Source organism: Pistacia vera, unplaced genomic scaffold (assembly GCF_008641045.1).
Source record: "Pistacia vera cultivar Batoury unplaced genomic scaffold, PisVer_v2 Contig470, whole genome shotgun sequence".
In the NCBI taxonomy this organism is placed as follows: Eukaryota; Viridiplantae; Streptophyta; class Magnoliopsida; order Sapindales; family Anacardiaceae; genus Pistacia; species Pistacia vera.
The window spans coordinates 555,096-627,184 of NW_022196302.1; the positions used below are offsets into that span (position 1 = coordinate 555,096).

The 72,089-nt window shown below is 33.9% G+C and overlaps 5 protein-coding genes and 4 pseudogenes across 5 annotated transcripts; 4 read left to right on the forward strand and 5 right to left on the reverse strand.

The window, feature by feature from the left end:
* The first annotated feature begins 1,196 nt into the window (after window positions 1–1,196).
* Window positions 1,197–2,767, forward strand: LOC116146027 (MDIS1-interacting receptor like kinase 2-like). Its single transcript, XM_031431436.1, has 2 exons — window positions 1,197–1,903; window positions 2,125–2,767. Exons 1-2 carry the CDS (start codon window positions 1,198–1,200, stop codon window positions 2,517–2,519), a joined length of 1,101 nt encoding a protein of 366 aa, XP_031287296.1. The 5' UTR covers window position 1,197; the 3' UTR covers window positions 2,520–2,767.
* Window positions 2,768–4,057: 1,290 nt separating this feature from the next.
* Window positions 4,058–8,290, reverse strand: LOC116146003 (annotated as a pseudogene).
* A 362-nt stretch (window positions 8,291–8,652) lies between these two features.
* LOC116146004 lies at window positions 8,653–11,344 on the forward strand (annotated as a pseudogene).
* A 3,264-nt stretch (window positions 11,345–14,608) lies between these two features.
* On the forward strand, window positions 14,609–17,281 carry LOC116145971 (annotated as a pseudogene).
* A 4,995-nt stretch (window positions 17,282–22,276) lies between these two features.
* On the reverse strand, window positions 22,277–24,351 carry LOC116146049 (homeobox-leucine zipper protein HAT7-like). Its single transcript, XM_031431463.1, has 3 exons — window positions 24,021–24,351; window positions 23,478–23,851; window positions 22,277–22,995 (listed from the first exon to the last, which is right to left on the reverse strand). Exons 1-3 carry the CDS (start codon window positions 24,136–24,138, stop codon window positions 22,648–22,650), a joined length of 840 nt encoding a protein of 279 aa, XP_031287323.1. The 5' UTR covers window positions 24,139–24,351; the 3' UTR covers window positions 22,277–22,647.
* Window positions 24,352–32,682: 8,331 nt separating this feature from the next.
* Window positions 32,683–34,928, forward strand: LOC116146034 (uncharacterized protein At5g39865). Its single transcript, XM_031431440.1, has one exon. The coding sequence runs from the start codon at window positions 33,340–33,342 to the stop codon at window positions 34,741–34,743; it is 1,404 nt and encodes a 467-aa protein (XP_031287300.1). The 5' UTR covers window positions 32,683–33,339; the 3' UTR covers window positions 34,744–34,928.
* Window positions 34,929–38,293: 3,365 nt separating this feature from the next.
* On the reverse strand, window positions 38,294–41,699 carry LOC116146059 (annotated as a pseudogene).
* A 6,809-nt stretch (window positions 41,700–48,508) lies between these two features.
* Window positions 48,509–49,920, reverse strand: LOC116146053 (transcription factor PRE5-like). The gene is made up of 2 exons (XM_031431470.1): window positions 49,525–49,920; window positions 48,509–48,973 (listed from the first exon to the last, which is right to left on the reverse strand). The coding sequence occupies exons 1-2, from the start codon at window positions 49,639–49,641 to the stop codon at window positions 48,821–48,823; spliced, it is 270 nt and encodes an 89-aa protein (XP_031287330.1). The 5' UTR covers window positions 49,642–49,920; the 3' UTR covers window positions 48,509–48,820.
* A 10,399-nt stretch (window positions 49,921–60,319) lies between these two features.
* On the reverse strand, window positions 60,320–67,162 carry LOC116146041 (ABC transporter B family member 19). Its single transcript, XM_031431452.1, has 10 exons — window positions 66,911–67,162; window positions 66,772–66,826; window positions 66,351–66,526; window positions 65,813–66,013; window positions 65,129–65,388; window positions 64,723–65,039; window positions 64,412–64,635; window positions 63,447–64,266; window positions 63,123–63,364; window positions 60,320–61,739 (listed from the first exon to the last, which is right to left on the reverse strand). The coding sequence occupies exons 1-10, from the start codon at window positions 67,160–67,162 to the stop codon at window positions 60,531–60,533; spliced, it is 3,756 nt and encodes a 1,251-aa protein (XP_031287312.1). The 3' UTR covers window positions 60,320–60,530.
* Window positions 67,163–72,089: the final 4,927 nt, after the last annotated feature.

A 72,089-nucleotide genomic window follows, 5' to 3' on the forward strand; every position in this document is an offset into this window, starting at 1 on the left:
CGTTGAAGGAGAGCTTAGCCAATTTAACTTTTCTTGCTTTCCAAACTTAAAGAGTCTCAGTTTTCATCATCTGATCTCAACGGAAGCATTCCATCACAAAATGGTGCACTTTCAAAGCTCAAATTCCTCAATCTGTCAAATAATCATCTTACAGGTACATTATTGATTTTATTTTAGTTTTATCATTTCAAATAAAGTATAATCAAATGACAATTTTTTTTTTTTTTTTTTTTGTTAAATAAAATTAAAGGTGTTATCCCTTTAGAAATTGGAAGCTTGAGCAATCTCATGGAACTGGATTTGTCATCAAACAATCTCAATGGATTAGTCCCCTCATCGGTTGGTTGTTTGACCAAATTGACCACGTTGTCTCTATCTAGTAACAATTTTACTGGAGCAATCCCTTCATCTATGGGTGATTTGATCAAATTAATCACTTTAGATCTGTCTAGTAACGCTTTTACTGGAGCAATCCCTTCATCTATTGGTAATTTGATCAAATTAATCATTTTAGATCTATCTAATAACACTTTTACTGGAGCAATCCCTTCATCTATTGGTAATTTAACCAATTTAAAATATTTATCCCTTGATTCCAACCAACTCAGTGGTCCCCTACCTCAAGAAATTGGGAATTTAAAGAACCTTACGAAATTAATTTTGAGGGGGAATAACTTGATTGGACCTATTCCCTTAACACTTGGTTATTTAGCATATTTGACCGATCTTGTTCTCAATTCTAACAAACTCAACGGCTCAATTCCTGATGAGCTCACCCAATTAACCCAACTTCTATTTGTAGATCTCTCTCATAACAAACTTAGTGGTCACATTCCAATTGGCATAAAGATTTGCGTGGGGTTGATAAGCTTAAATTTGAGCTATAACAATTTGAGTGGAAGAATTCCACTAAAGATTGGAGGAAGCAATTTATCTCAATTAGACCTTTCCAATAATAACCTTTCTGGCATAATCCCTAATTCTCTCTTTCCATGGACGTTTTATTATTGGGAGTCTTCTAGAATTTACGTGGACTTATCGTACAACAATTTGGAAGGTCCAATCCCACTTGATCTGAAAAATTTGAACCTGCAACTTATAGGCAACAAAGGTTTATGTGATGCAGCTTACGGTTTTACTCCTTGCAATACTTCTTCATCGGAAAAGAAGCCTAAAATTACTTCCATTCGTTTGATAATGATTATTCTACCAATCACCACTATTCTTATCATCCTGATTTTTGGTTTTTTTTTCCTCAAAAGAAAGGATAAAAAAGCTCTATTGTCCACATCCACAAGAGCATCCAAAATTAGAGATGTATTCTCAATATGGAACTTTGATGGTAGAATTGCATTTGAAGACTTAATTGAAGCGACAGAGGGTTTTGATATCAAATATTGCATCGGAACTGGAGGTTATGGTAGTGTTTACAAAGCGCAACTACCCCAAGGTAAAGTAGTTGCTTTGAAGAAGCTTCATAGTTTAAAAATTGAGGAGTCAGCTTCCCTAAACAGCTTCCAAAATGAGGTTCATGTACTGTCCGAATTACGACATCGAAACATTATCAAGCTTTATGGATATTGTTTGCACAAAAAATGCATGTTTTTGATTTATGAGTATATGGAGAGGGGAAGCTTGTTTTGTGTTCTACGGAATGATGATGAAGCTCTTGAGTTGGATTGGACTAAGAGAGTAAACATTGTAAAAGCTGTGGCACATGCTTTGTCTTACTTGCATCATGATTGCACATCATCAATTGTTCACCGTGACATATCAAGCAACAACATTCTACTAAACTCAGAATTGCAAGCGTTTGTTGGTGACTTTGGCGTGGCTAGAATTCTTCATCTTGACTCATCAAATAGAACCATGTTAGCTGGCACTTATGGATATATAGCTCCAGGTAAAGTATCTAGTTACTCTCTCCTTTTAATCTTTTTTCTTATAGATTTATGGCTCCTTTTCATCCTGAAAGTTGAATTACTTCATAACTAAATTGAACTAAAGAAGAATGAAATAATAAATAATATTGGATTACTTTTGGAGAAACTAATTATTAATAATTTTTCATCCTAAATTAAATAATCTCTATACTTCATTTTAAGGTTTCTATTTCCCTTGTAGAGTTGGCTTATACTATGGTTGTGACGGAGAAATGCGACGTTTATAGTTTTGGAGTAGTGGCACTTGAAGTATTAATGGGAAGGCATCCAGAAGAAATTCTCTCTTCATCATCATCATCATCATCATCATCATCTACCCAAAATTTAATGCTAATTGATGTGTTAGACTCACGCCTCTCACCTCTAGTTAATCGAATAGTTAAGCAGGAAATTATGCTTGTTTCAACCATAGCATTCGCCTGCTTGCGTTCCAAGCCGAAGTCCCGACCTGCAATGAAGCATGTGTCTCAAGAATTTCTTAAGCAGAAAACATTATTTGCAAAATCTTTTGGAGAAATTTCCATCTCAGAATTGAGAAACCAGGAAATGTATTTATTTGGTGAACATGATGCTTAAGCATGGATGTAGTTCATTGGTGTTTTTGTGTTCTACAACATTTTTCTGATATTTAGCCTACATTTCCTCGTTTCTTTTGTTTTGTTTCTTTTTTCTTTTGTTAAGCATGAATTTCCTTTTTACTCTGTTTTCCATTACATGGGTTCAACACCAATTAAGTATAGAAAATCATCAAGTTTCTGTACCACCAGGTACTGAATCAAGCATTGTAATCAAGGCCAATAATATTGTTGTACTTCATCGTTTCTGCTCCGAAAATTATTTAGTGCAATATATACTCTGTCCTCTTCTTTTCCTACAACTTTTATAAAAGGGTTTTTTCATAAAGATTTAACTTCCTCTCTGAAATGAAAGTCTACAATAAGACAAGCACATTAATAGTAGTCCAATCAGCACGGATGACTTTTACACTCAACAAAAACATTGCCTAGACTTGAACCAGTCTTATTTCGCTATTATTGTTTGAAGCCAATGTATTTTTCTTGGTCTATTTCAATCATGAATGCATGTCTAATCAGAGGAAGGGCATCAGAAGACTTTCACTCAGAGTTCATGTATCAAACTCATATCTCTAATTAATCTAACTACTCCATGAATCTTAAACGTTTAGTTGGTCGTAGACGATTTAATCAAGATTCCATCCAAGCAAAAATTCTCAAAGGCCTAGACTACAGTGGTCTCCCTATCAATCTTTATCTACAAGTTATCTGCCAGACCCCATCGATCAAACATTATAGTGAATGAAAGAGGACTTGGTCTATACCGTGAAGCTTACTTACCCTGGAGGATGGTTTAGTCTGGTCTATTGTTCTTGTGGAAACGTGTTCAGTCTTACCCAAAAATTAAACCCAAGACTTCAGTTTTCTCCCTTTCTCTATGAATGTATTCCAAGTGTTGACTTATATCTCTTTCTCTGTCTCAACTAACTTAGTTGTGGCTGAATTATTTCTTGGATGTGGGAAATATTAGATTTCTCATGCTTTCAGATCTTTAATGAGGTGGTGGTTGTGTTAATATCCCTTTCTCTGTCTCAATTAACTTTTTTTTTATTTTTTTGGTTATTAATGACCTTCTTATTAAAAACCTGTATTACTCATTTGTTCTCTATACCTTAGTGTTGTTATTCATTATTATAAATGCTATTTTATTTATTTATAAGTAATTCCTTCTAACTAAATGTCTTGGTAAAAAACAATTTTTGAGTAAACGAATTTAGTAAATATATTTATGAATTATAAGAGATTTAATTTATAACTTCCTAATTTTTTGAAATTCTATTGAGCTGGCAGTATTGAAAACTTCCTCCAGGTTCCATCCAAGCAAAAAAGGACCAATAGACCTTGACTCCAATTTCTACACTTCCTCGAAATATCATGTGCATGTATGGACCATCGAGATTTTAGTGCTTAGGGAGTCCTCACGGGACCAGTGAAGATGCCACAGCTTCTCAAAAGGCATAAGCGGCATTAGTTAAACCAAAATTGAGAGGGAGAGAGAGATTAATTAACACAACAAAAAACAAAAGAATTATCCTTGGTAATTTTTTTTTCATGTTTAAAACTATCCCATTTCTGACCAGAGACCTTTTCGATAACAAAATGAGGTAAACAAAGGATAATATAACTCTTTGTTCTTGGTGCTTAACATTCAAATTTGATCTAAAATAACAGCTATGGTCGATTGACAATAGGATTAGGTGACCTGTTAGGATTGTTACCAGGATCAACATTAGGCTTAGGTGACCGGTTAGGATTGTTACTAGGCTTGGGTGACCGGTTAGGATTGTTGCGATGATATGGTGAGACATGTGGACCATTTGGTATGGAGACGCTTCTTGTTGGTTGTCCATTCCTTGGTATGTTCCCCACTTGCACTCCAGTGACCCTGTTAGCATTCGAGTTAGACCCTGCATGCTCTGTTTGCATTGCTTGGAAGTATGAAGAAGAAGAGGCCATGTCCGTCAGGGTAGGCAGTGGCTTAAGGGCTTCAACAACTTCACTCATAAGAGGTCTTGTTTTAGGGTCACGGCTGAGGCAGCGGGTAGCCAACTGAATTGCTTTCTGAGCACCTCTGATCGAGAAGCATCCTTCAAGGCGAGGATCCATTAGCCGGTAGAACCTTCTCCTCTCTACAAGATGTGGTCTAGCCCATTCAACCAGGTTATGCTCTCCATTGGGTCGGTTTTTGTCCATTGATCTTCGGCCAGTCAACATTTCAAGTAAAACCAACCAAAGCTATAGACATCGCTCCTGGATGTAAGATCCTTGTCGCAAATTGAATTCTGCTAGCATGAACTGATTTCCACATTCAGATAACTAAACAATATTGAAGTTCCCGTGTAAATGCGTCAGTATCTACCAAGGGAAGTAAATCCATTTAGAGATTATTGAACAAGTTTTCTCACAATAAACCCTAGCTGGAGAACAAGTTATTTGAAAAAAGAAAACAACAATGACAACCCAAATTTAATAACAAGAAGCCTTATGCATAACCATATATCGATTCTAGAACTCAGGTTCCTATTTCAATTGAATTGCTTCAGCAAAACTTATTTAATCATGATTTATTCTATTATAATACATGTACTGATCCATTAATTTGTTCTAGCCTAAAAAGAAGAAATTGTAGTAACCGATAATAGATTCTCTACATATGGAAATCTATCCCCAATTGTGATCATCAATTTTCATATGAAAATACCTTCGGCTCATACCCCACTCTTCTCATCCAGCACCTAATTCAAAGTGCTTCAAGGGTACATACTTTTTTTTTCAATTACCACATCAACTACTTCTGTCTTCTTCTAAGGTATGTACCCGTGGATCAGCAGTGACAAGTAAGGTGAGTGGGGTATGGTGCTGATGGGTATGGTCTCTAAAACTAACAGGTGTAGGAGACAGTAAAGGATTCTATTAAATATAAGAAGTTAAACCAGCTGGCCATTGTTTAATCCATATCCAGATAAAACTGAACAAAAGAAAAGAGAGTTGTTTAATCATTCAACCTGTCATCACATACTCGGGGGCTGCATAACCATAAGTTCCCATTACTCGGTAGATACATGAGTCTTATCTCCCTCTGGACCATCTTTGGCAAGTCCAAAATCAGAAAGCTTGGCATTGTAGTCCTGGACGAGTGTTTAGCAAACATTAGAAGTGGCATAAATAGGAAAAGATAGATTATGTTGGTTTACACACCCCATCTAACAGGATATTAGAGGTCTTAAAGTCTCGATATATCACTGGCTTTTCAGCTTCTTCATGAAGAAAGGCGAGGCCCTTTGCAGCACCAAGTGCAATTTTCATTCTGATGGACCAAGGAAGAGGCAGAGACCCTGTTCATAAACTAAAGTTATTTCCAAAGAAATGAGAAGAAAAGATATGCATGCAGATCATCACTTGGCCAAAAGGATGCTGCTATCTCTAGGGGCTAGTTGGATGCACAACTCTTTTGTGCATTTAGTTGGGAAATATCTATATTTATGATACAGAGAGTATGTAGGGGATGCTACAGGCTGTAAATTCCATAAACGGTTGAGAAAACATTTATATGATGCAATAAAAGAAATGTAGCCAAAATTGGGGAAATAGTAAATGCAGTTACATACTTCTAAACAGGTGGTTCTCCAAGCTTCCTCGAGGCATAAACTCATACACAAGTAGCCTCTGATCATCCTCAATACAACAACCAATTTACTTAACCAGATTAGGATGGAGGAGGTTACCGAGAAAGTTAACTTCAGCCTGCCATAAGGTAGAGATCAGAAACTTTCTTTCCATCATAGGGAAAGTCAAGATCCCTTAAAAGTAAGCCAAATCTCCCAGCAAGATTTATATTTCTCTATACATATTCACAAACATGCAAACAGGCACGCACAAGCATAAACACACACGCACGCATAGATACACTTATGAAAATAATTAAATGATAAGGATCTCATACAAGCCATTCTTTATGACCCTGAAGTCCATCATGGTTGAGGGTTTTTACAGCAACAGGCAGGCCCATGCCAGGTTTCACCGGAGATGTTCCATTCTCATTGATCCAACCTTTATATACACAACCAAACCCACCCTCACCAAGAAGACTCTCAAGTCTAAAATTCCGGGTTGCTGACTTAAGCTCATTATAGGAGAATTTCCGAAGCTGGGAAGAAATTTTCAGTTCTTCACGTCTGTTGGGAGTGGATGGAGTAGTACTTAAGGTGTTGCTTGTAGTTGTAGTTGAAGACGATACTACTGGAACAACTGGTTGGTCTCGACTGTTATCATTTGTAGATTTACTTTCCGCTGATTCACACACAAAAGAAAAAGAACAAAGAATAATATCAGTGCTCTTAGATACAACAGTAATCAGTTAAGATATGCAGTACTAAATCATACACTGGATGAAGGATTGGGATACTGTTCAATACAATACATTCCAACAAATACAAGTCCATACATGTGCATATTATGAATGACAATACATGGATTTTAACTTTGTACTTAAATGATAACAAGGTGGTGCACGACATACAGGAATAGAAATTATAATGCCAAAGTGTGATATCTGTCCTGCTGAAAGCCCTGCATCTGCATCTAGAAGACAAACAGAAAATAAATTTATCATGCAATAGTAAGGTTATTTCTCCATGAAGATAATTACCATTTTTTTCCTCCAATCACACAAGTATCTCTATCTAAATGAAGTGCCAGTATCAGAAAAGCATAAGACCAAGAATTAGTTTCTTCTATAATTGAGGCAGGAAATAGCAGGACCTTGTAGGTTTTTTGGCTGGAGAATACTATGAAAAGAAAGAGACCAAACAGACGTGAGAGAGATGTAGGGACGGAAAATTTAAACTGAAGTTTTTGCTCTGTTTTTCATTCATAAAACAAGGGTGATTTACTGATTTATACAAAATATCATTTACTGTTCCACCTGATATTACAAGGATATCAAAATACATTCTTAACCATTCATCTAAAATTAATGATTACAATTCAAAAATCTAACTGCTCTGTCATTCAAATTCAGCCCTGCAACCTTCAAACCTGGCCCCAAAAACCTGCAAACCTGCTGCCTATCTTCATGTTTTCAGTAAAACATCACTGCCATCAACACTCATGAATACAAATTCTTTTTAAGAATTCAATTCGACAGGAAAAATGATGCTACGTAAGGAGGCCATTGTAACTCTTATTGTTTATGGAATCCTCGAGAAGATTTGGTCGTTACCATTACGTGGCCCTTTGAAAAGTCCATGTAGACTGGATGTAACTTGAAGAACAATTTTCCAGCAACTCAACAATAAGTTCATTGACAAAATGTCACGATGGATGACTCTTGGCCTCCTTATTAAAACAAAGACGATGAATTTTATTAATGCTTGTCATCAGTCAACTTCTAAGCATTAATGTGTTGAAAGGAACATCCACTGAATTGGTCAAATACATCATAGATTAAAGACTAAGTTAAGAACATCAACCCATAATTAGTTAGTTGGCGGGCGGGGATCTCGATCATGAAAAAAAGTAAATTAATATAAGAAAGAAGAAATTTCTACCCCGGGCAAGACTATAAACTTGAGTTATAGCCTGAACAATACTGCAATTATTTTTGAAAAATCTCTCACCTGCTGCTGCAGTTTGATTCTTCACTTACACTTAAACATGGCACCTCGCATATCAAGATTTATTGTGGCACTAATCTGGGCTACATCTGCCTTTGTCTATATGAAAGTCAAAACACAGCAAGAAACTTGAGGAATCCCCAGCACTAACCTCCATCTTCAAAAATGATTAAGACCTTGACTCAATGTGCCTGTGTCAACGCCGAAACCTTGACTTGAAGATTCCATCCTAGAAAAAAAGCTTAAAAATCTTTGACGTCAAAAGTCAACCCCATATTTACAGGAAATATCATGTGCATATGGTCTCGGCCACTGAAATTCTGGAGTTAGATAAGTTTTTATTGGACTCTTATAATTTAAGTTTTACTATAGGATATGTCGATTAAGCTGTATAGAACAACATTTACGGAGAAATGAGACTTTCTTGAGGCAAGACAAACCAGAATGGAGTTCTAGCTCAAAACTTTATCTGAAGTAGTAGAATCAACCCAAAGGTGTTAATTAATAAACACTGTGTCCATGTCCTCCAGTTACAGAGTGATGGTGACGTGGGTTACTCTGTTTATATACAATGTTGCTACTGTTGCTTCTATTTGTGTGACAGCATCTGAAAAATCACCAATAAAATTAGAAAAGGAAGCCCTTCTTAACACCAGTTGGTGGCAAAACAGCGAGGCCATCAATTCTTCTGATCATTGCACTTGGTATGGTGTATCTTGCAACATAGCTGGAAGCGTCAATGGAGTAAGCTTAATCAGCACCAATATAACAGGGAAGCTTGCCCGTTTCAACTTCTCTTGCTTTCCAAACCTCATATCCCTTGACCTTTCCAACAACAATATTAAAGGTGAGATTTATTTTTCTATCTAGTTTTACCTCTTAATAAAACTGGATATATATATACGCCTTTTCTTTTGTCACATTACAGGTTCTATCCCTTCAGAAATTGGGTGCTTGAAGAATCTGGAGAAGTTGGATTTGAGTGGTAACAATCTCAATGGCCAGATCCCTTCTACTCTTGGTCAATTAACCCAATTGAGCTTTTTGTACCTCTCTAGTAACAAGCTTGATGGTCAAATCCCTTCAAGTATAGGTATTCTAGCTAACCTGAACTATATGATCCTTTGTTCCAATAAACTCACTGGTTTGTTACCCAAGAAATTGGGAATCTAAAGAATCTGAAGTTGTTGGATTTGCATGGTAACAACCTGATTGGATCTATTCCTTCAAAACTTGGTCATTTAACCAATCTGGTTGAGCTTTATCTAGGTCATAACCAATTCAATGGTTCAGTTCCACCAGAAATAGGGAGTATAAATGGTTTAACTTACTTAGACCTATCAAATAACCACATGCATGGTGTCACTCCTCAAAGAACTAACCTAGTTAACCCAACTTCGATATCTCCATCTTTCCTCAAACCTAATTTGTGGTCAAATACCATCAACAATTGGAGTACTTTACAACCTTGAATATCTTGATCTCTCTTATAACAAACTTAACGGTCCCATTCCAGCTAGTATTGGCTATTGCTCAGAGTTGCAGGTCTTGACATTGAGCCACAACAGATTCAATGGAAGCATTCCACTAAAGATTGGCAGTTTACAGTTCTTAGGATACTTAGATCTTTCCTACAATAACTTTTCCGGTATCATCCCTGAATTTATTATTACAATTTTCAACTTGTCATATAATAATTTGGAAGGCGAAATCCCTGTTTCCTTGCAACAAATAAATGCATGGCAGCAGCTTATTGGCAACAGAGGTTTATGTGGTCAAGTTACAGGTTTTAGTCCTTGCGATGGACCACCAGCATCTTCACCTTCACCTTCAAGTTCAATTTCAACTTCACCTTCAGCTTCACATTCAAGTTCAATTTTAACATTACCTTCACCATTAAGTTCAACTTCAACTTCACCATCTACAAGAAGTAACTTGGAAAAGAAAACCCAAAAGATTGACATTCGCTTAATTACAATTTTTGTTCCAATCATCTCATTTCTCATCCTGATTTTTGGGTTTTGTTTTCTCTTCAAACATATGGATAAAAGATGTCAACTCCCTACCAAATCATCTAAGAGTGGAGATGTGTGCTCAGTATGGAATTTTGATGGTAGACTTGCATTTCAAGATATAATTGATGCAACAGAGGACTTTGACATCAAATATTCCATTGGATCTGGAGGTTATGGCAGTGTTTACAAAGCACAATTGCCTAGTGGCAAAGTAGTTGCTTTGAAGAAGCTTCATAATTCGGAAATTGAGGATTTAGCATCCATAAAGGTTTTCCGAAATGAGGCTAACCTGTTGTCCAAAATACGACATCGAAACATTTTGAAACTCTATGGATTTTGTTTGCACAAAAAATGCATGTTTTTAATTTATGAATACATGAAGAGTGGAAGCTTATATAATGTTCTACGCAACGTTAGTGAAGCTACTAGATTGGATTGGAATAAGAGAGTGAATATAGTCAAGGGTGTTGCACATGCTTTGTCATATTTACATCATGACTGCACTCCGTCAATTATTCACCGTGACATATCAAGCAGCAACATTCTATTAAACTCGGAAATGCAGGCATTTGTTGGTGACTTTGGGTTGGCTAGACTTCTACATCCTGACTCCTCCAATAGAACCATATTAGCGGGCACTTATGGATATATAGCCCCAGGTGAAAATACTTTGTTACTCTTCTCACAATTATCTGTCACTCTTCTATATATAGAAAAATTTCGCCCATCATTAATTGCTTAAAGTTGAATCAAATAATAAGAAAGTGACAAACCTCTTTACTTCTTCTAATTAACTTCTAACTTTTTGTGCAGAACTTGCCTACACAATGGTTGTGACAGAAAAATGTGATGTTTATAGTTTTGGGGTTATGGCACTTGAAACATTGATGGGTGGACATCCAGGAGAACTACTTTCATTATTATCATCTTCTTCTAGTCAAAATATAATGCTTATTGATGTATTAGACCCACGCCTTCCACCTCCTGTGGACGAAATAGTTGTGCAGGATATTGGTCTTATTTCAAGAATAACATTTGCTTGCTTATGTTCCAAACCAAAGTCACGACCTTCAATGCATATGGTGTCTCGTGAATTTCTTGGCCCCAAGACAGCATTGGCAAAACCTTTCCATGAGATTTCCATATCAGAACTGAGAAACCAAGAAATGTATGCGATTGAGGAATGTGATGGGTAGGTGAGGAAGTGTTTCATTGTTCGGCAATAATCCTGCACCGATAGCAAGATTTGTAATTTAGCCTCATTTTCAAGATTAATCACTTCCCTTAATATTGTCTTTCATCTTTTCTTACTGAAATATTTTTTCATGTGCTATGTTAAAATTTACTTTCAGAGAAGACGTCATTGATTTCTCTAATAGAGTTTTTCAATGGGCAAATAATGACCAAACCTGTTGTTTGAGCTTCTAGCCTTGACACATTAGTGTCATAATTTACCTTGCTATTTTCAATTTAACTGTTGAAGTTTTCTGATTAATGAATTATATGAAAAGATAAAATGTAAAAAGAGTTATCTCCTTGAAATTCTAATGCCAAAATGATTTATTAAGATCTGTGCGAGAAAGAAACTTAAGAATGTCAATATGAGCCTAAGAATGCAAATCAGAAGACGCCGCAGGTTCTGAAAAATGATAACCTGTAACATTTTTTTTTGTCACAGCAGAGGACTAACAGTCATCCTTTGGTGAATTTTTTCTTGTTCAAGACCTACTCTGCCCGAACCTAAATTTACTCCATTTCGCAATCTTAACAGCAAAGATGCTGCAACATAGACCCCATATTATACTTACGTTCCAAAAATTACACCAATGAACTCAAAACTTAAAGAAAACATAATGACATAAACAGGGGAAGCAAAAAACTTGATCAACACCATGGATTAATTAGATTTTATTCATTCAATTTGATTATCAATGATTTGTAGTTATATTTTATTTGGATTTCTTTCTCCATTATAAGGATGGGAAATCACTGTGCTTGTCTGCCATGCCAGCTATAGAATAATGCATTATAGTAAACATAAATTAAAACTTTAAATTAGTGCTGTTTTTGCTTTCTCATCTTCTTTTCATGGAACTTTCTAAAGGCACGCTCTTAAAAAACACGACAAACATGAATGTCTCTTCTTCTTGGAAACTAAAGTTAGCGTATTAGGGATGTGAGAATATTGAAAGGGATGGTAAATCTTTTACTCACCTGAATTAAAAATGGCAAAAAATACTGACATATTATGTACCTATATTAGGCCAAAACTTCCTTAAAATCACGGGCATATAAGTGAATCCTACAATTATATGCAAAAAAGACCAGAAGACCTTTTCTCACCGTGGCTAAATTTTGTTCATTGATTTCAATATAATATTATGACGACATTCCAGGTGCTTTTACAGGCATGTAAGGAAAGTCCAAAAGCTCCCACTCTAAATTAGAAAAAAATTTATTTTGAAGATTTAATAAAAGCATAGATGCAAATAGAAAAGTTATAACAAAATTGAGTTCCCACAATTGTTAATAGGAGTAATTACTGAGGTTTTTATCTGATCGATAATCCCTATGTCTTGAAAGATTAGTTAAAATGTATACAAACATATCCGAACATCTCGATCATAAAAAAAAAAAAGTTATAATAATATTTAAATTTTATTATTAAATCTCCAGTTTGGTTTGTTCTCTTCTTAAAGTATGTGGAAAAGACCAGTAGTAAGCAACAAGCACACAGAAGACGCAATGAAAGAAAGCGTATTGGCAATGTGAAAGAGATATTAACACAACCACCACCTCATTAAAGATGTGAAAGCATGAGAAAGCAAATATTCACCGATGTATTGCACTGCATGGACCCTGACATCCTGTACTCTAAGCATGTTTTGTTGTTTTAGAGGAAGACAAGACAAGAAGACCTTGACTTATTACGCTGTGTGAACACCACAATAATGGTCAAAAGCCAACTTAGGTTGCTTATCACATGCCCAATTTACGATTCTCTTTAACATTTCGGAAAGTTCATGGTTTTGTTCAAATAAAAACATTATTCGTGGACTACATATGCTATCAGTAACTTGGGAAGATTCAAAGAAACAACCTTCGTAGTGACCAAAAAGTCCAAAGAGAAAGTGAGTATGATTCGGGTAAGAAGACCTTATTTTATTCAAACCGTGTAGAAAAATCTCAAAATCTCTTTGATTGTTATGTTTTATCATACAAATATTGAATGTTGATTTTTCTTAACTTTTGGTTAGAATGGACTATAATCTATTGATTCATCAAATGCTAAGTAAACTATATCAACTTAAGGGTATATAAGCAATTCAGTATTTATTATTATTTACTAATGAGTTAAATTAATATTTCTTTTACATTTACGCTTGTTTTACTGCCTATTAATACAAGTAAATATCTAGTTATCTACAGTATTAAACGCTTGAAGATCTCAAACAATTTGCGCATTTCTAAGGGTGAATCCATAAATCAATTGTTTTTCTTGTTTTTTACAAGTCCAAGATTCATGAATAATTATTATCAAAATCTATGAACTTCCTGAAGGAATTTTATCTATTAAAAAATTCATGAACCCTTCTATTAAATGGATAATATTAGTAAAAGGAAGAATTAGATGTAGAAACACATATCCAATAAATTCTTCCAAAATTTTCTTTCAATTATGAGCTGTCTTGATTATATGAAATGGCCAAAAGACCTTGACTAACTTGTGCGGTAGCTATACCGTGATGCTTGCCCTGGGGATATTTTAGCTAGGTCTATTATTCTTGTGGAAACCGTGTTTCCTGTTAACCAAAAAGTAAACCCATGAGACTTTAATTTCAGTTGTCTATTTCACCTTCGTGAAGGTTCAAGAGCTCCATATTTTTTACATACATAATTTTTAGGCCGTAAATCTAATTATTCTATGTAGTTGATATTCAATGTAAATTACATATTTTAATACACTTTGGACATGACACAACTTGGATTCAATTTCAGTCATTCAAATGCTCTTAAGTCTAACTCTTTTACTTTAGTGGGAATATAATGCGTTTGTTGGAAATCATAAATACAAGAGGAAATTAGAATTAATTTTTTATGATATAAAAAAATAAAAAACAGAGGTTTGGCTTGCTCGTTTCTCTTTTATTTGATTGCATTGACCGGAAAGCTATTTTATCTTAGTATTGCCTTGTGGAATATTATCACCACCAATAATGTCCTATGGAAAATCAACGTCAATTAAGTCTTATGGAAAATTAAAAGTTTTGGTTTCCTTTTGAGAGTGGAAAATCACCGTGTTTGTCTGCTATTTTCCGTTGAATCAAGCGTGCTTTAGTAAACACTAACAATTAAGAGTCAGCACTAATGGACAAAAGTTGATTCGGCCTGGGGCGAGGCAACTTAAATGGAGGTTCGGCTAGCTTCAAATTTAGTATAAACTTGCTTCAAGTTGAGAATAGCAAAAGATTTTAAACATGGTGTTCACATCCTTCACTTATAGAGTGGTGGTCATCTTGGCTACCATTTTGACATGTAATGTTGCTATTAATAATTCTGAGTTATCAACCATACAATTAGAAAAGGAAGCTCTGCTTAACTCCAGTTGGTGGAGTAACAGCAGCATGACCAACAACACTTCAGATCATTGCAAGTGGGTTGGTATCATTTGCAATTCAGCAGGAAGCATCACGACGATTAATTTGCTTCAACATGAAATACTAGGAGAGCTTCGCCAATTTAACTTCTCCTGCTTCCCAAACCTGGAATTTCTCGATCTTGGTTGGAATAATCTCTCTGGTAGATTCCCATCGCAAATTGGTGGTCTCTCAAAGCTCATAGTTCTTTATTTGGACGGGAATGATCTTACAGGTTAGTTAATATTGTTTGATTTTGATTGTTGTCCCTTCAAATAAGAAGTAAAAATTTACCCACTTTTTCTGTCTAATCAAATTGTACAGGTGTAATCCCCTCGGAAATTTGGAGTTTGAGGAATCTAGACATCCTGTATCTCAGTAAAAACAATTTCACAGGACGCATTTCTTCATTACTCGGTAATTTAGGCAATTCAATAGTCTCTTTAGATTTATCTCATAATAAATTCTATGGTCAAATCCCTTCAACGATTGCTAATTTAACCAATTTAGTGTATATATCCCTTGATTCCAACCAACTCAGTGGTCCGCTACCTCGAGAAATTGGGAATTTAAAGAACCTAACCAAATTAGTTTTGAGGGGGAATAACTTGATTGGACCTATTCCCTTAACATTTGGTTCTTTAGCCTATTTGACCGATCTTGTTCTTAATTCTAACAAACTCAACGGCTCAATTCCTGATGGGCTCACCCAATTAACCCAACTTCAATTTGTAGACCTCTCTGATAACAAACTTAGTGGTCACATTCCATTTGGCATAAAGAGTTACGTCGGGTTGACAAGCTTAAATTTGAGCTATAATAATTTGAGTGGAAGAATTCCACCAAAGATTGGAGGAAGAATTTTAGTTCAATTAGACCTTTCCAATAACAACCTTTCTGGCATAATCCCTGATTCTCTCTTTCCATGGGACATTTCATATTGGCAGTCTTCAAGGGATTACGTGGACTTGTCGTACAACAATTTGGAAGGTCCAATCCCACATAATCTGCAATATCTGCACCCGCAACTTAAAGGCAACAAAGGTTTATGTGGTGCAGGTTACGATTTTACTCCTTGCGATACTTCTTCATCGGAAAAGAAGCCTAAAATTACTTCCACTCATTTGATAATGATTATTCTACCTATCAGCACTATTCTTACCATCCTGATTTTTGGAATTTTTTTCCTCAAAAGTAAGGATAAAAAGCTCTGCTGTCCACATCCACAAGAGCATCCAAAATCAAAGATGTATTCTCAATATGGAACTTTGATGGTAAGATTGCATTTGAAGACATGATTGAAGCGACAGAGAATTTTGATATCAAATATTGCATTGGAATTGGAGGTTATGGCAGTGTTTACAAAGCACAACTACCCACAGGTAACGTAGTTGCTTTGAAGAAGCTTCATAGTTCAGAAATTGAGGAGTCAGCTTCCCTAAACAGTTTCCAAAATGAGGTTCATGTACTGTCCGAATTACGACATCGAAACATTACCAAGCTTTATGGATATTGTTTGCACAAAAAATGCATGTTTTTGATTTATGAGTATATGGAGAGGGGAAGCTTGTTTTGTGTTCTACGGAATGATGATGAAGCTCTTGACTTGGATTGGACTAAGAGAGTAAACATTGTAAAAGCTGTGGCACATGCTTTGTCTTACTTGCATCATGATTGCACACCATCAATTGTTCACCGTGACATATCAAGCAACAACATTCTACTAAACTCAGAATTGCAGGCATTTGTTGGTGACTTTGGTGTGGCTAGAATTCTTCATCTTGACTCATCAAATAGAACCATGTTAGCTGGCACTTATGGATATATAGCTCCAGGTAAAGTATCTAGTTACTCTCTCCTTTTAATCTTTTTTCTTATAGATTTATGGCTCCTTTTAATCCTGAAAGTTGAATTACTTCATAACTAAATTGAACTAAAGAAGAATGAAATAATAAATAATATTGGATTACTTTTGGAGAAACTAATTATTAAGAATTTTTCATCCTAAATTAAACAATCTCTATACTTCATTTTAAGGTTTCTATTTCCCTTGTAGAGTTAGCTTATACTATGGTTGTGACGGAGAAATGCGACGTTTATAGTTTTGGAGTAGTGGCACTTGAAGTATTAATGGGAAGGCATCCAGAAGAAATTCTCTCTTTATCATCATCATCATCATCATCTACCCAAAATGTAATGCTAATTGATGTGTTAGATTCACGCCTCTCACCTCCAGTTAATCGAATAGTTAAGCAGGAAATTATGCTTGTTTCAACCATAGCATTCGCCTGCTTGCGTTCCAAGCCGAAGTCTCGACCTACAATGAAGCGTGTGTCTCAAGAATTTCTTAAGCAGAAAACATCATTCGCAAAATCTTTTGGAGAAATTTCCATCTCAGAATTGAGAAACCAGGAAATGTATTTGTTTGATGAACATGATACTTAAGCATGGATGTAGTTCATTGGTATTTCTGTGTTCTGCAACATTTTTTTGATATTTAGCCTACATTTCCTCGTTTCTTTTGTTTTGTATCTTTTTTCTTTTGTTAAGCATGAATTTCTTTTTTACTCTGTTTTCCATTACATGGGTTCAAGACCAATTAAGTATAGAAAATCATCAAGTTTCTGTCTGTAGCACCAGGTGCTGAATCAAGCATTGTAATCAAGGCCAATAATATTGTTGTACTTCATCGTTTCTGCTCCAAAAATTATTTAGTAATATATACTTTGTCCTCTTCTTTTCCTGCAACTTTTCTAAAAGGGTTTTTTCATAAAGATTTAACTTCCTTTCTGAAATGAAAGTCTACAATAAGACAGGCACAATAATAGTACTTCAATCAGCACGGATGACTTTTACACTCAACGTGTACACGCATTAATTCCGAAACCATTTCCTAGACTTGAACCAGTTTTATTTCGTTATTATTGTTTGAAGTTAATGTATTCTTCTTAGTCTATTTCAATCATGAATGTATGTCTAATTAGAAGACTTTGACTCAGAGTTCATGTATCAAACTCATATCTCTATTAATTAATCTAACAACTCCATGAATCTTAAACGTTTAGCTGGTCGTAGACGATTTAATCCAGATTCCATCCAAGCAAAACTTCTCAAAGCCCTAGACTCCANAGAAAAAACTTACGATTCCCCGCGAGAAGGAGCTAAGGGCCGGTTAAATTGTGCACTCCCACCGAAAAGATCCTCTCGTATTCGCTTCATTCGTACACAAACAAAAACAAAATAGATTAGCAACTACAACAAAACCAAAAAAAAAAAAAAAAAAAAAAAAAAAAAAAAAAAAAAAAATGAACAAAATTTCTAAAACACGGCCTTATCAAAACTGAAAAGCCTTCATTTTTAAACAAAAGAACTCAAACCCAGATCAGAGAAACAGCATGCAAATCAAAATAACCAACATTGAGACTAAACAGAAAGCAGTGGCACAGAGAGAAATACACAACTGAGAGCCTAAAGACAAAGCCCCAGAAACTGAATAGTATACAGCAAATAATGCAGTACAAATTTGTCAGTTATATTTGAGCTGACCAAACAAAAACAGACACACACACAAACACATTACATAAGCCAACCCACACGCAGTGCAAAGTTACAGAAACATATGTGCACACGAGGTTGGATTAAAGATTTGAAAGGGCAAGAAATGGAAGCAGAAAAATGAATCAGAAAAAAAGAGAAACGTGCGTTACATGCGTGAAAAGGAGCGAGTTGAGTTGAGTAAAAACAAGGAACAACAGGCAGTGAGAGCTTGAATTTCGCTACTTTGGTTGGCTATTTGTGAGTTTGTGTTACAAAACCAAGGTTGTTCTTTTGTCGTTTATATGCCCGGTTTTAGTTTTATTTTATTTCGGATTTCATTATTTTATTGTTTCAGATTTTACATTATCCATAATTAAAAAATTAGCCAGCTTTTTAGGTGCTAAAAAGGGAGAAAATCTGAATGCAATAATCCAAAACACATGCTTTAAACCAGAATTTAATATATAATTATCTTTATTTTATTGACCAAATTGACTGTTATTTATATAATAGTAATAAACTTACATCCAGGCCTAAAAATAAGAATTTCCAAATTAGAAAGTTAAAAGGAAAAAGGCATAAAAAATTTAATTTTATACTAAAGAAAGTATGAAAAAATAAAAGAATTATTATGTAGAAAATAAGTTAATAAAACTATAATTAGCAAAGGAAAGAGTTGATTCTCCATAGAATTAATTGATATGAGTGTACAGATATGCAGCTTTTAGACTGTTAGTTAATGTAAGTTGGAAACTTTGTATGAACACAAAGGGAAAATCTACCAACTATCATCAATTTTTCCCATACAGAATTTAGATATGGCCAACTGTATTTGAGAATTGTTAACATTTTAATGTCTGAACTGACTTTTACATTCATTGGTTATGAATATGGCCAGAAACCTTGTCTTTCAGATGCCATATTATTCTTCTTGTTGAACTGAAACTGAACCTGAACCTGAACTTGCAGCTTGTTGATCAGGCAAACCATGATCCTGTTCATGAAGTCAAGATTTTCCTGTGTTGCAGACTGGCACTTCTCTTATTTAAAACAAATTTTCAGGTGCATCGACAAGGGAGGAAGAGGGGACAACTGGACAAGAAGGGGCTCCTTATTAAATTCTAAAATGCTTTAAACATAACTTTATGGAGAACAAACAAATATGATTGAGTATTAACGAAGTTATTATTTTTATTACAATTTATGAATTTTTATGGTTGAAATTCTGTCTCTCGCAGATTGAAGTCCTAACTACGTCCGTGAACAGAGAGCTTGAGGGAGAAGAGGATGACGTTGGTGTGGTTAAGGTGGTGAATTATGAATGCAGAGAGGGAGCAACATTGTGAAGAAGAAGCATGTAGTGATGGTTAAAGAATCATTATAGTTTGAACTGGGTTGGGCCTCAATTTCGGATATTGGGCTTCTGATACAGTACATGGATAATCTTAAAATCAACTGGTTTGCATTCTTTTTCTTGCTGATACAATGAATTTGACAAAGTGCCATGGACTTAAATCGAATCTCAGAAGCCTGACCTCTAAATGACAAATTGCTGTTGAACAAATCTTTGGACTGAGACCTTTAAATCTTTGAGATAATGTTGCAGCTCCTGAAGAAGCTGATCGATCTTTCATGAAGATGGATAGCCTGATCCTTATACCAGAAGAACTGACAATTCTGAAAAGATAACTTAGTTGTTACGCAGCTAAAAAATTTATCGTCATTCAAACGTGTGTTAAGTACTAATTTCATCCTGATGATTGATAATATCATCGACATCAGGGTCCTCTCCTTATTTGATTTTTAACTTACAGAAATATCATCACTAATATTATACAGTTGTAATAAGATTTTTAAAAACTCATGAGACGTTGTATCAGAAGACGATCATTGTTTATAGAATGACCATAAAATGCAAATTATTATGTATACAGTACAACAGAGACAATTGAAGCAACTGGTTTGAACTTTCTCAGAGAAAGTATTATCAACCAACCACCATCTAGTAATAATTGATGGAAATGAATTATTTTGCACATGAATGTAGAAGTAGAAGTGACCTTTCTTTGCAGACATGGTAAGCTACATACAAACAGTAACAGTAAGTGAAAAACAAAAAGAAATTCTGCTGTTAGTACTTAGTACACCTGTCACCTGTCTCTTGTCCTCTGCAGAGATTATTACAATAATATAATGGACCATAGAAGTTTTTTCATGTTCTTTTCAACTCTCTTATTACAACAGTTAATTCATAATTGAAGGTAAAAACCTGGAGGAAGGGAACAAAGGGAATCAAATTGCTACAAGGTGACCGTATTTAAATCTGCTGTGGATAAGTGCCACAGGGTGTAAAATTATGTAAGTTAAATAACGAATAACAGTAGATTATTTAAGCCAGCGAATGCTTAAATTTTAAAGAATGTTATGTGGGATCCCAACATGCTGTGATAGGATCCAACTGGGATCTTATTAGCAGATAATAAAAATTGTTGAAACTATCATTCTACCTCATTCAAAGAAAAACTATTTTCCATCAATGAAGGCACTCGAGAGCCCTGGCGACTGATGTAGGACAAGTTTGAGTAATCGTTTCGGAAACATGAGAAGTATCGATCAATTTTGCTACATCTAAAATATATATAAACTGATAGGTTGAATAGTTCCATTACAGATACAGTGCTGTAAAAGCCAAAACATAAACCCAGGAAACGTGTATTTGCTTGGATTGAAACGAGGAAAACTGATAGATTCGTCCTTGAAATGAAAGTTAAATCTTTATGAAGAGAGATCTTTTTGTTTCTATTTTAAGATTATGATAGTTTACCAATCTCTCAATCATGTGACCTGCACTAGTCTTCCACAAATTATTCACATATACAAATTGGATTCTTGATACCCCCACATCCCCTCCCTTGATATTCTTGTAATTATGATCACAAACATGCCAAGAATTTTGCTTATTTTAATTTGATGATCCTTTTGTATTATTATATATAATAATTAAATCTACCAGTAAATATACTAATCAATTATACTGTCATAACTTCCTAAGGTCAATGTCAACATTAATTGGGATTTCTTAAAGAGATTAAACATCATTTCATTACCTCCCTTCTGTGTAATAAAAAAGGATTACTCATCATCTTGCTTTTCATTAGGAAATCTTCTTGTTTCATTCTCACAGCAGAAATATATATAGGTGTATAGTTAGAATTTTATATCAATAGATTTGACAATCTCGTTTAATCTATTTTAACTTTATTATCTCAAAAATCTTATAGAATGAAAATGATCCTGCAACAACACAATTTAAAAAAAAAAAATAAATAAATAAATAAAATTACTTGTGTGTTTTTTATAATATAATTTCCCCATCTGTGTTGGTGGTTACAGATTACATTAAATTCTGAGTCTGTTTTGAATGAAACCATGGCTAGCTAGACACGGAAAATAATGAATGAGATATGAAAAAATGACTGAGACGTAGAGAGAGAGACAGAGGTGATTTGATGAATGATAGAGAACTGGTGACAGTAGGTCACATGGATATCCCACAGAGAGGGCTGCACAGTTAGATACTTTCTCATGTCAGATTAAAAATATACAAAAGTTACTCTTGCAAAAACCAAAGCACAAAAAAAAAATGGCCATTTCTTAACCTCTCTATTTGTTCTCTTCTCCAACCGTCTCCTTGGCAGCTTTCCTCTTGGAATGTGTGTTCAGAATCTCGCACCACCTCTTCTTTTTTGATTTTTTGATACTTTCATTTTATCTCCCAACTAGATTTGCTCACTGATTTATGAAGTCAGCCTATTTTTTGCATCTCATTACTTCAACTTTCTCCAAAGCACTTCCATGCAATTTTTTAAAGTAAACTCATGATTCCAAAGCACCAACAACAATTAAAAGATTTAAACAATGTTTTGAGAGAATCCCTTTTTTTATTTCAGGGCCCATGCTACATGCCAGAGCTGGAAAACCACTCACTGGCACATGTACCTTATTCAAAAATAAGAAAAATAAAATAAAATAAAAATTATACTATGATCCAACCTAGCAAATGTATCACAATTCATCAATGTATGGGAAGGAAAAAGTGTATTATTCGTAGCCAACCTATTCCCCATACTGATTTTCAGCCCAATATGTTCAGTTCTATACACCATTTATAATGATCTATTACCCATACATGAACTGAAATTCATGAGGACAACTTCTAATTTTCCTCTTAATAACCTCACTAAGCCATAGCTGAATCATCAAGTAATGGTTGTTATGTATTGAGTTTTTTTTCTGAGACGTGACATGACATGACATGACTTGGTTTAATGGAAATTTTGTTGCTCAGACCATTGCCAGAACCCTTGCTGCTCTTCAATTCCATTGAACATGTTGCTGAAGTTTTCCTCTTGAACGATTTGATCCATTTTTAGGCACTGAAGGTCTGGTCTTGCTGAGCCTTGATGGAGAAGTTGAGTCATGTTTGTTGGCCTAATTGATGAGGGAAAGAGTTGTTTGCTGCTTAAATGAGAAGACGCTGGACTGGTTATTACTGGTGTTCTTGAGATATCTAAGTTGACATCAGAACTATTGTCACTACCATTGCTCCATGACCCTTCAGTTTCTTTCTTAAGATTAACTTCATTTGGACCTTTCTTTTTCAGAGAAAGTAACTGTATCATTAAAATCAAGCAATCGAATATTAAACATCATGGAATAATAGAAAAGGAAAAAAAAAAAAAATTTGGATCCCAACTTGATGTTCTTCCAATGAAGAGAAGAGTTCAAATCAAATTTGTAATTAAATACTTGCAACTATGTCTGCTCGAGAGCTGCTAAGATTAAAATAATTATGTTCCTGCAAAGCAGTTCTGGCACCTGACACCTCAAACTTATGATCAACTAATCAAGAAAAATTACTAAACTAATGAACATAATAAACTTTTTCAAATTATTTATTAATCATCAGCTCATCTATGTTGGATCATGAGCTCAACCATAAAAGAATTAAGGTGTTCTCTCTTGTGATCACGATGCCAAAACTCAGAATTTTAAAATAACAAAAGATCAAGAGGATGAAACACAGTTACTGTTTATGAAAATTAAACATGCCCAGATCAAACATTCTTTTATATAAATAAAAGTTTGTTATTACCTCCGCATGAAGCTTCTTGTTCTGAGATTGAAGGGCATCATTATCGGCCTTGAGAGCTTCAAACTGTTTCTTCAAAACTTCATAATCTTTCTCCAACTGTTTAGTCTTCCATCTAGCCCTCCTATTCTGAAACCAGATAGCTATCTGTCTTGGTTGCAGGCCTAAAGCCCTAGCCAGCTGCATTTTCCTCTCAGGTTCAAGCTTGTTTCCCAACTCAAAGCTCTTCTCTAGAGCCTTAACTTGCTCCAAGTTGAGCCTCTTCTTCTTCTCCCCCATCTGTGATCCGTCATCAGACAAGTCTTCGTCTCCATGCACATCTTCACACTTGTCAACCCCAGAAAACGACATCGATCTCTTCATCATAAACGGTGCACCTACACCGCAACACAAACACATATTCATATAGAAACACGCAAAAACATAAACATATAACTGACGCAGCGAAATAGGATAAGCACCGATGAATTTGACAGAAACTGTCATACATCACATAACAGATAAACAAAAGTATACATATAAATATATCCGAATGTTTATATATACCATGGAAGAATTGAGGAGGGCAAGAGGGGAGGGAACTGAGGGAGGCTGGAGAAGGGAGATGGTCATGAGAGTCTTCATGGGATTGGAACATGAAACTATGCTGAGGAGGGAAGGCCATGTGTCAAATGCAAAGGAACTAAAAAAGAGACATCCCCTTGAGAGAGATTGAGATTGAGTTGATGAGAGGGGCTTGGCAAAAAAATATAAGGGGAGAGATGTTATTGAGAGTGTATTATGGACTGAGTTTGATGGTGTGACAGGTTATAGGAAGAGGACATATAGAGGGATGATGGGTGCAGAGACTGCAAGACAGCGATTTTGAGGTTGAGAGACAGAGAGAAAGAGAGAGAGAGATTTTAAGAGAGAAAGAGAGGTGCAAATTGTGTAATATATCACAGAGAGGAGCTTTCCTGGACCCATCCTTTGATATGGAGTCTGTCTCTTTCATGCACACATGTTTGGCACACAAATTGCAATAAAAATTAAAACAAAGTTTAGTTTATTCTTCTTCATGATTGGAATTCTTTCACTTCTCATCCACAATTACACACTGTTACTGGCTCAGATTAATTATATTAATTAACCCTCTAATACTATTGCTTCTCATCATCTGCCAACAGTATTATATATATCCTCCAGGGAAAAAAAATAACCCATTTAAGTAACGATTTGAACCAAAAATTTAAGAAGTTGACTAACTCTCACATCATATGTCGTATTTCGAGTGAAGAAAGATAACTATTACTCTGATCATTTCATCAAAATGCTGAAATTGAAAGGTAAATTCCAACACGATTATTTTGTTAACATAACCGACGACAGAAGATGTATTGAATTGGATTAGGTGTCAAAAGAGGAAGGAGTAGGAGAAGGAAGAGGGTATTAAAAAAAGATAATCCTTCTTAGCTATTCTTAGTTGCCATTAAATCCATTCTCACAAAGAGGAGGCACAGGCCATGTGTGACGAGGAAACCTGGCAACATGAAAATCCAGAATCCAAGGGAAGAAAATAATAGACTATTGCATTACATGTCGCTCTCTCTCTCTCTCTCTCTCTCTCTCTCTCTCTCTCTCTCTCTCTCATTCTATAAACATTAATCTCTACATAGTAGTGGACCATTTCATGCATTATTAATTAAACTATAATTACTTTATTAATGCTGAGTCTGGCCATATTGGCTGGAGAATTTTGGTTATTTTGTATTATATATAAATATGCATATCTCTTTAGATTAGTACTTTCATGTTATGCATTATTCACTTTATCATTTTCAGCTTTCTTTAGCCCCCATCAATTTCAAACATCATTTTCATATGCAGTGAAATGTTGCTTATGTCATCTAGAAAAATGTACCTATATCAGTTATATCAAATGTATCATCACTTTATCAATATATTTGTCTAATAAAAATCTACGAGTTCGATATTCGTAAAATGAAATACTCAGGAACATATAAAAGATTTGGTGTCCTTTTCTACATGAAAGGAACAAAAGATATTAAAATAGGACACATTTATATATATGTATAAATAAGATAAGAGGGTAGTCTCATAAATTCTCTTTGTGCTATAGCCATTAATAATTAGCTAGATAGCTAAGCTGAAAAGCTAGATAGTTTATAAATTATAAGGTGAGAGATGAGGTGAAGATTCCTCAATTATAATGAATACACATAGGGGTATCTCTCCAAGTTTTGGCATCCAATACTTGGGTGAAAACATAGGTCTATAGCTCTCTTTCATAATGAAACTTTAGATATATGAATGGAAAAAATATGACAAATATCCATTGTTGAAGGTTGATTTCACTTTTCTAGTGTATAGTGTATCTAAGGGAATTTGATGTTGATATTGATATATTGAAAATGAAACCCCCATCCCCCACCACCACCACAACCACCCTCTCCATATAATATTTTTTTGTGGTGAAAGAGGGAAAGGAAGAAAGAAAAAGAAAGTGTTGTGGGTGTTTTTGTTTTTGTGTTTTGTAAAACGAGAGGGTTATGAAAATGGGTCCTACATGGACTGCTTTAGCCTGTCCTACAACAAGCTCTTCACATGCCCTTATCGGAATTTAAGTTTTAAGGGTACCCCCTTTAGAATAGGGTGGATCCATGTTATTCCTTGNCCAAGTTTTGGCATCCAATACTTGGGTGAAAACATAGGTCTATAGCTCTCTTTCATAATGAAACTTTAGATATATGTATGGAAAAAATATGTGACAAATATCCATTGTTGAAGGTTGATTTCACTTTTCTAGTGTATAGTGTATCTAAGGGAATTTGATGTTGATATTGATATATTGAAAATGAAACCCCCATCCCCCACCACCACCACAACCACCCTCTCCATATAATATTTTTGTGGTGAAAGAGGGAAAGGAAGAAAGAAAAAGAAAGTGTTGTGGGTGTTTTTGTTTTTGTGTTTTGTAAAACGAGAGGGTTATGAAAATGGGTCCTACATGGACTGCTTTAGCCTGCCCTACAACAAGCTCTTCACATGCCCTTATCGGAATTTAAGTTTTAAGGGTACCCCCTTTAGAATAGGGTGGATCCATGTTATTCCTTGGTGCTCACCTCAATATTTATTAAAGAAGAAAGCTTTCTGAATCTTCTCCACATGCCCTCCTGTTCCCATGTGCCCTTGCTTCACCTCCTGATCTCTCTCTCTCTCTATCTCTCTGTCTCTCTCTCTTTTATTGATTTAATCATCAACCATATGCTTTCCTTTAATTTTTCTTCTTTAAATGTTTCTTCTATTCTTCAACCAAACAATATTTTTAATGTTCATTGTTTAGTATTTGTGTTATACACTCTCTTTATCGAATCATCCCACTATGGGACCATCCATTTTTTATTTTTTTTATTTTCTTATCTTAAAATTCTCAAGTTTATCACTTTTGATCCATAAATCATCAAATTATAAGATTTTGAAGAAGAAAAAAATAAGAAGTATCCAAGAACTAACAAATCCACTATCTAGTATTAAATTATAAGATTTTGAAGAAGGAAAAAAGAAGAAGTATCCAAGAAACAACTCTGAAAGGTTTCATCAAAACTTATATTAAAGAAATTAAAGATAATATTACTGATTCAATATATGAATAATATAATGGGTTAATGGAATACAAATGTGTGAATCCATGAATTGTGAGTACTCCTAAAGAGAATAAAATATCGGGCTGTGGGCTCTCTCATCCTTGCCATTTTGGTGTATAAAATCCAGTCCAAAACAAAACACATAACAACAAATAAACCCATCTCGGAGTTCAATATTTGCCAGAAATCTGGCCTAACATTATAGAAATGGGCTTCATAGAAATCCAGAAAAAAAGTTGGGTTTTTGAGCCCACTTACCGAAATGGGTTTGCGTTCAAATCTGCAAGGAAATTTGTGGCCCATCGGATATCCACACCATAACTTGACCAGCCCATTTGGGAAGTTTGTGTTCATTCTTCAGCTCCAGGATTTTACGAAAAAAGTTCTTCATATTCATAGGCTCGAGCAAATAGATCTACCTCTTCTACGTTTTTGATAGCCAATTTATCGTTGGTCTCTATGGTAAAATCAGTGGGGGCTTGAGAGGCGGTAGTTTACCTTGTGGCAGATGTCAACTGTTCGAGTCAACTTATCTCCAACTCGTGAACTTAATCGATATAAAACTATATGAATATGATAGAATCCAATTATTCCGATTCGACAGTTCGACCGATGGTTTCTCTATCCTATCCATTAGACAATGGAAACCTTTCATTTTGAATTTTTTTTTTTTTTTTCATTTTTCTTTCCTGTCTCTTATTTGGAAAAAAATAAAGAAAAAGAATATGGGAGAGAATTTAAGGAATTACTGAATGTATACAATATACTGAACCTTGAAAAATAATAAATTCATTGTACTATGGCATTGAAATTAGAGCTAGCTTTAAAACTTTATCAATGTATAATGATTTGGGTTCATGGACACATGAAATTTATTCATATTTGATGCTTAAGTTTCGACATTACATTGCAAATTAATCAGGTTAATATATTCATATTTAGATATATTAAAAATAAAATAAAATTGAAAATTTGATATATTAGTAAGTTTTAACTTATTCCATCCGTGGGTAGTCCAAATAGTTATGGTGAATTGAGGATAATGTAGATAAGCATACGGTCTCAAGTTCGATTTTTCATCTGAGCATACACGATTTAAATAGAAGATCGTGATGGTGGGTTGTTGCGCTAATCTCTCCGATGATTACTCGAGGTGCACATAAGCCAATCCAAACACTTTAGTTAAAAAATTAAAAATAAAAAGTTATAACTTATTGTTACACTTATAATCAGTCATTAGGTCCTAAAATATAATAATTTGAGAGATAAATTGAAGATCATTAATGTTAAGATTAATTATCTTTTCACAAGACAAATCTTTAATTTCTCTCTAATCTACTTCACATTTTCCTTAATTGGACTTAATTATTAGTTAATTAAATTAATAGATTAAGATTGTTTCTGCCTGAACTATCTTGCCTTTTATTCCAATTATCTACCTAATATAATTAACTGATAATGTGACCCTCTTTTTTCCCTTCAATGATTGAGGACTAAACGTTACTTAAATCTTCAATATCAATTTTACTTTTAATTAAAGTTTAAGAAGAGGTTATGGCGGCGATTTGCTGCGGGATAACTCCGTCATGAATTAATCGAGGTATATATAAACTAACTCGAACACTTTAGTAATTAAAAAAGAAAAAAAAAAGTTTAAGAACATTTTCTATATCATTGTAAATCTTTATCATGTCTCAAAAAGCACCACAAAAATCATCTATGATAAACGAGGAAAATATAAGAAGAAGCTCAAACGGCTTTTTCCAAAAGTGCTTTTATATATATATGAAAATTTATTAATTGAGAAGTGCTTTTGGTTTCTGGGTTTGTGAGCAGGTATGTCAAGTTGCTTAATAAATTCATTATCATCATCTCAAAAATCAGATAGACTAGAGCACTTGGACCGTCGGATATAATATATGAGAGCCGAAATGTTGGATCCCAACATAAAAAAAAAAAACAACTTCCCCAAAAAGCACTTTTGAAGGAAGCAAATTATCTGAAAATATTATATATATACTTAGTTAGTGGAAGCCATGAAGAACAAACATTCCATCCAAGAAACCACTAACTCACGCATTTCAATGACTTAAACCCTAAATAAAGGGTCAGATACTCTTAATTAATGAATAATAAATTATTTGATTCTATATATTATATTATAAGGTTTTTTTTATGCACATAATTAATGGGTTAAATGGAAGTGACAAGCACGTTGCATGAAGCCGCATGCAATATTATTCACTGCGTGCATGTAATAAGGAGCATATAATGATATTAAATTGGAGTAGATTAAGATCATATTAATCCAAGTTTATTAATCAAGATCATGTCCATAATCATCTTATGAATAATATTAATGAAATAAAAACACCTTATTGATGTTAAACAATTCAACCCATTTCAACCGAAGGCGTTTATATAAAGATACAGCCACTTAAGGTTGTGCACCGAATTTGTGCACTAAATAACGTGGCAAAATCTTGACCGTTAATTTATTATCAGTTATAATGAATCAACGATCAAGATTTTGTCACGTCATTTGGTGCACAAATTCGATGTGCAACCTTCGGTGGCTCTATCATTTTCGTTATATAAATTATACACCAATACACCATGCTTATATTAAGCAACTGAAATACAATGTTTTCCTACCCAGTTGAAAAACAGTATACAAATATCTTTAACATGGCCAGATGTTGTTGAATCCACAATGAAAAACACACGGCAAAGAAAACAGAAAAGTAAAGAGAACACATGATTTACCCTGCTTCATTACAATATAGGAATTATGTCCACCATTCTAATAGAGATTTTTTATTGAGTATTAGAAACCTGCAACAAATACATTGTAAATGACGATAGTTCACTCTTGGTTTCTCACTATTACAGAATGCATATAATAGAAAACCTAACCTCATTTGGGCTTAGCCGATCTCTCTCGATTGAGTCGACGTAAATTGATAATCCGTCAAAACTAAAAAAAGTATAAACCATATCCAACAGATACATCAACAAAATGATACAAAGCACTAACATAATGCTACCACAATGTCGATGTTCATAGACAAACAGATGTCAAGATTGCATTAGTAATCTATATTCTTGGTTTTATAATGTTCTAACTTATTATATATGTCATAATATGATTTCTTAATTCTAGTGCAGCTACGACGTCGAAGTAAACAACCTATTCCTACGTAGCTTTTTGCGTCGGAAAACATACGCTACCATTAATATATACTACTAGTAAAAGATTAAAATAGATATGATTTTTAAATTAAACATTAATTTGATTGTGAAGTATACTCTTTCAACTTGAATTCAATAATAACAATGGTAGCAAACACCATGATTGCAAACCCAATTATGATAAATGATTTTACTTTTCACTAAAGTTAGGGTTCATGATTCATAGAAATTAATGATGGATGGGTTAAACACATACATGGAATTAATTAAAGAATTAATCTTATTATGCTCTACGGCTTTATGAGGGTGATATTGGGTTGCCGTACCTGGCTTTACAGTTGAGCCATTATTAATGAAGTAAGGTTCTACACTATAAAGATCGAAAATTCCACGTGCCATCACGTGGATTTTTATGCCTTCAATTCTATTATTATTATATTTTTTTACTTGCACATGTGATAATAATTAGCTCAACCCAATCCCGATAAATAGATTAATTGCTTCACCAAATTTTCTTGCTGTAAAATTACAACTTGGTAACTTTAATTGAATTTGCTCATAAGAAAATATATTAAACATGTTTAAAGACAATATATATAGTTTTTAATGTCTCATATTATTTGTATAATCAAATAAATTTTATCAAAAAAGTATAATTTATTTCATATTTTAAAAGTTGGGTCGATGTATTTGAATAAATTCTTCTCTATTTTGCAGGTCGAGAACTTTTTTTCCTTCCCCTTCTTCAAATTTCGATTCATATTTTTTATAAAAAAAAGTCTGAGGTTCATCTGTGACTCTTGAATATATTATTTAAAAGGTCTTGAATTCAAATCCCTATAACCATTAATAAATGATAGCTATTGTGAATTTACTTGAGCGTTAACTTTAAGACTTCAAAAAATTAATTGAGATACGCGTAAATTGATTCGAGCATCCTTGAATATAAAAAAAAAAAAAAAAAAAAATCTCTGATCAACATAGAGCAAGGTTTATTTTGCATCATATTTGAGAAATTTCTTGGTTTTTTTTTCTTGCATTTTCCATTTATGAATTATGATGAACTAGAGTTATTTAAATCTTTATCCCAAATTCAACATGATCAAATCAATCCTATGATTTATTCTTTTAGATTATTTTAATAAAATGGATAAAATCTTATTTTATGTGTACATTAAATAATGGAATTATGCTATATATTAATATATAGATATAATTATTGGGTTATTTTTTATAATATAGACAATGATTTATAATTGAGATAAAAAAATTCTTGGTGAAATAACGTAACTTGAAGACAACTCTTCTTTGAGTACACACGAGCAAAGAGAGAGAGAGAGTCTAAATTTGATTGTTGTATTAATTAATTAATTATATCACCTTTCTCCTATGGGACTTCCATTAAATACAATTTAATTATCCCTTAAACAAAATTAAACTTTTTTCTACGTTTTGGGTTTTAATGCTGCCCAAAATTACTAAATAAATGAAATTAAAAATAATAATTCCTTAAATTTATTGTTAATTTTCATAATGAATCCCATATAATCTTTACCAACATATCACAAATTAAGTTACCCATTTATTTAATTTGATGCCTCTATTTATTCACTTTTTTTTTTTTTTTTTTTTGTAATATATGAGTCTTCTTAGATCGTATCCTCAAAATTCAATTAAAAAACTGAAAAAAAAAAATTAAAACAATGGAAATCACCGTCTTTTTTTTTTATTCTTCTTTTTCTTTATTTCGAAAGAAATTATAACAGTAAACCGTGATCAAATCTATGAAAAATTTGGTTTATACATTCCTCTTAGTCTCGAATTCCATATATAATGTATCACATTAAGCATTATTTGAAGTTTTTCATAATTATTATTTTTCTTTTTTTTAATTATTATTATTATATAAATCAATAAAAAATAAATTTGTAAAATAGCTATCACCACGCGCCTTAGAAGAACACATAAAACACGAGCCAATGAGGAAAGAGAAGGCCAACAAAATGCCGGCTCCACACGGCCAGGCGAGACAATAGCGGAGACCACTATCATTAATTAGTCTATCACCATTTTTATTAAGCTAAAAATAAATGAATAAATTAAATAAAAATTGACTTTCATTAAAGGAGCCATTCAAGCAATAATTCCCGCATTTAATTATCCATTTAAACAAGTCTTTCTTCCTTCTATTTCGAAAATAAAATTTTCCATTTTTTTCCCTTTTTTTTTTAACGATTTTACAATCTTTATTTTAATTTTCAGGATTTATTTTTAGAAATTAAATTTTTTATTTATTATTAAAAGAAAAGGCACCGACGCGCTTCAATATAACTATGAAATATTGCCATCAAAGGAGCTGGCTCTGAGTTTGAGCTTGGAAAAACTTGAAACCTGCTGCTGTTTCTCTCTCTAACAAAAATCTTAGAGGGAGAAACAAACCTCTGTTCATGATGATGAAGATCATGGTGGGATCACTCAGTCCTTTATAAATTTGGTCTTTCTTCTCCATCTTTGACTTTGGAAACAATTCTTCTTCTTCTTCCGTATTCACAGATATCTTCTGTCTCTCCCCTGTTTCATATTTCTTTTTCTTTTTTTTCTGAAAATCATTTCACGGTTGTTTCAAGATCTTTCTCTCAAAGTTTTGTTCTTGTTATTAAAAGGGCCATTTCTGGCAACTGGGTTGCTCTCAGTTTTAATGCTTCTGCCTTGGATTCAGAGCTCACATTATTGTTTGTACGTTTTGAGAAATAAAGATAGCTTTTAAGATCCACCCAGAAAACGAAGTTTCCAAGCCTGAGTTGAATGGTTTCTTAATTTTAATTGTTTTTGTTATTATTTGTTGAATCTTTTATCACAAACTGCAATCCAGCTCATTCATTCAAGAATGTTCTGTTAATCTATCCACGAAATGGTTCAAGTTCCCATATAAAAATCCTGTATTTATTTGATTTTTTTGGACCATTTTCTTCAAATTTCTTTTGTTTTTTTATTTATCATCTTTAATTGCAACCTTCCTTTTTTCTGTAATGGGTTGTGCGAGTTCCAAGCAAAACAAGAGGTGCCGGCACTGCCAGAGTCCGTACGTGCCGGTGCCGAGAAGCCATTCAATGCACGTGCATCATCCGCCACAAGGCAAAGGTGATAGCTACCATGTGGTGGCGCTCACGTCCACCACTTTGGGCTCTTTGAAGCTGGACTTCAACAAGAACAATCAAAACAATGTCAACAACAACAATCATAATGTTGAAATCAACGGTGGTGATCATCCTGATGTTGGTGGTCGTGGTGGTGGTGCGAATGATGATAAGAGCAAAAGCACCAAGGATTTTTCAATGGGGTTGGTTGAGGCAAAGGTTTGGTCCAGCATGATTGAAGAGAAGATCCCAAAAGTTGTGCCTAAAACTCCTACCAGAACTCCTCCTGGAGAGCCTGAGACTATCAATACTTGGGAGTTGATGGAGGGACTTGAAGATGTTAGTCCATTAATGAGATCACCTAATCACATTCGGAGTTTTTCTTTTGATGTTGTCAAGAATTTGAATTCCAATGCTGTGGTACCTCTTGATGATCATCCTGTTCCAAAGTCTAAACTCTCTGAAAGTAATGCCACGGTCTCACTAAAGACTTTGTGGTACCAAATGGCAGATGGGGATGATGATAAAAATTCCAATTTGGTTTCAGTATTAGATCCTGAAGTTATTCAAACGTTCAAGAAATCTTTCCACGAGCTATCTCCAGAGCACCCGTTTCATCTCAGGCAGCAATTGGAGAATGAAAATGAAAATGAAAATGAAAATGAAAAGCAGCAACCGGCCGTGGCCGGCAATGAGTTGTTATTAGATTCCTTGGAAGGCAAGAAGGCAGGAAATGTGGTAGTTTCAGATAAAAAATTTGGAAAACAAAAAGTTGTGGTGTACTTCACAAGCCTGAGAGGAGTTCGGAAGACATATGAGGATTGTTGCCATGTGAGGGTTGTATTAAAAAGCTTAGGCATTCGTGTTGATGAGAGAGATGTTTCAATGCATTCAGGCTTTAAGGAGGAGCTAAAAGAGCTTTTAGGAAATGGGATTACAGGAGGCAGCTTGCCAAGAGTATTTCTGGGGAAAAAGTACATTGGAGGAGCTGAAGAGATAAGGCGATTGCACGAAGAAGGGCAACTGGAGAAGATGCTTGAAGGGTGTGAAAAAGTGGATGGATTTGGTGGAGTTAATGGAGTAACTTGTGATGCTTGTGGGGATGTAAGATTTGTGCCTTGTGAAACATGTTCAGGGAGTTGTAAAATATACTATGAAAAGGAAGAAGAAGAAGAAGAAGAAGAAGAAGATGATGATCAAGAACCATGGGAAGATGAAGAAAGTGAATTTGGGTTCCAACGTTGTCCTGATTGTAATGAAAATGGACTAACAAGGTGTCCCATGTGTTGCTATTAGTTAAAACTCATAATTAAGCACAAGTTTTTTTTTTTTTTTTTCGAATTTTTGGTCTTGTGATTCTTCATTTTGAGTCGTTTGTTGTACAGTGAGGGGTTTTTGATATGTTTGAAGAAGGAGAGATTCATATAAAACACAGCCTGCAATAGAGAAAACAGGTGAATAATGTGTTCTAGTCATGTGTATTGATGGCTGTATACTTTAAATCATATATTCAGAACAAAAAACAAGAAGCTTGTACACTTTTCACTTTCCTTGAAGAAATTTAGACCATACAAGAAGCTGCAAAAGTTGCCCATTTCTTTTATCATTATTACTGGAAATCACATTCATACTTGTTCAGAACTTTTTATCCTGCTGCCATTCTTCTCCCAAAAACTCAAAACACCATGTTTAAGGTTACAAAAGACTAAAACTAATTGCTGTATTCTGGTAAAACTACATATAACAAATTTGGTACAAGGTGACTTTCTACCCCCACCAAAAATGTAACGAGTTCGAAATAGACATGTCTGTGAAGATCCGTATCTCCTAATCTGCATAAAAATGACCCTACAAACTTTCATATATTCTGTGAGGTTGCTTTCTTTTGCAGTTTAGGGGGGAGGTGAAGAAGGCTCCTTCTTGCAAGGGGGCACAAAGTATCAAATTTCATATAGACTTTTTCAAAATCAATTGTTAATTGCCTAAAAGAAGGGGGATTCAATTAAAAAGTATTGAAATGGTTTAGGTGATTAAAATAGTACAGGAAAGTGGTTAAGCTCAATCATTTTGGTAGCGGTGCGAGACCGACTAATCTATGTTTTTAATAGACTAATTCCTCGAGCAGTTCTTCTTAATATAAATAAATTTTTATTCATCCTCATAAAACAAGTGACAAATAACTAATCTGCCAAGCAAGTTAGGTGAAATCTGCAGATGGGTCAGCCATGGCTAACTGGGTTGTTGCTGGTGCCCTTAAGTCAGAAGGAAAAAATTTTAATAATAAAGACGTACTACGTTATTTGAGTACTTATTGGAGAGAGTATATATTCTATTATATATTATTAGACAAACGTATAGATGATATGCTCTGTGTAAACAAGAATGTTTTTCTAGAGGGATGACAAGGTCAAACTTGCTAATTCTTTGGACTGAAGCACTAAACAAAAACAAATAATCCAGGCAGTGGTTAACCTCAAAGCTTCTCGGAAGTTTCAACAAAAAAGACCATTTCTTTTGAAAGCAACACAAAAAACTAACAGGGCATTAATTATATAGACTTAGCTATTAATAGACGGCAAGGTTATTTAATGGTTGCCTCACTTCAAGACCAAGAAACTGCGACATTAGGATTAAGATAAGATTTTTGCTTGTTAAATTGAGGTCACATTAACTTAAAGTTAGTATTAAATTGTCATACGTTTTTAAGTTAAAAGTAAAGAAAACTTTCTCATTTATGTTGTGTAAAACAGTTTTTCCAAAACACTTTTGTAAAGTTTAGAAAAAAGGGTTGTATAATCAATAGCTTTTAGTGTCACGGGCTGGGAGTTTCACACCCAAAAGACTAACCTATTAAGTAGAGGGACTCAGCCCATTTATAAGCCCAGGACTTCCCCAATATGCTTTCGATCTGGGATTCGTTATATTTTTCCCTACCCAATCCTATGATGTCTTTGTCATAGATGGGGTCCCCTTGCCTACTCGTCCACCTCATTCTCATGTGGACCCATAATCACATGTGGACGCGCCTGCGTGGGTGTTTAGCGAGAAATCGAAAGATGAACCGGGTCTGCTCTAATACCACTTGTCATAGGTTGGGAGTTTCACACCCAAAAGGCTAACCTATTAGGTGGAAGGACTCAACCCATTTATAAGTCTAAGACTTCTCCAATACGCTTACGATATAAGATTCGTTACATTAGGCACTAAAAAGAATTTCATAGTCAAGCCTAGCTAATATCTAAAAGGTACCAAGCCACCCACCAAAGGACACAAAAATAACCACAAACTAAAATGTGCCAAAGAAGTAGACACATTTCTCTGATATCTCTTCAATACCTACTAATTTCCCATCTCAAATTCTGTCAATCCATTTAAATTTACAAGGGCCCTTAACCCAGAAAATCACAACAGGCTAAATGACACTTGCCCGTCTAATCAAAGTCATTTTCACTTGACTAGGGTGGATGACACTCAATTAGTTTGCATTTTGGAAAAGCAAATTTAAGAAGTGAACAAAAGTCTTTATTTCAGGTACATGTGCCATAAATGTTGTACAAACAGTTTTCATTATTTTGAGGGAAATGGCAACAGCTAGATGTTGCATAACTTTTGGTACCAGGCTACCATCTTAATCCAGTCACCACTTGTTAAATGGATTAGGATCAATTCTTAATATGGTTTCTGCTTGTCTCATTGTAAAGCAATTTCAGGAAGGAAAAAAAAATGTGAGCCCATGATGCTGGATTATGCTTTCAGATATGCATGATCCACTTAATATAGGCAAGAAAATTTCAGGAATTTGGATACCTCACAAGTGGTAAAGCAACATGACAGCTTAGGTTATGCTTTTTCTTCGAATATTGTTTCTGGGATTATTTTTTTTGTCTGGTTTTGTTCACTCAAACATTAGAAAATGGAGCTTGAAGGTAATGGATTATTCTTTATCATTTTTAATTTTCCAAGTGTCAAAATCTGAGGCTTATGCAAAGATTTTAATGGAGATTTGTAACTTCTTAAAAGGTCAGATGGGGCACTGGTTGTTGAATTGAACATTAATGGCAGGCAAGAAAAGGCAAATTTATTAAGAAAATTAGGGTTAGTTGACGAGTAACTTAATTGAATGAGTAAAAATTTTCAGCTGACTAATTAAATATGAAAGCAACAACCTCTTTAGCCATTGCTTTATAGTGTAAACATATGACAATGGTCACAAAAACTACTAGAAAGTAAACCGATGTTGAAATTGAATTGCATGTTTTGCTTTCCAGAAAATTCCAGGAGTCAATTGTCTTCGCCTTTTATTTAGTGCGCTCGCCTTGTCAGACCTGTCAATTGTCTCACAGGCTACTTAGCCTCAATGCAGGACCAGTTAGAAATGGTCATTTTGCATCACTGGTCATGGAGAATTAGACTGTGGTCCATGTTCACATTCCAGTTGAACTGATAGAAACAAAAGACTGACCAGCATTCCAGCGTAAATTGATTCGAAAAAGCAATAAAAATCAGTGATTGTATCATGCAATGGCACATCTGCCGGAGCCAAATGAACTGAAAAGGACTTATGTCAAGCCATTAAGGGTCTCTGGACCTTAATCAATAAAATTTTAATTGATGATCTCATATAACACATGCAAGTTCAGACAATGTACCTATTACAAAGATTTGGGAAGGCACTAGCCTCTTCGTTATCCTTATCATCTTAAGATCAGGTCCCCGCCAATCATACTTTTCGTTCCCTCTGAGATATTTTATAGGATCTTATGTTATGATCATAGGTTACTAAGACCTTGAGATGTATTAAAGGTCTTGCAAACCATAATGAAACAGCCTTTGAAGTAGGCAGGCATTCAACATAAGACAGTTTAATTGAATTTTTATTCGCGATCAATCAGATGGGCTAAAAACATTGCAAAAAGTTGTTTATTTCAACTAAAATTTTTCTACTTATTTAGTATCATGAGTAGCTAAATCAGCTGCAGCTTTAGCTGCGCGTTCTAAGACTCCAGAAACCCAAAGAGCACCCGTGGCAAAGTAGCTGCTATTGACTACTGCAGTACCAGCTGCCTTAGCTGTTCTCCCAGTAAAAGTCGCGGCAGATACAGCTGCATTTCCAGTAACTGACGCAGCTGTTTTGGTGATTTCTGCAACATGATACTGCTCATCAACAGATTTTACAGCTTTGACACCAGCAGAAATCTTATCATTGATTCCAATTCTGTTGCCAAGTTCAACAACCTTGGCTGCAGCCTTAGCAGAAAGTCCATAGGACTCGTCCATGGCTTTCGCCTTGACTAGTGCATCTTTGCTCAGAACATATCCCTTAGCCAGAATTGTTTTGACAACTTCCTGAGCAACTGTTATTGCTTCTCCCGGAGTAGAAACGTATTGATCCATATGAGTGACCTGCTAAAGTTATGCATAAGTTAGCTAATAGAATCAACAAAATCAAGTGACAATCAAAATTATTCACTGCTTCTGCAGGGTTCTATGTTCATAATCACCAACATGATCCTTCTGAAGTTTTCTAACTTGGAGGACCAATTGAAGCAAATCAACCAGAAAAGGTGATTGTAAGAATTAAATGGAAAGAAACATAGTTAATGTAAACTAAATTGGGAAAACGGAATATTGAGAACAAAATGCACCTGGAGTACAGGACTAATCTGATCTGCAACCCTACTAATAATCCAAGAAAAGTTGCAAAATCATTGACCGGAATAATACTGAGAACTTCTCCAGAATTACTTTCAAGTTAGTAAATCATTGTATATGAGCAAATTGTGAATTTAAAAGTAAGAGATTACAGAACAGATTTCTTTGACTTCCTGTTAAATTCTTCAAACACAAATGTAAATTGCTCAAAATCAAGAAGATCTATTAATAATTAGTGTCAGCTTATTGGTTAATGGACTGATACCGTTGAGCCAGAATTCTCTTCAAAGTTCCATGGACTGCCCCAAGTGTGAGATTCATCTTCATTTGTCCCCCAGCGTATTATGCATATGGGTTGATCTACAATTGTAGCTCCCTGAAATATGAAAAAATGGGACAGAATTAGCAAATTCAAAGCTAAAGAAAACATTAATCAGGCTGGAAGCTTGGCATTTAAGAGCTAACATTCACTAGCGCTTCAAGAAACAAATGAAACGATAAATATATTTATGCATATAAAGTGCAAAGTAGAATATGGAGATAGGGAAACACATTTGACTGCTGAACTCTATGGTGAGTCATTCCATCACTTGCAGAAAGCAGAAACATGAAACATAAACAATGAGACTAACACTGGCTTTTGGGACAAATAAGTTTAACAATTTTAGTGACAATACCAATTTCCTTTAGGAAGTAATTAACATCTGGAAAATTTCTTCAAAATGAGTGAAATGCAATTTTCGAATGTTTGAACAATGAAATTTTCCATAAAAGCATTGGAAATTCAATCAAATAGCCCCAGGTTTTTATGTTTTGATATCTTCAAATCTATCTCCAGAGACCATAGCAAGTTTAAAGATTATAGGGATGAAGATTATCTTTTTTAATTCTCATACAAGAGTCATTTAAAGCTTGCTATCAGTTTGCATGTAAATGTAATTGCTGTCTCACTGGGAATTTTACATGCAGGTGATGAAAACTTGGTGCAAATGTGTTTCAATTTCTGGAGCAAGTATTAATTATCACCCTTAACAAAAGTGTGAATGGTGACTTACACTGAGCAAAACGGCAGTTTCCAAAGCGTAAGCATCTTTAAATGTCACATATGCAGTACAAGCGTCTTCACCATTTCTGTTTTTAACAAAGAAATTTACTCCTCTGATCAGAACATGTGATTCTTCAATCCTCATAACAGAATTATTAGAAACATTTAACTCCGATAACATATTAGAAAACAACACGCGAAGCACTGATGTGGTATCAGAAAAACAGCCTAACATAAGAGAATTTAGAATCCAGTTTAATGCAATTCATTTCAATACTTAAACATTTTAGCCTCTATGATCAACAGCCTGTTTACTTAACATTAGATTGAAAAAAATTACAAAGTTTATATTGTTTATTAACATGTTTTAAAGAGAAACACACACACTCAAATTCTACTTTGTTAAAATGTAGAAACTAAGAGTGAAAATGTTACATATCCAGCAGTAAAGTCAGTCACAGTCAGAAAAACACTAAGCTTTTGACATTTTCCAAATCAAACATTGACTAAAACTTTCTTTCTTGAGTTTTGAATGGACAATACACATTGATACAACATGATCATGACCAAACCCTTATGATCACAACCAATTTGAAAAGTAAACTCACACACAGCAACCGAAAAAAAAACTAGGTAAATCATTACTACCTGATGATTTCAACATGCTCAAGTGCACCACAGTATGAAAAGAAATCGTGAACATCCTTCTCCGTTGCTTTAGGAGACAAGCCTACAACTTCGCAATGAATCCACCAGGATCCATTTTGTTTTGAAATTTCACAAAGGGCTAGGCAGCTAAACTGGATTAAGAATACCTAGTTGAAGAAATTTCGACACCAAAGAAATTTCAGCAGCCTGTGTTGACAAAGTTAGTTTCCTACATGATTTCAAAACCACGCCACAGAAAAGGCCAATGTGTGAGGAATTGGTAATGGTTTTGAGATAAAGAAAGTGTCAGGACGAGATAATGGACATTATCACAATGGTGCAGTCTTCAATGATATATCTTAAGCTTCATAAAATCTCTTTAGTGGTCCTACAATTGATCATGTTTTCATCTAGAAAGCTTCAACTCAAAGTTGCAACTGTTAGTTTGGATGAGAAATTAAGCTTCACAATTATGCACTGTTGGCTTAATGATTAAACAAACCATCATAAACTTAAAGTAATCTTTTATGTGAACATGCTATTAAAGGGTTGCTGAAATTGAACATAACAGGCATGATCTGTTTCATTTTGAAGAGGGAAATTAACAAAAAGATATTAAAGGTCAGCGATGGGGGCATCATAATGAATTGCTTAGAAATCCTTGAAAGCAAATCTTAGCTTGTACTTCAAGACAGATTGCAAGTCAAACAATGGAAGCTGCAAAAGGCCATTTGGATTTGGCCATGTCAAAGCTAAAAAGCCTCTTTAATTACCCTTTTTCGATATAATCATGTAAATAACTCGAATTTCTAAGATTTGAAGGTACCCAGAACATGAAAATTAGAATTATTTTTTCATTAAAATGAAAGATTTAAAACACAAGAAACAGTAACAACTGAAGCTTCTAGCGTACCTGCTCCGTTTTCTGATTCAGAGGTTAGAGATAAAGCTAAAATGGAGACAAGATTCTGGTAACCATCGGTACCCTTATGTTTTAACTGTTCTGTATTAACTATTAAAATTACCTAACCTTACGCGCAATTTAAGAGCGTGGACTAAACGAGTTACCAGCTTCCCGGTGGTCCTCAACTAATTCCTGGAATCCATTGAATACTTTATTAGACTACGTAAATTAAAAATGTGATAGGTGTATGATTCGAACACAAGACTTCTGGATAACCCACAGTCTTATCATCTAGCCACAAACCAAATGGTTAAAATACATTTTGCTCCATGATGTTTGGCCCTATTCTTCTGACCTAGTTGGATATGATAGTAATATTTATATCCTTGTTAATTTTTTTTTGTAAAAGTCTAAAATACTCTTTTTCTATTAATTTTTATTTTCTTATAATTAACATAATTGTTCTAAATTTTTAACAGAATCATTAGTGGTCAATTATTTATTCTTTTAATAATTCTGGAAATTTTTATCTCATTCACATAAAACAAGATTAGAGGTGCTTATAGACTTTACAAAAAGCTTTAATAAAATTGGCAAATTGCTATCTGAGAAGGACTCAAGTATTATTATCAAATTTTATTGGACCTAAAAATTATTGGGCCAAACCGCATGAATCAAAAGTATTTAACTGTCTAACTTCACATGTATTTGATGGAGAGAGCGTGATATGGAATATCCTATGATAGAGCGTGATGTGAAATATCCTATGATAGAGCGTAGGATTGGTGTAACTTTTTGTGTTGAATTTACTTTAATAGCCCCGGGTCGTGGGTTTGTTCAACAATAGTTGGCGGCTGAGCCAATTGCACCTGTTTTTAGCGGTAAAAACAGTTTGGTAGGTTAAATGATGGTAACGGAAAAAGAAAAGGGCGGGTTTGATTGTAATTTTTGCAAAAACAAAAGGGTAATAAATATTGACCATAATTTTAGCGATAAAATTTAAAAAAAAAAGGAAATCTCTCGAAAGTCCCATTGTGGAAGCAAATTTTCCTTTGAATTAAAATTTTATAGAGAAATATTTTCATTCAAAAGACTTGACGAACACTATGTGAAGAAGCTTATCCCTTTGAGTCTAATAGCGACAATCAACTATTTAGTAGAGAATCTTTAGCTAGAAGTCTTGAAAATCTTCTTACTAAATTCTAATTAGTGTTAAGTTTGGAATCTTTTTGAGTGAGAGAGATAATCGCAAGTTAATTACAAAATTAAGTCACTAAGTAACATCATTACTAGCTTGTTTTGAAAGTAAAATCTTTGAATTATATAAACATTGTTTTTTCTTTTTTTTTCTATGATCAGGATGCTCGGGTCAACGTATATGCATCTCGACTAATCCCTATGACACATTGAACACCCTACAAGTTTAATGTTCCAAGATAAGTCACAAATGAATCTAGGAAGTCTATGAAGGGAACAAATCTTTTTTATTATCAGAACAGCCCTTTGGAATTTAAACATTATTATGTTAGTACTAACCATTCGTTTTAATTCAATAATTAAGCCCTAGAAATCCCATTTGTTTCCTTAAAGTTATAAATTGCTAATCTTCAAAGTATATGATAATAAAGAATATTTGGTTAGAACTCCCTAACACCCTCCCTCACGTTCAGGCTAGCTCAAAAAAAAAAAGGAAGTCCAACCGTGTGTGTGTATACATATATATATACACATACCGTAACAGTCTACCAAATTAGCAATATAAGACACATGCAATTTCTAACATTCATGCATTGATTTTTTCTGTTTATTTTTCTCTGATTTCCTTATTGAGTGGGGATGATGAGAAGGACTATTCATGATACACATACCGTACATTACATTTAAAATTATATGAAATTGAATTTTTGTTTCTGTTTTCATTTACTTGAAAACATTTAAAACAACAACGATAGGGATTTTTCTTTGTTCCTGTCCACCAGTGAAGGGCAACTTGTTTCCGTACCTCTCAACTTGTTTCTGATAACATTTTTCATTTGCAATTCCAAAAACTTCCAAATCCATCTTCAACTTAGCCACACCTGTTAATTGCTTAATATATCCATACACTTTCCTTCTTCTTTTCCCTTTTTCAGTCAATTCTTTTGCTCTACTTTTAAAAAATTTCTTCATTTACATATATACAATGTTCATTCTCAGAATACTTGGTCTTGTGTTTAGGAGGATTTCGATCCAAGTGGTACATTTAATTTCCTTTTTATATTGTTTCTCATTAGGTACAAGTCCTACTCTTAAAATGCATATAAATACTAAATAAGATTGAACGTTTCCACAAAATGTTCCGAGTTTTTGGTTTGTATTAGATTAGTGAAAATTTATCCCTTATTAAGAGATCGTACATCAAAAAACATATGTTCAAGATTAATAATATAAGAGTAAAATTACATTACACAAAGAAACGTAATATTTATGTAGTTTGACATATCCCACCTCTATCTACAGATGAGAAACCAATATAATTTTATGAACACGAAATACAAGAGTACATAATACCATAAACCTAATACATATATCTAACCATGCTCAACCCAGTACCTAGAACAAAAATAATCACAATTTCTAAAACACTCTACACATCGTGTTTAATAACTTAATATCAAATACTTTGTGTTTTCACATTCTTTTATAGTCTTGAATTGGTTATCACCCCTATATTTTACAAGTAGTATATGAGATATTTATTTCTAATAGAATTAATATTTTAATTCCTAATAGAATCTCATAATTATATTCTTATTTACAATTATATTCTTTATTAAATAGTTTTCCTAAAAACATACAATTTTATATGGGAACAAATAGGAAAACGACCCACAATATCCCAACATTACCTATCAGTCACATAATTATATTTATTTATTCAAATAATCAAAAGTATAGATTAGGATAAAATCTTTTTCCATTTTAATAATGTTAAGTGAACTATCATGATTTTAAAACCCTCGAAAGTTGGTCTTTAAAAGTGCAATTTTTTTCCTGAGAATCCATCTCTGATTTTCACTTTGTCGGGTTAAATTACAACTAAGAAAACAGTTTAGATATTTAACATTGTTTATCGATAATCAAATCAACCATCTCTTAACAATAATCAACTGAATTGAATATATAATATTATAAAGTTACACATCTGTGTCCCCTTATAATTTTAGGGTTCTTAATAAGAATGATTAAAGAAATGCCTTTAAGGTCGCAAGTTGTGTATCAACTAACACACTACTTTCTTCAATTTTGGGGAGCTTTTAGGTCGCATGCATGTCTTTTTTCAACACCTTTTTCGGGACTCTTTTTCTCAAGCAGTAATCAAAATTAACCATCTATCCTATCAGTAACTCTAATTTATTACGTGATTTATGGCCAAAACAAAAGATGATTTAATCTAATTTTTAACTTTGACCCTAGCAATCGCTAATGGCATAGCAGGTTTTGAAATTAATGAACACATCACCATACATAAATAAAAAAGGGCTGATGCAAAGTCTCAGTCAAATTTCCCTCCCTTAGAAAATAATGCATGCAGTAAATGGTTGTGCAGTAATGTTTAGTTATGATTGTTTAAATTCAAGATTTATTGCATTGTCTTACCCTCATACGGAAAAAGTAGTATATTGAAAATCATGTTACCTACTCTCTCCTTTCATAGTCTGTCAGTAACCCACCATTGCTTTTCTCATATCTCTCCTGTAATGTCATCTTCGATCTCTCTGCATTTATAAATATATATATATATGTACATAATAAATATTCATAAATCTCATACAATACAAAGCAAATTAATCGACTCATGCACAGTGGTAATTACTAGAACACAAAACAAAGCAAAGAAACAATTAATTCGTGGCCTGAGCTAAAATATGTAGAGATAGAAATAGGGAGTACTGTTGTTCATTAATTAACCTCTAAAATCTCTCTATTTTCCTTCAAAAGATCATTTAATTTGCGTATCTTCTTCACACTGTCCTCTTGAGTTTCTTTATGAACATTGTTTTTTCTAAAGCAAATTATAAGTAAGTAGGTGCAGACATAAATGTTAAACTGTACGTTGCACTTGCACCATGCAAGCAACCATGATATTCGAATATGCATCTAATTAATTCATGAGTTTAATTAATTATATATTTTAAATCAGTCTGAATTGATTCTAGATTTTTAGTTGCTCAAGGCATTCACCAGACTATATATATATATGGTTGTTTATAATATATGCCTTATCTTGCATGGCATTCACAGGAACTATAGACATAAATTGAACAACCCACCTAATAAAAACGATAAAATTGTAGAGGCTCATGATCGAACAGCAAANCTTATTTTATTTTTTGATAAATGAATAATTTTTCTTATATTATAATTTTATTGTATCGAAATTGAATTAATATTTGAAATGTTAACAAACAAAAAAATTGAATTGAATTATTGATATTTGAAAAGTTAATTAAAAACAATTATATTTATAATTATTTATTTGAAAAGTTAAATAAATAAAAAAAAAAAAAGGAAAATCGGGCTAACCCGGCCCAGCCCGCCACCTAACCCGGCGAGTTAGGGCTGGCGGGCCGGGTTGGGCCAGCCATTTTGAAGAAAATGGCAGGCAAAACCCGGCCTGCCTTTGCTGGCGGGCGGGTTAGGCCCGACCCGCCAAACAAAGTAACCCGCCGCGGGCCGGGCGGGTCACTTTTCCACCTCTAACAAAGATATGTGATATTTACGTAGTTCGGCATATCTCATCTCTATCCACAGATGAGAAACCAATATAATTTCATGAACACGAGATACAATAGTACATAATACCATAAACCTGATACATATATCTAACCATGCTCAACCCAATACCTAGAACAAAAAAAAAAAAATCTCAATTTCTAAAACACTCTACCTATGGTGTTTAATAACCTAACATCAAATACTTTATGTTTTCACATTCTCTCATAATCTTGAATTGATTATCACCCCTATATTTTATAGGTAATATATGAGATATTCTATTTTTAATAAAATTAATATTTCAGTTCCTAATAGAATTTCATAATTCTATTCTTATTTACAATTGTATTCTTTATTAAATAGTTTTCCTAAAGATATACAATTTTACAAGGAAATAAATAGGAAAACGACCTACAGTATCCCAACATTACCTATCAATCACATACTTATATGTATTTATTCAAATAATCAAAAGTTTAGATTAGGATAAAATCTTGTTCCATTTTCATAATGTTAGGTGAACTGTTATGATTTTAAAACCCTCGAAAGTTGGTCTTTAAAAGTGAAATTTTTTTCCTGAGAATCCATCTCTGATTTTCACTTTGTCGGGTTAAATTACAACTAAGAAAACAGTTTAGATATTTAACATTGTTTATAGATAATCAAATCAACCGTTTCTTAACAATAATCAACTGAGTTGAATATATAATATTATAAAGTTACACATCTGTGTCCCCTAATAATTTTAGGGTTCTTAATAAGAATGATTAAAGAAATGCCTTTAAGGTCGCAAGTTGTGTATCAACTAACACACCACTTTCTTCAATTTTGGGGAGCTTTTAGGTCGCATGCATGTCTAATTCAACACCTTTTTCGGGACTCTTTTTCTCAAGCAGTAATCAAAATTAACCATCTATCCTATCAGTAACTCTAATTTATTACGTGATTTATGGCCAAAACAAAAGATTATTTAATCTAATTTTTAACTTTGACCCTAGCAATCGCTAATGGCATAGCAGGTTTTGAAATTAATGAACACATCACCATACGTAAATAAAAAAGGGTTGATGCAAAGTCTCAGTCAAATTTCCCTCCCTTAGAAAATAATGCATGCAGGAAATGGTTGTGCAGTAATGTTTAGTTATGATTGTTTAAATTCAAGATTTATTGCATTGTCTTACCCTCATACGGAAAAAGTAGTATATTGAAAATCATGTTACCTACTCTCTCCTTTCATAGTCTGTCAGTAACCCACCATTGCTTTTCTCATATCTCTCCTGTAATGTCATCTTCGATCTCTCTGCATTTATAAATATATATATATATGTACATAATAAATATTCATAAATCTCATACAATACAAAGCAAATTAATCGACTCATGCACAGTGGTAATTACTAGAACACAAAACAAAGCAAAGAAACAATTAATTCGTGGCCTGAGCTAAAATATGTAGAGATAGAGATAGGTAGTACTGTTGCTCATTAATTAACCTCTAAAATCTCTCTATTTTCCTTCAAAAGATCATTTAATTTGCGTATCTTCTTCATACTGTCCTCTTGAGTTTCTTTATGAACATTGTTTTTTCTAAAGCAAATTATAAGTAAGTAGGTGCAGACATAAATGTTAAACTGTACGTTGCACTTGCACCATGCAAGCAACCATGATATTCGAATATGCATCTAATTAATTCATGAGTTTAATTAATTATATATTTTAAATCAGTCTGAATTGATTCTAGATTTTTAGTTGCTCAAGGCATTCACCAGACTATATATATATATATGGGTGTTTATAATATATGCCTTATCTTGCATGGCATTCACAGGAACTATAGACATAAATTGAACAACCCACCTAATAAAAACGATAAAATTGTAGAGGCTCATGATCAAACAGCAAATGTTGGAGAAATGTGGTAGAACGTTTAACTAATTTAATAAATCTGTGTAACAGAAATACCTAATATTATTCCTTCAAATTAATCACTTAATAAATCAATCATGAATAGAACCTTTTTTCGCTGACATTATGGCTCTTGATCCCAACTTACCGACAAAATCTCAGAATATTTATAACTAACACCTTTATAATAAAATCTTAATTTCATGTATATATATATAAGTGGCTTTGCTAGTGCAAGCTCCTTTTATTATACAACTTAATTACATTACCTATAAGCAAAGGACAATACATTATAATCTAAAGTAGAAGTAGTAGTAGTAGTAATAGTAGTAGTAGTAGTAGTAGTCCCTTGTTTGATCTAGTGACCAAAACTTAAAACTTAGTAGTAAGCAGCTTCAAGTACAAATTAAACTAGAGAAAACGATATTAATTATATATAAATTATATAATTAATTAAAACATTACATAATTAAACTCCTAATTATTGCAGCCTCAGCACTATCAGCATCAATGGTTGACAAAAGCTGAGATAGTCGCTCACTTAGATCATCAACTTCTCTGTGCAAACTTCTAATGTAGTTGCAGGTTTCCTGTAGAACCTTGGAGGCCGAAACCTGCACAAAAAAATTAATTAAACATGTCAAATTAAATTAAGCCCCTTGTGTGTTTAATGTAAACATGCACGTGAAATCATGTAAACACATACCATAAAATAAGGCTAAAGCTATGCGAAAACTTTTGACTTGAATGTTTTAGCTATAACATTTAAGGCACACAACGTGAGTTAACGTTTTTTTGGCTCTTCCATTCCAGGGTCCAACTACCATACTATTCAAGTCAATGAAGGAACTTGAGCAGAACTTACACTTATACAAACAGGTACCTTCCTTCCTCTATAATTTTTCTTTGGTCAAAATTTTCAAACATTTCTACAGTGTTTTCATATATATTATAACTGAAATATACTATTATAATACATGTGATACATGCAACCATGCTAGCATGTTACATTTTTATTATTATTATTATTTATTATTATAGTTTTCTCAGTAGTCTCCATCTTCTTCTTCTTCTTGTTTGTATTCATATATACGTATTTATATGTACAATAATTTATACAAGTTTATTACATGTATATATAGTGAAAGAAAGCTAGGCAGTGTACCTTTTCAGGGCGCCTATCACGAATCTCAGGAAGAAGTTGGCGTAATTTCGAAACAAGCTCAATGATCTGATCATCACTGATCCTCGAACCAGATTGCCTTGACCTTCTGCTAGACATGTTGATGATGATGGTGGTGTTCTTTACACACTTTGTAGTGTGTTTTAATTTTTTCAAAGTATGAGCTTAAAGGGTTTATTTATCTATAATAATAATATATATGTGTAAACTAGCTGACGAAATGGAGCTCTAGAGGGAAGGAGTTTTATAAAATTTAAAGAAGAAGCAGAAGAAGAAGAAAAAGAAGGAGAAGACTAGGTTTAGTTTAGGAAGAACAAGAAGGTGGGAGAGAGAGGAGAAAAGGCTATCTAGAGAGTTGAGGTATAAGAGATATGAAAATTTGGAGAAAGTGATAAGAGAGTTATAAAGAGAGGAAGGACCACCAAAGAAAGTAAATAGAGAAGAGAGAGAGAGAGAGAGAGAGAGAGAGAGAGGGGAAAGAGTACAATACCAAAGACAGTGATGTTGGATGTGAAGAAGACAAGTGCATTGGAGAAAGCAGTGGAGTAGTGAGGGTTGGTTTTTTTAACAGAGAGAGAGAGAGAGAGAGAGAGACCATTCACTTCTTGAGCTTGTTCCCAAGTTGGGGATTGATCTCAAGTGGGCTTTAAGAAATGTGTTTGTTCTTAAGCTAACAAAGTGGGCCTTCATGTGCATCTCACATTACACATCTCCATGTGCATCTCACAATACCACATCTCCATGTGATCATAGGACACTCATCCTCTCCGATCAATCCTTCAATCTCTCTATTTCATCGTCAAATCAGGGATTGACACACAGTCCATGTACTTCCCCTTACTGTTAGCCTTTGCATACCAAAGTACACCTATCTTACATTTTCTTTGCTTTCCAAGTTGGTAATGTTACCTGAACGCATTTTGTCCGGCGAAATTTACGTCGGATTCAATAATCTATACACCGACTAATACTGGTTCGGACAATTTTTCAGCACAAGGTTTTACATAGAAAAACATCAATAAGGATATGAAATTTTCATATGTGTTACATCAAAATATCTCATTGTCTTATGAATAGTAGCAAATTTAATTGAAGCATTTATCTCATATCTTTTTTTTTTTTTTTTTTTTTCCTGTGATGGGGGGTATCCAAACTAGCTTGTACGTACCTCGAGAAATCTCTCAAGGCCCTGAAGTTAACAATTGGGTAAATTCTCCAATGGCCACCCCTATTAGCAATTGAGGGAAATCAAACTCAAAATATTTTGAGTAATACACCCAAAAGTCTCTATTGCTTCACTCGACCACCTAGGGGTAGTTCATCTATCTCATATCACAATCTAATATATATACATATATCATGAGATTCGTTCCTAATTTCCTCCCCATTCCAATATCAAATGCCCATATCTCATTAGGAACACAAAAGTAGTTACTTATCACATTTGTGACTTATCTAGTTTATTAGACTTGTAAGATGTTCAATAAATCCCGATTCTGAGAATTAATTGAAGTGCATGCTAAAAAAAAAAAAAAAAAAAAAAAAAAAAAAAAAAAAAAATAGAATCTTCAATGTGATAGGTCAATGAACAAGTTGGAAGGGTGTTAGTTTAGAGGAAGATGCAACCGATAACACCCACAACTATGATAACTTAATTCTTTAGAATAAATTTATATACTTGTAACACATTATTATAAATATATAATCTTATCTCAAACTATATTAAGTATTTTAATAAGTTAGAGCAAATTTTATTCACCAAGCAAATCCTAACACACACACTCTCTCTCAAATAATTGTTTTTCTTCCTTGTTTAGGGACATAACTACGTGAGTGTTGCCAATTTGATCATGTCACATGCTCCATATCCTCACACACACGACACGACACGTGTCGTGTCGTGTCTTAGTCTAAGTCTAGTACATTATATTATATTATAGAGATGGAAATTTCTAAAACGGGCATGGAGAAGATGAAATTTCTTAGCTTTTGTCAAGCAGTGTCACGTTGGACGACCCTTCTATTTGTGAGCTAGGACCCCTTCAATTCATTAAAGTTTTATTGTTGGAATTTATAATCTGAGCAACCGGAGAATTAATTTGGTTCTTGATTCAGGATTTTTCTGGTGGTTCTGGGTATCTTTGATGTTTCCAGATCTTGTATTATAAATCAACAAGTTTGACAGTTGTTTTCTCTAGCTCTTATGTACTCCATCTAATCAAATAAGTTGATATGTCTATAGCTAATTGTTGGAATTGGTGACCACTTCAACAATAAGGAGTTCGTTTATAAGGGGCAACGCACACGAGATCCCGCTATAGGATTCTCTAAGGAATAAGACTCCTAATAGGGTTTGACTTAAGAATACGAATCTTGGTAATTTTAGGGTTTTCTCCTAAGACCTAGTTTATAAACACGTTATTATCTTGTATAAGTGATATAAAAAATCATAACAAAATACATTCATTGTAACGAGAAAGGTGAAAAAATATTGAAATAATATTAACTCTGTTGATATAGCCTCTGTTTAGATGAATCAAGATAAATCGTGAGTGTTCTTTCTCTTTACGATTTAATTATTTGTGTATGATTAGTTTTAGTTTGATTCCAAACACTCTTTAGTTCTTTCAATTTTCTCAAGCTCTTATGTACTCCATCTAATCAAATAAGCTGATATATAAAATGATCTCACAGTGGGTAGCTTTCCGTAACAGTTTTTGTTTTTATGCTTTTCCTTGGGACACTAGTGAATATGGCAACATGATTTTGCAAGACTTTATATGTAAAATGAAAAGGATTGATTTGATTATTGCTTGGTCCCTTTTCACACCCTTATCTTCCTAGAATCAAGCTAATTTCTTCCTAAAAGATTTAATTCACGCATATACAATGTTGTATGTTATTTAATGTCTTATATGTATTTAATATATATTTATGTTGCATCTCATATCACTAGCGAATAAAATCTATGTTAATTTATAAGTTTTCGGTCATATTAGATGAATATGCATTTGCTCTCAAAGGAAATCGAAAAATATCTTAAGAATTCTGACAGGTCCATTCCTATGTCTTTTATTGTTTGCTAGATGCTCAAATTTCATCTAGGTTTGAATCCTACTAAGAGATCTACTAGGGATTAGTTAAGTTTGAATTATATCGAGAGATAAAATAGAGATCAAAACGCTAATGTCAAGTGAACAAGGGTGAAAATGATTGATTTGATTATTGCTTGGTCCCTTTTGTCACACTCATCTTCCATGAATCAAGGTAATTTAGTTTTAATTTACGCGTTATATGAATTCAATACATATTTATAAGTTTTTGGTTTTCAGATGAACAGGCATTTGATTTTGAAAGAAATCGAAGACTTTCTTGGAAATCCTACGAGATTTACTCTTACGTCTTTTTTGTTCGACAAATGGTCAAAATTTCGTCTAAATTTGAATCCTATTGAGAAGTTTACTAGAGATCAATTAGATTTATACTCTACCGTAAGATTTGAATGCTATTAAAGGTGAAAAACGCTTGTTATGCATTTGAATTAATCAGGTTCCCTTTCACATTAACTTTCTTATGATTGAATCATCTATTTTGGGATTATCTCAAAGATTTTGTGTCGAATGATGTTTTGACATCCCATTATAAAACAAGGGCAAAGCTAAAGCTAATCCATCTACACTGAAAATCAACATGGCTAGCTCTTCTCATTGATTGCATTAATGTCCTCCCATGTTAATACATGTGGGGTTTTGTTTAAATCAAGCTCTAGGAACCACATTTTATCAACATGACAAAACATTGATTGAAAGGACATTCAAATTCAATAGGGATTTTGAGAGAAAAACTTTCACTCCGTATAAGACCAAAATGTCCTCAAGAAACCCTACTATCCAGCCAATTGAAATTAATTATCTAAACAATAATAATCTCCCTTTTCTTCAAACCATATTATAATAATAAGTAATCCTGTTTGCGATTTGATATATGGTTTCCAATTTTTATATACACAAAGATACAATATTGGAACTTGGAGAGGTTATGGGTCTCCGACAAGTTTAGTTTTGCTGGATTATGTTTGCTAATACAAAGTTAAGCATGCATTAGAGTATCCGACATATTAATAAATGATGTTTAAGCATGCTCTTTCACTTGTAAATTCAACTTTATTATCAATAAATTACATGTAATTATTTGTAATTGCTTCTCTTCACCGGCTTTATCAAATAGATCAACAAAGAGAATTAAGAAGACTATGCATGGTGAACCATCCTTGGGTGGTTGGATGGTGCATAAAGACTCTTGGATGTATTACTGCGATAAAGACTCTTGAGTGTATTACTTAAGAGGTCCTGAGTTCGATTTTCTCGACCTCTAATAAGGGTGGTTACTAGAGATTTACCCAGTTGTTAACTTTAAGGCCCTAGTGGACTAGATAAGGTGCACGCAATTTAGTCCGAATACCTTTGGTTATCAAAAAAAAAAAAAAAAAAGACTATGCACAGTGAAGTACTTTAATTAAGTTGATTAATTTAATTAATTACTTGTTAAAGCAAGGTTAGTTAGAAACTTTATTTACTATGTTGGTAGGTGTGGTATCAATGCCCATCTATGATGAGAGATTATGTTGAACGTGTAATTAAATACTTATATTTCTTAATTAATTATCATATTGTACAATTTTGTACTCACATTTATCATTACTCAAACAAGATTATATTTACAAACTCTTTATATAAAGTTTTGCATTAAAACTTTTATGTTATATATACAAAAAAATACATATATAAAATATACAAATTCTCATATATAAATTAATGGGTGTTGTTTAAATATATTGAAAATATATCTTTTTGGGAGTTTTCGTGAAGGGAGAGGGCAATTTAACAGTCAAACACACGAGCTAAGATTAAATATTGATTATGAAGGTTCAAGTCAAACTTGGAAATTAAATCCAGGAGAAAAGGTTAAGGTCAACTCAAGCTACATGAAATCATTAATGTAGAAGATGGATTGATGTCAATTAATTTCCTATAACTAAGGCTAATTAATTGTTTTCTATCCACATAATTTGGTCATCTTCTTCTTTTTGTAATCTCACTCTTTCATTATTATTTATTTCCCGTCATTAAAGGGTTTCTAAACATTTTGGATTTTGGATTTAGATTCACTCTTTGACCTTTTTTTGTCATGTTATGATGATAATTAATAAACTATTTTCCCACCTCGGATTTCGGTAATAGTATGACTAGAAAAGATACATGTTAATTATGGGTAAGAAGCAAGAAGCATTACGTAAAGACTTGCATATTTCTTATACCGCCATCAATCAACTGAGCAAAACGACCACAAAAAGAAGTAAAGTTAGAAAACCGTATGTTAGATGATAACTATCTTGTATGATGTGGGGATACTCGATGTACTCCTGTATGTATTGATTTTGTTTTTTTTTTTTTTTTTTTGTTAATCCGAATCGGACTTTTTTAACTTGACAACGAATCCATTAAAATTTTATCTTTTAATATATCTTTTATGTTAGGTCGAATCTTGATTTAACGTTTAATTAAAAGAATCAAAACATTAATTCCAAAAAAATTTCACATGCATACATAACTAATTAAAGAAACAAAGTATAGGAGACAAGTGCTTAAATATTTAACCGAGAGATTAATTGAAAATTGAAGAGATAATAGTGAGCTTAGGTATAGTCAAACATCAAACATTAAGTAATCCACCGACATTATGAACATGTGCATTAGAGTCCAAAAACAGTAACACCTACAAAAATCTCTTGCAGGATCCTCTCTTCAATTCATGCTTTCATTTTCTTCTACAATTTCTGATTTTTAAGAAAGTTAGGAATAGTTGTTTCCTCATTTAGATGCTAGAAATATGCTTATTATTTAGGGGCATTGAATTGAAAATCTATTTGTTTTGACTTAAATGAACCCAATTTTAATGTGGTGATACATAGAAAAATCAACCATATATTAAATTAAAAAGTGAAAGATTTTAATAGTGATTTGTAAATTCATAATTGATCTCAAATTCAACACATATAAGACTTTAGTCATTTCCCAAGAAAAATTTATGATAATAATATAATATGGTAGGGTTCATTTGTTTAATTATTTTTCACTATCATGTCCCCATCGTACCCAAACTACACATTTGTTTCCCTATTCTGAAAATCCTATTTTATTTATTGAATTATTTTAAACCTCCTAGGTTTGTGGATTTGACTAAACACCAAAAAAAAGTTTAGAAATTAACAAAAAAACCTCTACCTACCCATATTTGCCAAATTCTGGCCACCATCGTCGGCACGTGGCCGAAATCTGGTATAATGGTGCATTACCAGTTGGATCTGCCTGGTAATGAGCCGATCTAGTATTTTTTGATCAGATTTACAGTCAAAGATCGGGTCGTATCTTTGGCCGTAGCTAGTCGTCAACGATGGTCATATCTTTGGCTATTGTTGACCGCTAGATCTAGCTGTCAATGACCATATTTAACCATAAATCTAGCATTTTCTAGCCAGATCCACAGTGGATCTGGCTGAAAAATGTCATATCGGTGCGTGATCGGTCGGATCCAGTTGGTCGTGCACCAATACGACGACTTCGACCACCCTCTGGTGGTGGTGATCGACTATCGGTATTTAATGGGTGGGTGTGGGTGTTTTTGTTAATTTTTAATGTTTTATTACAAATGTGTTTAGTAAATTAACAAACCTAGGGAGTGTTTTTGTTAATTTTTAAATCTTACCTCGTTATTCCTACCCAACTCTTGCTTTTTCAAAAATATTATTCAAAATACTAAAACAAATAGACCCTCTGCTATTTTGGTCATAAAAAGTTATGCTTTCAACCATTCCCATCTATTAATTTATTGGGCCTCAAGTAGGCCCAAAATGAAATGAAGCGGCCCATAAGAAAAGTCGTAAAACCGATAAACCCTAAACCCATTACTATTAACCACCACGATCTTCATTGTTTAAAAAACTAGCAACAAAATGTTACTTAAAAAAAAAAAAAAAAGATGTTTGGATCAGTTTACACGTACCTCGATTATTTCTCAAGGGAGACTAGCATAACAATCCACTACTACGGTCCCCCACTTAAATCACAGATGTTCAGATAGGGAATCGAATCTGAGACTGTACGTCTATCTACACTATCTTCAGTTCACCTTAACCATTTGGACTATCAACTGATGGGTCACGAAATGTTACTCTTATGAGTGGTGTTATTCAAAACCCACTCAAACTCTTTGTAAGCCTCAAAATTGATTTAAAAAAATTATAATTAAACAGATTTTAATTTATTCCAAAATTATCCTTTTCCTAATCTTTTTAACCTACTTCCCTTCTTTCGTGAGAAACCAGAAAATAAATAATGGAATTTCATAAAAGAGAAATCATCATAATTTTACTCTCTTTTTTTTTTTTTCTTTATTATTATATTAGTTATTGGGAAGTTAACGAAAATTTTACTCAAATAAATTGGTGGTTTAGAAGCAATTATAAAAACTCCTAAAAACAAACAAAACCAAGTAATTGAAATGTTTTGCTTGAACCAAAAGTTCTTCATAAAGTAGATGAAACTAGAGAAAAGGGTTTTCGGAAAAATTGCTTGAAAATTCTACGAAATTTATTTAGTAATTAAATCGAAAAAGGAAAGAATATAATAAAATCAACTAATAATGGGACTCAAATAGTGTTTAGGTAGGGCTTAATTAACAACACTCTACTCTTATTAATTGAGCCATAATTGAACTTAAAGCCCATGAGATGAGATCCATTATGAAATTTCTCATACTGGCCCATAGAACTACTCTTGGCACAGCCCACAAGCCCAACTAATGCAACCCTTTTGCAGTCGAACTCTTGCGGCCCACTAATTGCTTTCCTCTCCTAAAAGCCTCACTGTTTGAGTCACTTGAACAATGTTAGAGATGAAAATAAAGTAGCAATTATTCAAATATTTTTGACCAATTATTAACTCTTTCATGCATGTTTCAAATGGCAGTGAATAGTCACAAAAACAACCTTTCGGTGGTCGGGTGGCCTGATAGGGACTCTTGGGTGTATTACTCAAGAGGCATTGAGTTCAATTCCTCTCAATTGTTAATAGGGGTGGTCACGAGAGAGTTTATTCGGTCATTAACTTTAGGGTCTCGAGGGATTAGTTGATGTGCGCACAAGCTGGCTTGGACACCTCCGAGGCTCCGATCACAGAAAAAAAAAAAAAAAAGAATAGTCACAAAAGGGAATGGGCCATCTTGGCCCACTTGCAACCTCAAAAACTTGACCCATCGCATCATCCCATTCACCAAACAGATTGAGCTAAAATCACAGCAATGGAGACTGGAGACAACACATGATGAATAAATATTGTGAGTGAGCAAGAAGACAAGAGAATGGAGTCCAAAAATGGGCCAAAAAGTCTAAGCCTTGATTAAAAATACATGGCCATGTTTACCTTTATATGAACCTAATTTTTTTCAGCGATTAACTTCAATCAGCTTCAGTGTTGTTGGCTCTTCACAATTATTGAAAAGAAGAAGAGACATGGGTGGCTGACATATCATTAACATTATCTAGTACAGTTTTAAGGAGATAAAAATATGGCCACTTAAATATTTTAAATTATTGAGCCTGGCCACAACCACATTTACTCTTATGTGACAATGTGACCATTTGAAAATGTCATCGTTTTCATTCATAATTTAGCTTTAAGTTCTTCTGCAAATTCATCTATCCAAGTCGTTTTGAGGTCAAATCAATCCGTTACTAGAACTTAACATCAACCATATTGATTGTTTGATACATGCAAAGTTAATAATTCATCATAATCTAGACGTTTGGCTCGTATAAGGTTATAGTCTTGCAAATAAACAAATTGTGTCAAATCATATCTATATGTAGGGTTGGGTATAAGTTTGGGTCGAGTAGAGAATGAAAACCCGAACTAAACCAAACACCAAGTATATGAACCCCAAGAGGTTGACCTGACGGTTAAGAAGATTTGCTCTCTTCCTTTAATTTATGGGTTCAAACCTTAGAACCACTTATCACAATAATATTTATAGCTTACCTGATCTTTTGAACTTATAGAGTGTTCAATGGATTCCGAGGATTAGTTAAGATGCATACAACCTAGTCCGAACACCTCAGTTATAAAAAAAAAAAAAAGTACATGAAGAACGGATTGAACCATGCCAAATTGGTCTCTCAGTCTCATCCTAAGCAAAAAACTCTAGGGCTAAAAAATGTTTAAAAACCATGAAAGAAAAGGCAGAGAGTGGTGGGTGAAAATGGTGCCTTCTCGAAAATGGGTTGGAGCTGCAAAAAATTCAGATTTTTGCAATGAGTTAATAGTCAACAATTGTAGACTGTACAGTATTACTATGACGAAACAGGACAATTAATTGTATTTTTTGGCGGAGGACCCCCCAAGAATCTAACAGTAACACAGACCCCCACCACTAAATTCCAACTCTGCTTCTGCCATCAACGTCACTTTTCATTTTCACCATGTGATATGTCTCTTTCCATTTCCAGATGACTCTTCACATCTGAGTTGGATTTTACTTGTACATTCTTATTAACCATCAGAAACTACTGCCATCTACTGTGTATTCAAACCCTTTTTCTGGTAAAACAACTGCAAGTTTTACCACTCTGCCACAAAAATTTGTAACCGTTTGTCTGATCTAGTAACTGGATTCGCATATTACTCTTAAGAGTAAAATTCTGTTGAACATTTGGCCAATATAAAAATTTTCCCACTTCAAGCAGTGAATCTAACCAGTATTTTCTCATTGTTATGAGGAACTTTGACCATAGGTAGATGTGTATAATAAATATATAAGTTGATGGTGTGGACAGAAGCTGTACAGATTCATAACAATGTGCAAGAAATAGGCAAAATCAGCACCTAACAGATATAATGCAACTGAGCCACTTAAGGACTGAGGAGACTGACTTAATGCATCATTCATCTCTTCTATGCCCCACTTTCTTTCTTGTGGAGCCGTATTCTCTTTACCAAAGACTCATCTCATGCCTTTGCTTCTCTCTTCTGCCATACTTTGCTTTACCATCATCTTTTTTCAATCCTCCTCACTGGCATTGCATCAATGAACTGTAATAAAGTGCTGGGGGCCTACTCTTCTTGGAGCCTTCTTAAATTTTCTTTTCACCTTTGTGACAGAACAAGTACACATTTTTGAAGCACCCTTTTAGTAAACATAATAATCGTTAATGTGATTATTGAAGAAGCTAGCTATTTTCCTTAACTAAAAAAAAAAAAAAAAAAATTCTTGAAAATGGAATTTGGATACATAGGAAAATCATCCCACTAACAAGAATTGGGAAAGTGCACTCAAAGATTGAACATTAGTTGGGCCCTGTTTAATGTGCACTCCATTTCTGCAACACATGCTTGAACTTTACATCTTATTAAAAGTTTCAATCATATCTTACTTTCCAATAATTCATTCCATTTGCTACAAATGAATATGTCTCCATTTTGCTCAAAAGATATTAGCCTTTTGTTTAATATATTTTTTCTTGGTGTTTTAACAATTGCTGGTCCATGTGAGGGTCTTCAAACCCAGATAAATTCAACACATGACCTTAGCTGAAACTTAAAGAGATTACTTTAGCAAGAGTCATGAGGGCTGGAAAGGTGTCATGTGGTATTTGCTTTTTGAGTATATAAAATTGCAGTTACTAAAGAGAACAGAAAGCCAACAAAGAACCTAACCAACCAGATAGATCAACAAGGATTACGCACCATAAGATATTAATAATATAACACAAGGCTACCCCATTGCAAATGGGATAGTATTTTTGAAGATATAGTCTCCACATTTCCATATCTACAACTATCTCATCATTCAAAAGAAAAATGGAAACATGAGGTTAATGGGACCCAAACATAATTACCACCAACAAGGCCATGTTGCTTCAATCAAAACACCTCTCATATGTGATGGTGCTGTAGTTGCAAGAGTCTAGAGTATGCACCCTCAGCTCGGCTAACCAATTCGGAGTGGCTACCTTGTTCTACAATCCGGCCATCTTGCACAACCGCGATGCAGTCCACACCTCTTATTGTGGATAAACGGTGAGCCACGAGCACCGTGGTTCGACCCCTCATTAGCCTCTCGAGTGCTTCTTGTAGCACACACTCGGATTCAGCATCAAGGGCACTCGTAGCCTCATCAAGCAACAGTATTGTTGGGTCCTTGAGAACAGCCCTAGCAATTGCTATCCTTTGTTTCTGACCCCCAGAAAGTTGAACCCCTCTCTCACCAACTGGTGTTTTGTATCCATCAGGCAATGCACTAACAAATCCATGGACATTAGCTGCACGAGCAGCCTCAATAACTTCAGCTTCAGTTGCTCCTTCTTTTCCATATGCAATGTTGTCAAAAATGCTTGCAGCAAAAAGGGCTGGCTCTTGTTGCACCAATCCAATTTTAAGTCTAAGTGACTTCAAGTTCAATCGACGAATATCCTTTCCATCAATCATAACTTTCCCAACTATTGGATCATAGAAACGCTCGATCAATGCAATCACAGAACTTTTACCAGACCCACTGGCACCCACAAGAGCTTGGCTCTGACCGGCTCGGATTCTAAGGTTAAAGTCTTTGAAAACAATAATATCAGGTCGTGATGGATACGCAAAATCAACATGTCTAAGTTCAATCTCTCCGCGAATGGATTCTACAGGCTCGGCATCAGGATCATCAGGGTCAATCCTAGTAGAGCGGTCCAAAATAGAAAACACTGAACCAACGGCCTCACCACCCCTAATAATCTCTGGCGCAAGACTAACAGTTTCCGCAACTGAATTAGCTGTGATGACCAGGACTACAAAAACCTTGATAACCTTAGAAAATGTTGATACACCTTTGCTAACGAGGTGGGCACCATACCATAAAATTAGAGCTTCGGAGGCATAAAGAGCAAGCTGAGAAAGGCCAAAGAGAATGCCAGAGCTCTGGCTACGGCTCAGGCTTTGTAGTTGTGGCACACGGAGCTCATGACAAAACAAGGAGAGGATCTTGTTCTGAGCATTAAATGCCGCAACAGTTCGGATATTGCTCACTCCCTCACCAGCAATCATGCTGGTCTTTGCATGAGCCTTGGCAGTGTCTCCAGCAAACCCTTTGAGAGAGAGTTGCTGCATAATAATAATAATAAAAAAATAAAATAAAATAACAGAATTAACTAGCTGTCCCAAAACTACGACTGTCATTTTACCACATTCAAATTAATTCCAACTTAATTATAGCTGATTATGAATCACTAAGAGCAAACATGTTATTATCTTTTGATTCGGATAATTTAGTTACGTAGCTAACAGGAACAACTGGACACCTCAATGTGAAAATGGACCCTAATGAATAGTGCCAAACCAAAGTAACTTTAATATAATGGGCCAAAAAATAGTATTCCTCCAACAAGAACAGGTAGGTGAATAGGACATTTACATTTTAGCAGGTAGTCTCAAAGACATGAAGTCTCTTTTCACTATGTATAAGCATGCGCAAATTGAGAAACACTGGTCCATTAAAAACTAACAATGAACATGGACACAGGTACTTCGCTTTAAAAAAGAAACCCAGATCCTGCAAGTCCCCAAGAACCCATAAATGGAAGCCTAAACACAATAATGCCAAAAGGGTTTTGTATGCAAACATGAGCACCCTGCGCAAGTTAGCAGCTTCCACCAACTTTACAAGCCCCTCTCTCTCTTTCTCACTCACTCACTCACTCACTTATATTCACTGCCATGCCATTAAAGACTGTCACACTCTGACACCCATATTAAAAAAAAATTTCAAATGAACAAAGAAAAAAATTTGAAAAAAATGTAGATGAATTATGTAAGTATAATAATATCAGAAATAATGTGATCACGGGCCAAGAATCTCTCGAGACTGACAAAAATGGTGGCATCTAGCTCTAGAATAGAGAGAGAGAGAGAGCTCATGTACCTAGGAAAAGAAAAAAAAATAAAACAAAAGACCTTTCACTTGGGTGACTAAAATAAAATTCTGACACATACAGAACTGATATACACAGGCTAGTGCAGTGTCGGTGCCTGGTAAAAATCTAAGAGCTAAAAAAAAGGAAACTGTGAGAGAAACTAGACAAGTTGAAATGTTGACTAGCATATGAAAAGAAAAGAAAAAACAGAGTCATAGCTTCGAGGAATAAGCTAAACATGAACCCATTTTGAAGTTGATGGAATCTTGACTATTTAATATGATTTCTCTTATAATAATGTGAAAATTATTTAGAAGCTTATATTATATCAGGGTTTATGTGGGATTTTTTAGAAGTTAATGCACCTGACTTGGAGGAACCACGTGCAACACACTATTGTTTAGCCACATATGTTTTGCTCTTGGCGTTTTGTAGAAAGATGTAGTGAAGTTATTAGATTCTCGAGATCAAAATTAGAATTACCTATGTACCCTTTTGAAGTTTGGTTCAAACCCATCTGATAAATGTCAATATTTATTTGAGTAACATATTGAGTGGTTAAGAGTGAGCTTACTTGAGCAAAGTTGGCAAGGACGAGAAGAGGGAAGGTGGCTAGAATGAGAAGTGAGACTCTCCATTCCACTATGAAGGCCACTATGAAAGAAGTGAGTAGTGAAGTCATGTTCTGGAGTATGACTGAAATTCTTTCGGCAATTGCCGATTTGACGTCAGCGGCATCAGTTGATAATCGAGCAGCAACTAGGCTTGAGTTGTGCTCTTCCTCATCGAACCATCCGACTTCATTCCTTAGGATTGCTGGAGAAAAGTGAATACCATAAGAATCATGAATGGTGAAAATATACATTTAACAATGAGAAAAAAAGTAGAGATAAAATACCTGCAAGCATCATTCTCCTCACCCTTGTGGTGAGGTTCTCTCCCATGATACTGAAGAAGTAATGCTGTATCAAATATGCAACAACAGCATAAAGACCAGCACCAATGTAAATAAAGACATACTCCTTAGTCTTCCTTTCCATGGCTGCAGGATTTCTATAGTAGAAAACTTCAATCATATTGCTCATCACGATAGCAAAAGTTGGACCGATGAAACCAGATAGGACGGACCCTATGGCACCCATTATTGAATATGGCCATTCGGGAGCATTTAGCTTGAGGAGGCGGAAGAAGTAGCCATCAGGGGCTGGGTTTTTGCGGTCAGTTTCAGCGTTTGAGACCATCTCTATCCGGCCATCAGCACCAGTACTGTAGGAATAGCTCAAGTTCCTTAAGCTGCCAGAGCGGAGGCTTAGGGACTTTGTGGACAATGAATGGCTTAGACGTGATGAACGTGAACGGCGAGTTGATGGGTTTGCAAAGTCTCTATTCCTCACCATTTCTTGGAATCTGATTAATGAAGCATAGGCCCCAGCCTTAGAAATCAATTCTTCATGTGTTCCTGTCTCGACTACCAGTCCTTGTTGTATAACTGCAATTGTATCAACATTTCTAATGGTGGAGAGGCGATGGGCAACAACCACAGTTGTTCTTCCCACCATGAGACGATCTAGTGCTTCTTGGACAATGCTCTCTGAGCTTGCATCAAGAGCACTAGTTGCTTCATCAAGGAGAAGGATCTTGGGATTTTTCAACATCGCTCTGGCGATTGCAATTCTCTGTTTCTGGCCACCAGAAAGCTGCACTCCACGCTCTCCCACCTGGTTTTGGATAAAAATGAAATAATATCAACATTTAAACACACACCATCAGGAATATGAGGTGGGAATGAAAAAGAGAAATGAAGATTTTGAGTATGTGATTGTAAAAATCAAATTTAAACAAATTTGGCTTATATGTACCAACCTGAGTGTTATACCCATTAGGAAGCAAGGTGATAAAGCTATGCGCATTTGCAGCAGAAGCAGCAGCTTCAACTTCAGCCATTGTTGCATCAGGTTTTCCATAGAGTATGTTCTCAAGTATGGTGGTTGCAAAGAGTGCAGGTTCTTGGTTCACGAGACCAATCTGATCACGTAACCATCTCAGTTGAAGTGTTTTAATGTCCACGTTATCCAGCAAAACTTGCCCTGCTCACCAAGAACACATTATTTCAACCATCCATTAAAGGTCATAGAAACTCCAATCTTTTAACAGGGTTAAAGTTTCTAATTTACCCTGATTAGGATCATAGAATCTTTCTATTAAAGAGACAACAGTGCTTTTTCCTGACCCACTGCCACCAACAACTGCAACAGTCTTTCCTGCAGGAAAGAAAATTGAGAAATTCCTGAAGATGATGACATCTGGCCTTGATGGATAGCTGAAAGTTACATCTTTGAATTCTATATTGCCATTAACCTCCGACAAGCATTTTCCATCCGTAGGGTCCTGAATAATGGATGGCTTTTGCTTGATGATTTCCATCAATTTGTAACCGGCTGCTTTACCTTTGCTAAATGCTCCAAGATTTGAAAATGACTGACCCAAACTCCTGCAAAACCCAAACATTACATCATAATTAAGAGTAAGCGTAAAGATCTGCAATAACAAAAATGAGAAACTCCAGACTTGAAATCTTACATGCCACCAACAATGGCAGAGAAAATTGCAGTGAATGCCTTCCCTCCATCACTCTGTCCATTCCGGATAAAAACACCGGCATACCAGAAAACAAGAGCCCATGACATGCAAGCAATTCCATATGTACATCCCAGACCAAGACCTTTGGCCATACCAGCCTTATATCCGAGTTTCAATGTGTTCTGTATTGCATCTGAGTAGGAATTAAGGGCCTTGCCTTCACCAACAAAAGAGTACACTGTCCGAACTTGTGCAATGGCCTAAGCAAATACAAAAAGATTTAGATAGCTAAAGTGTAATAAAAACTAGCATAAAAAATGCAGGCATAAAATCTTAACAAGAGGCAATGAATGCATTTTCTGGATCATAAAATAAATGAAATCCATGAGAAAAATGTCTTACATCATTATTTCTAAACGATTTTGACCACAGTTGACAAAAATCAAAATCCAAGTTTTGGCAGTATGAAATTCATAAAGTTAAGAAAAAGTAAACAACTCCTTTTAATGATGCACATTGAAAACATCATTGGGACGCCGCTTCAAGTTACCATGCTTAAAAAGCAGCAAACAGATTAATATAACAACACTTTGCAGAATAAACAAATACGTTTTCAAAACCAAAACGCGCATATTATACACAATTCTAAGTACTGTCACAGAATTTTAGTATAATAAAGCTCACCTGCTCGGCAATTATGCCGGCATTCGCATACGATTCCCGGCTCTTGGATGTGAGGCCAGTGAGAGTATATGCATATAAGCCTCCAGCAAAAGCAATACCAGGAATGACCGCCACACTCAGCAGTGCTAGCCTCCATGCTGATACAAAACCAACCACCAACCCCGCCAGAAATGTTGACAAATAATGAATAAAATTCCCCACCTGAAAAGAAAAAAAAAAAAAAAAGTTCAATCTCTATCCCGTTTACAAGAAGAACCAAACTTAACTCCTACACTTAATGGATGCAATTAAGAACCCAAAATCAGAAAAAGTCCTACACACACAAAGCCTGGCGCACGTTTAACTCATAATATGCTAACGTACGCCCACAAAAATGAAAGAAAATGTCTTTATCTTAAGGGACCCGCATTAATGAACCATCAACAACCCAGATGAGGATTTTGCAAATTTATCACTACCCTTTTCAAGATTTGGTCCCATAACTTACAATACAGTACACAAACCAAAAAAAAAAAAAGACTGTTAAATTAAATTATACCTTCTCACTAATGGCATCTTGAACAAGAAGAGTGTCTGTTGAAACACTGAAGACAATATCACCAGTTCTTGCATCGGTGTCAAAGAACCCCACATCTTGTTTCAACACAGCCTCCAAATACTTCTTTCTCAGTGTGCTTACTTGTCTCTCTCCAGTGTACATCCAACATGCAATTTCTGATCAAAATTTCATACCACCACAAGATTATGATAACGGAATAACAATGATAGAAAGTGATGTGTGTTTGTGAATTAACTTAAGCGTTTGTTTAATCAGAATGCGGAATTTAGAGGATTAGAAAAAGATGTTAATAAAAGACAAAAGCGGTTGACGAACCACGTGGATTCTCACACCAAGTTTGAGCCATGGTGCAACAACTTTTATTGATCAAATTAGAAGAAAAAAAAAAAAGTTAACTTACCTGCATAAGACGATAAGCACACAACGAGGCCAAGGTACACAAAGTAAAGTGCATACTGAAATAAAGAAGAAGAAGAAGAAAATCAGATCTTGATCTGAAAAGATGAAGAAAATTTGAGTTTTGTGAGTAAATTTTATACCTTGGAGACTTCATGAGTCATTTTGTGTAAGTCCATTTGGTTTTTGCCAAAGCCATTGACCATTTCACCAAAGAGGAGAAAGAAAACAGGCATGGAAGAGCCATGAATAATAGCTCCTAAGCTTCCAAGGATCATCAAAAACCAATCATACTTGTCTGCAAATGAGAAAAGCTGATAAAATGGCAAGCTTTGCTCTTTCTTTTTCTCAGCTTCAGGTGGCAATGACTTGGAAGCCTCAGTGGTCTCAGCCATTACAACAACAGCTTAACAAAAGAAAACACCAAGTGGGTAGTGAGTGAGGGAGTTGAGTTAGTTAGTAGATTAATGAAAGATCTGAACTGATTCAAGCATTGAAAATGAAAGATCTAACAACCACCCTTTTGCTCTCTCTCTTTCAACTCCACTCCAAAGAAAGAAAATAAAAGAGAGAGTTTATGTATAGAAACTAGAAAGAAACTGAGTGTATATATAGAAAAAGAAAGTGAAGAGACAGAGAATTTAGACCAGTGGTCAAAGTTAAAGGAGAAAAATTTGAGTACTTGAAGAGAGAACTGGGGTGGTGTGAGGAGTTTTATAATGGTGGTGGTGGGCGTACACAGTTCACTATGAATTTGATGGGTTGTAATAACTATTATTTTCATTAGTTTTATTTTATTTTTTCTATCCACATTAACTGGAATCTGGTTTACTGTGCAGTGCTCTGCTTGTATTCTCTAGACTTTTGTGCCCTTTTTCAATATATATTATATATTTTCGAATCATTACATTAAGGTCCCTGAACTTTAGCTAAAATCATCATAAAAGTTCTTACTAATTGAAAGGGTTAATTTAAATATATCATGTGTGAAATAGTATAATGTTTAAAAATAATTGTTCTTGTAGTAAGCTTTGGGAAAATGCAAAGTTAGAAGGCTTCAAGGTCATAATATTAAGGATCTTAATGCTATTTTTTAAGGTATATGGACTTTTGTGGCCATAGATTAAAGGTTAGGAATACATAGAATAATCCTTTTTAATTTTATATTATAATTAAAGCAAGAACTTAAAAACAAAAATCTGCCACTGATTTGATGTTCTTTAATGAGATTTTTATGCTAATAATTGTTGGTAATTTAGTTTATGTTTAAAGATTTAGGGGTTAATTTAAGTTTAGGAAATTATTTCTAATATTGGTCTTTCTTTTTATAATTTGCATGTATGATAATGTAATTTTACTTAATGATGCCATAATTTCCAAATTCCTAATTGGGAGTTATTTTGCATTAATTTTCTTAATTAATTTCATGAATTTGATATTCTCTATTAGTTTTAAGCCAATTGGCAAATTGTAGAGCCATCCACTTTGTGACATTGCATGTGTTTTTTTCAGCATCTTTTCTAAATTTGGGCTAACTTGTTCCATTAGCACCAACTTTCTCTTTTGTTTTCTTCCTAACATTTTGAGATAATCTCCATATAAATAATAAAAAATAAATAAAAATACATGACTATCATGAATCTTCACTTTAATTTTCAAAATGAAATAAAGAAAGAAAGAAAAAAGCCCACATGAAGATTATCTCATGTGACCTACCCTTAGGTAGTTTCAGTGATAGAGCAAGCGTTAGAATGTATGGTTAAGACACACGGTTTCAGGTTCGAATTCTCCTGACTCTCAAGATTTAAATAAGTATGACGATGAGATATTGTGCTAGTAACTTATTCGGATTAGTCGAGATGTGCACAAGCTAACTCAAACACCTTACTTCAAAAAAAGGAAAAAAGAAAACAGACTATCTCCTGTGACATTTTACGTAATCCTTGGTGTTTCAAAACTTTATTACAATGATAGTTTCCTGAAAAACCTAAGAGACCCAATTAAAAAGTTACGATAAATTAATAGGTCCCATTTTTCTATTCAAAACCCATAAAAGTTTTTTAGAAATAGAACTTACCCATAAATGATAATTCTCTAAGTTTTGACCACTCTCTTTTTGCCCCCCAATGTTTTAAAAAAAAAATACTTGCAATTATAAAAGGTATAGTCACACTTAAACATTGTACTCATTTCATCAAAATTATGGCCAAAATAGTGCCTTAACAACCCCATAATTTGTATTAAATGACAGATTCATGTAAAGGAAAGGGTTTTGTATGAAAAGATTTGGTGATGTGAAACCCATTTGACAATTGAAAACTTACCAAATTAGAAGAAACACAGGGTGGTAGCCTGGTAGGTTTCCTATCACCTCAAATTGTATCTTCCTTTTTTGTGCAAACCCTCTCAATTAGAAATTGTGACCTAAATCCCCACCTATATGACTAAACATAAGCCTCCAAAAAATATACTCACTAAACTTATCAATCTTCAAGTCACATCCAGGGGGGGCAATCATTTGGTTCATTGATTCAATCATGTTTTTTTTTGAAGATGAAAAGATCTGGAGTTCATGTTTCTGGGCCTTTCCCTTTTTGAAAATTTGAAGTTGGGTCTAGTGTGGGTTAGCTTAAGGCTATATGGTTTTAGCTTGAGGCCCAAATTCTAAACACTATAGCTCAAGATTTAGTGATTGCCTTCAATAATTATGTTAAGGTATAATTGTAATGGCTATAATTGTATGAGCACTAAATACCAAGAGTAGTTGCCATGAAAAAAAAGGGAAAAAGAAATATAACATAATTGTGTTCTGAATTTGTATGCTATAAGTTCATGATTGTAATTCTTAAATTTGACCCAAATAGATGAGTGAAAAAAAAAAAAAAAAGGAAAAATAAGAAAAGGATTTTTTTTTTTTTTAGAGATTTATATCATCATTTCGACATCAAAATTATTAAATTAATTGATTTTTTTTTTTTTTTTACTTTATTAGTTATAAAGTAATAGCAACATAGTAATGGGTTAAAATACATGAAGACAATTAGGTTTGTTTTGTTTCCATATTTTAACTCACATTTCAATAAAATTATCAAATATTATTAATAAAATATATATAACATTAAATTAATCTTATTACTAAAATAATCTATCTTGTTTTCTTTCTCAAAATAAAAAATAGATTATCTTAATCTTTACTAGTTGTCTAATAGACTACAATACAAGAAGCTTTGACTAGCATCTTCTAGGAAATGGTGTTACCAAATCCATCAACTTAATTATCTTTTTTTTTTTTTTAATAATTAGAGTGTTTAGTCAGTTTGTACGTACTTCAACTAATCTCTAATATCCATTGAACACTTTATAAGCCCAATCTCGAGGTTTATTGAACACCTTACAATTCCAATAAGTCAAGTAAGTCATAAATGTGGTAAGTGATCACTTTGTCGGACTCAAATACAAGACTTCTAAGTAACCCACCCAGATGGTTAGAAAGTCTTGTCATTCGACCAAAAGCTTAGTAGTTAACTTAATTAACTCTTGATGTCCAAAGACAGAACATTTTATTATCGTAATTAACTTACTAATCATCCATTAGAAAGAATTAATTAACTAATTAATCATAAAATTAGCAAGATGCTTGCTGCTGAAAAGTCATATCAAGGTCACAGATTGGAGGAAAATGGTCTGCCCATACATTAACACTCATTGTGTACTTGTATAAGGCATTTGGCCCCAAATAGTTCTAAAGTTAGGGTAAAATAAAATGCAAAAAAAATTAGTGATTGTATAATAAAACAAAGCAAGCTTAGTTGTTTAAGAGCCCAAAGGATTTATAAATGAAGTGGCTTTGGTTGTGTTGTTGGGTCTTTTGGAAACATTAGATCTGTTTTTATAAAGTGTTTTTATTTAGAGTAATGACATTTAACCCCCTAAGATTTAATTAACTGACAAAAATCCTCTTAATATTTATAAAATAACAAAAAATTCTCTATCACTATTGAATAATGAGCTGTTAGAGCTTACACAATTACAATCTTACCCATTCATGGGTTGCCCAGATGGTTAGGACGAATTTTGGATAGTATGAATATGTGCACGTTCTTAGGTTTGATTCTCTATCTAAGCATCAGTAATTTTAGTGGGGGTCATAGTGGTGAGTTGTTATGCTAGTTTCCTAGGATGATTAGTCGAGGTAAACGTAAACTGACATAGATACCTTAGTTATAAAAAAAAAAAAAAAGTTAATAAATCTTTACTTAATTGTCCTCCTATCGTTATTTTAATACCTAAAACTTAATGATACAGAGATTTTTGTTATTCGATCAAACTAAGGGGATATTTGTCATTAACCCATTTATTTAATCAACCTATGTATGTACTTAGCCATGTATAGGCATGTTACATTGATTCTAAACAATTAATTTTAATGTAGTTTAATTAGCTAGTCTAACTTTTGGTTGTTAATAAGTTATTGTCCTCTTTTGATCAAGAATGGTTAATTAAGGAACAACTAATGGGATTAAACAATAATTAAAGGTGAAGCCAGGGGTGCAATGGGCCAGAATTTTGGGGCAGTCAAGGGGGGGTGAGCTCAAGGTCTAAAGTAATGGACCACAATTTGGGGTTGTGGGTTCTTTTAATTGATGCTAATTAAGGGTTAATTAATTAGATTAAAAATAAGATAATTAATAAAAGAAATGAAATTAATTAAATTTGATTGGGTTTGTGCATTCTTACCTAACCCATAATCATTTGATTGATAATATACAGCTTGACATGAAGATGAAGATCCGTAAGCTAATTAAGCTGCCTACGCACACCTCTCCTTTAAACATGCAATCATATTTACTTAATTATTGTTTGCTTTATTTTTGTGTGTCGGGGAGCTTTTGTACTATTATCTTTTAATTTTTAAAATTAAGCTTTTAATGTTCTATCTATAATTTTAATATTAAAGTATAAAGATAAAGTTACTCGTCACTCTTTTAAGTGATTTATTAGGTTTACTTACTTTTGGATAACTCAAATGATAAAACGAGTATTGAGATGTGTGGTTAAGATATACAATCTCAAGTTGAAACTTTGAATCTCAAGAGTTAAGTGAGTGATCATGACGGTATGATGTCGTACTAATCATCTATATTATTAGTCGAGATATACACAAACTGATTGGACCACTTGTTTTAAAAAAAAAAAAAGAGTTATTAGGTTTTTCGAATCACCTTAAACCATAATAAAAAAATCAAATCAAATAAAAAATTAACATTTGATCATGTCACCATTTGAGTAAGTTCGTAGGATAGTAGAATAAAATTATCTTAT

Bases quoted from the DNA above. Each gene is read 5' to 3' on its own strand.
- LOC116146049 (XM_031431463.1), bottom strand. From the start codon at position 24,138: ATGGCCTTCCCTCCTCAGCATAGTTTCATGTTCCAATCCCATGAAGAC. The intron at 23,852-24,020 runs GTATATATAAAC...GTTGCGGTGTAG, and splicing joins CCCTCCTCAATTCTTCCATG to GTGCACCGTTTATGATGAAG. The intron at 22,996-23,477 runs GTAATAACAAAC...TTAATGATACAG, and splicing joins ACAAGAAGCTTCATGCGGAG to TTACTTTCTCTGAAAAAGAA.
- LOC116146041 (XM_031431452.1), bottom strand. From the start codon at position 67,162: ATGGCTGAGACCACTGAGGCTTCCAAGTCATTGCCACCTGAAGCTGAG. The intron at 66,827-66,910 runs GTATAAAATTTA...TCTTTATTTCAG, and splicing joins TGACTCATGAAGTCTCCAAG to TATGCACTTTACTTTGTGTA. The intron at 64,267-64,411 runs GTTGGTACATAT...ATCCAAAACCAG, and splicing joins CTAATGGGTATAACACTCAG to GTGGGAGAGCGTGGAGTGCA.
- LOC116146034 (XM_031431440.1), top strand. From the start codon at position 33,340: ATGGGTTGTGCGAGTTCCAAGCAAAACAAGAGGTGCCGGCACTGCCAG.
- LOC116146027 (XM_031431436.1), top strand. From the start codon at position 1,198: ATGATTATTCTACCAATCACCACTATTCTTATCATCCTGATTTTTGGT. The intron at 1,904-2,124 runs GTAAAGTATCTA...TTTCCCTTGTAG, and splicing joins TTATGGATATATAGCTCCAG to AGTTGGCTTATACTATGGTT.
- LOC116146053 (XM_031431470.1), bottom strand. From the start codon at position 49,641: ATGTCTAGCAGAAGGTCAAGGCAATCTGGTTCGAGGATCAGTGATGAT. The intron at 48,974-49,524 runs GTACACTGCCTA...TTTTTTGTGCAG, and splicing joins GTGATAGGCGCCCTGAAAAG to GTTTCGGCCTCCAAGGTTCT.